Consider the following 72,089-nt stretch of genomic DNA (forward strand, 5'->3'; position numbering starts at 1 on the left):
GTGAGTGATTATGGAATCATCTTTGTTGTGAGGGAATTTGAGTACCTTTGTTAAGCTTGAACTTACATTTGAAGCAAGTATTGTGAGCTTGAGCATCTTTAGTAATGGTGAAGTCACAACTGAATCTTTGAGTGCACAATTGATCATTGCATGAGTAGTCAAGTCTAGTTGTGTGCATTCATGTTGAGTCTTTTGTAGCACCGTTTGAGACATCCTTTAGAACTGTTGAACTTATGTTTTACTTGAGGACAAGCAAAAGTTTAAGTTGGGGTGTTGATGAGTCCGAGATTTGGACGCATTTAGGGATTTGTTTACATAGGTTTAGTGTCCTCAAATGCTAAATTTGTGCCATGAACTGATGAAAAATCCTTGAATTTCAAGTATATGGGTTGAGGAACAAAGCTAGGACATTAATAGGAAAAAAGGAAAACACAAGCTGAAAAAGAGAGAAAAACAAGCCTACTCAGCGGATTGCCAAGTCACTCCTCGATCGGCTAAAGTTATGACACACTGAACCTAAAACTCAAAGAACTTAGGTGAACTGTATTCCCTAACGACGACTCACCAACTGTATTGGCAAAGGATGACCATGTCGCCGAAAGTACTAATTGAGGCCAAGATGAATTCAAATTGGCGAGCTAAAAGACTAAACGGCGCATCGCGGAAATGATCGGCGATCTCGATTTAGATTGCTTAAAATTACAATGTTTGAACGATGAAATTGTGAAGAAAGAAGGTGAGAGGAAAGGAAGATCGGTGAGTCACCGAATGGTCGGCGAAGCCCGACTTTCCTCGCCGATTGGCCTCAAAAAGCCACACCTCAGATTAGTATAAATGGATTTTTGGAAGAAAGAGAAAGCATTCAGAAATTGTGAGGAATAAAAGATAGAGAGTAAAAACACTGCTATTGTTGACTTTGAGTAATTTTAGCAAGAATTTTCAATTGGGTATTGTAATAGAGGAGATATTCTTCATTTTATACTTTTGATTTTTAAATACCCAGCTATGGAGCATGTAGCAGGTATCGAATTTCGTTCTTTTTCAATGATTGGCAAAAATCCCAATCTTGGGGTTTGACAATGTAACCAATTGTTGCGTTTGACTTAATGGGTGCTAGTAATTATTATTTTTTGGTGTTAATTTGGAACGAGTCTGAGTTATTACTGTGGTTTAGCTCCTATATTGTATGTTTAGTGCAGTATAACCCAGGGTTTTATGCTTGCTTGAGAGAGAAGTGTAGAATAAGGTAGTAACTTGGCATTCATAGCTAGTGGGTCATGACGGTTTCAGCTTGAAAAAGTGAAGCTCAAGGTTCATCCTTTGTATCTAGCTCGAGAGAGTAGATTTGATGAGATTGTGGGCTGGTCTTCTTATGAAGTGTGTTGAGGTTCGAAAGAACTCCATGGAAATAGGGTAATTGTTCGAAAGAAAAGTTCTTTACCTAAAGTCCATTCTACCCATGACAAATTAACACTGTTGGTTAGTGATTTGCACCCGTTGAGTTGAACTTTGCAGTTGGTTAGTCAATCCCCCAAGCATTGTCTCTTTATTTAATTGTTCCTTGTTGGTTGTTGAAGTGGTTTTGTAGTCTAAAAACTGCTCGCTTGGAATAGTGACTACGTCGTCGAGTTTGGTTCATAATTTCCTAAAACTTTTATTCTTTCAGTTGCAAAAGTCACCGTTATAACTTCATATTCGAATTCAAAAATAGAACTACTCTTTGTGGGATCGACCCCAACTTATTTAGTTGGGTTTTATACTGATTTATGATCGTTGAACACCTAGAATTGGATGAGGTGTGTTTGAAACGTTAAATCAGTTATAGAATTACCTATGATCATAGTCTCATCGGTCCAATAAGGGCAATATGACCCAAATATTTGTTTTACAACACAAACATAACAAATCACTTTTTACCAATGTTCATGTCTATACAAATAAATTTATTTTAATATACATATATTTTCATGAAAAATCACAATATTTTAAGTGACACTTTTTCATCAAAGAACACAATTCTTTTGAACGAGTAATATAATTTTCTGATTTTATACTAATCATATTATATACTAATAAAGAGAGACTCAAGGACCACAATATCAAATATACTTCAAGAATATTGTAGGTCTAACATAATACAAGAATGCCATTAAATTTCATATCTTGTACGTTCAAATTTAAATTAGATGATAAGTCTAAGTTTGTGTTTATCACAATTCAAGAAGCCCCCCACATTTTAAATATATTCTTAAAAATATTTTTCAAGTATTTGAAATTATTTTTCACATGTTTTTTTCTCATGCTTTCAAATAGTATACCATCAAAATACACATTGGCAACATAAAGCCTTCTTTTGGAGGATTTAATCCATAGAAACACTCATTGCAGGCACAAAAATCACTAATTTTATGTCACTAGTATTTTTTCCTTTCTGTCACGATTAAATAGACCACTTAGTATTTAGAATACTAGCAATAAAGATTCAATCTTTATACAACTTGTTTCTAGTTTAACGATGAAGCTTTTATATTCTTCTAATCGTTAACCAAATGAACCTTGATGAAATTGTTATTTTCTTCCAATCAGTTTCACTTTCAGACAGAGTAGTAAGCCAAAGATGTTTTAATCTCCAGAAACCTCAAATACAATATTGTTTCTAGCTAACGATGAAGAATTTATATTTTTCAAATCATTTAAGTATTTAACAAATTGATGAAGTTTCTATATTCTTCAAACCAATGCACAATCTGATTTGTTCGGTGAAGTTCTTATATTCTTCAAATCAAAGGAGTAAAAAATCAAAAGATTATTAGTCTCCAAAAGTGAGACACAATCAAATTTCACATGGAGTAGAAAACTACAAAAGTTTTTTTTCCTCCTCTAAACAGAATACGTATTAATAATAATGAAGATATATTCCGAGATCATCACATAATGACCATCTATCCTAACATTTATGAAATAAATCTCATAACTTATAAAGGATAGAAAAAAAATCAAGAGAAATAATGATGATACCTGATTTTTACTCCCATTGAATCATATTCTATCTGTCAACAATGATTCCATGTAAGTCGCTTTTCTTGATAATTTTTTCTTTCTTACCCAATTTCCATCATATTCCAAGTTTTCTTAGAAGACATTGAATTTCAACGAGAAACTAAACTCATGTTCAAATATTGTTAGGATTCAACATATGTTCATTTACTTCTTCTTATAGTTATATAAAATCAAGATTATAGGAAAAATAATTAAAGTGCACATCTTAGCCTTTATGCACAAGATAACTTTTCTCATTGAAATGAAACTGAAGGGGTGCAATGCATGAATGCACTTGGGAAGAAAATAATTTTTTTTTTACCCATCCAAGGAAAACTTACTACAAAAAAATTTACTCAAACATATTAAAGTAGTACTAATTCATCCCAAATCTCTTTTATCATATGGTAGAATAGTTTTCTTTTTCTTTTTTTCCCCAAACAAAAAGAACACAGAAAATAAAAGTAATTTCATTACCACAGAAAATACCAAAAATAGTAAATTGGTTAAGTTTGTTATCTCCTATATTCAGATTATCAAACCATAAACAATAAAGATGAAAAGAAAAAGAAAAGAACTATTCGAGTCCACAGAACCCGCTGTGTGTCCTTAAGAAATTTAATCCTCCTAAGTACCCAAGGTTGTAGATTAATTCCTTCCAAAATAAAATGGATTAACTATTAAAGAAGTAGCGGTACCTCAAACTTCAATAATTTCAACGAATTCAAAAAGACAACAACAAATCACACATACAGACACGATCGGTCGATTTTGTTTTGTAAATGCAGAAGGGAGGAATAATTTGATGCTGAAAATGAGAGAAAGCCACTCTATTTATAGCCAACAAAGGGTAAATATCACAACTCTTTGGAAAAAGACAACCTTTCAGAAAGGTCACAACCCTTTGGAAAAAGGCACAACATTTCAAACAATCACAACCCTTTGGAAAAGACACAACATTTCATAAAGGTCACAACCCTTCGGCAAAGTAACAACCCTTTAGGACAGTCACAACCCTTCATTTCTTATTCACACCATTAAAACCTAACAATATCTGCTTGCCTATCTCTTTCCTTCGTCAGTGCATTTGTTATTTTGTTATGTTCCTAAACAAGTGTTGTGTGTTGTGATTCCCAACTACTACATTAAGGACTTGAATTCAAAAATTATATTATCATAATGGAGGTGACCTTTCGTAATCATGGAAATTGCACTCCTAAAGTCAGTATTTAGCTCTAGTGGTCTTACGTTTCTTAATTTGGCTAATTTTAAGCCCCAGAGAATGGCTAGAAGTTCTGTTTGAATTGCATCTATATAGGCATGCTTTTGTTTTTGAAGACACATATCCATTTTTATTTATAATACCTTAACACTCCTTCAATTCTCCCCATGTCTGGTTTAGGATTTGCAGATCCGTGTATGTTAAGTTGGTAAGTGCCTTGTGTTGGGGGGTCCCATTTGATTTGGACATTCTCTCTGGCTTTTGTAGATGGTGCATTGAATCATGAGATAATATTCAGCAGCATTGGCTATTAATGGTTAGTATTTACAATGTACTTAATTTTGTTAAAGACATTATCGTTTCTTCCTAGCCACAAGTGCCTCATACCGAAGGAAATTGTAGTCTTCCATAGGATCCAAATGTTGAATTGCTTCTTCTTTATTGAGTTCGAAACTGATATCCAATTGGTAGATTTCATGGGAGATATGTTTATCTCAATCATGGGATTGCTTTGAAAGACCAGGATTTTTAAAAAAGTTTTGGCTTTTGGGCATTAGAAGAAAATGTATGTGATATGTTCCCTCGGTTCATTACATAAGTGACATTTATTGTCATACCCCGAGAGTACCCCCTGGGCGTAAACACGGGACCTAAGATCACGAGTCACCCTAAGCTAGCATATCATAAGCATACTAAAAGATTACTTAATAAACTATATTGTCTGGAATCTAGAAACATATCATAAAATGAAATGATGGGGAATACCCATTCTAAGTCTGATTGTATAACTGAGTTTAATGACAACTGAAACATCAAACTCAAGTAAAACTGAAGTTAAACTAAGTCTGCATAAAAGCCTCTACTGACTAGAGATGTTAAGATATGTCCCCAGCTAACTCTAGAAAAACTGAAATTAGAGACTGAAATGGAAAGATAACAAGTCACTCGTCCTCGAAGAATGAGGACTCACCAGTGATGATGCTGAACTGAATATCGGGAACCTATCTATACTTTATCTGAATGCTAAGGATCTGAACCTACATCACGAGAAGATGTAGCGTAGAGTATGTGTCAGTACTTGAATGGTACTGAGCATGCAGGGTAAAATAAAGCTCAATAAAACATATAACTGAACAAAGCAATAAAGCAATGATATAATCTGAACATGATAAATATGTTAGACATGTTGAATATGAACTAACTGAATGTAGTGACCAAGTTTATAACATACTGAGACTGAATACTGAATTGTAACTAATAACCTGGTCAATACGCTAGAATCTGTCTGTGGGAGCTACTAATAACCGACAAAAAACCACATGAGCTAAATATGGAGTCCGATGTATACGCCTCATCTAGAGGATCCAATATGCCTTGCCAAGAGTATAGAGGCATGACTGACGTGATCACTAAGTATATTGTCCACAGAGGGGGGACTCACCTATGGGGGCATGTAGTTCTGGGACTATGAAGGTGACTGACCCTTAGTCCACTCGGTATTAAGCCTACTCCCAACTGATTCTGTAATTAACACATTATGACTGAATATCTGTAATACTGAATAGCTCAAACTACTGACATGCTAACTGAAGATGCAACATTAATATACTGATAATTAAACATTCTTAACTAGGGCCTGTATAATCGAATAAACTCACCTAGCAAGTGTAATTCATGAACTAAACAATTCTAAACAACTAGGGTTCTGAGTTTCATGAAAGAAGTTAAGCTAGAGTCCTCAAAACACGATAATCTGATTTGGAGTAGTCTACCAACTTAATCAAAACATAAATCTGAAATTCTAGAAACCCTAGGTCTAAGCATGATGTAGAGAATCACGAATCTGACTGAATTCTAGGAACCTAATGGGTGAAAGAAACCAACTAGTGAAATCCCACATACCTAGTGATGAAATTCACGGAGAAATTTTTTTATTTTGGGGCTGGAACTGAAGAAACCTTGTTGCGTTCTTGGACTAGGGCTGCTCGACTGCTTTCTCCTATTTTCATTCTAATTGGATGAATTTAGGAGAATGAATTGACTAAGGTAGGATCTAATTTAGTTGCTAGGCTAAAACTAACCAAAACTACGTAGTTTGGGAGTTATACGACATAGTTTAGGGGTCCAACTCATAGGGAAAAGACCAAATGACCCTTGACTTAATAGCTGTCGGCGGGAACTAGCAGACCGATGGTCTGTTCTGGAAGACATCGACTGGGGTTCTGGGAGTTGAAATCTAAGGTCCGACCTATGGCCCTGGACCACAGACAGTGGTTTGACCTACGGTCCATAGGTCATGGCGTAGTTTGACCCTTAAATGAATTTTCTAGGATTTCTCGGAGGGGGATACATGTTGCCAACTACGAACCCCACCTACGGTCCCTGGGTCACCCTACAGTCCATATGTGGCTCCCGTCAGTGGCACCTGCAACTTCTGTAATGACTGCAGGTTGGTCTTTCTAGGATACGGGGTGTTACATTATCTCCCCCTTGAGAACATTCGTCCTTGAATGCAGACTAAACTAGCTGAACATGGAGGGAAAGAGCTGCAAACCCTACCACTAAAAACTGGAAACTGAAATCTAACTGAGCCAAGTTCCAAGAACATGTAAATACTCTAAAAATGTAAGTATAGCTGAAGGAACATGATACTAAGACTAAATTTATGCATGAGTAACTGAAAGACTGGATAGGAACTATTACCTCAAGCTGGAATGGAATCGGACGGAAAGAGCTGAGGATACTTGGCCTTCATGGTTGCTTCTGCTTCCCAAGTAGCTCCCTCTACGGACTGACTCCTCCACAAAACCTTCACTGAAGCGACTTCTTGTTTTCTCAACCATTGAACCTGACTATCAAGAAACTTAACTGTCACATCCTCATAAGTGAGACTATCTTTCACAGCCACACTTTCCAAAGGTACTATAGATGCTGGATCACCCACATACTTTTTCAACAATGAAATGTGAAAGACCGGATGCATTGCTGCTAGATCTGCTGGTAACTCTAACTCATAAGCCACTTTTCCATTTCTTTTTAGAATTCTGTTAGGGCCTACATATCTAGGGCTGAGCTTCCCTTCTTACCAAATCTCATCACCCCCTTCATAGGTGACACTTTCAGGAAAATCCAATCATCAATTTGGAACTCCAAGTCCCTTCTCCTTACATCTACGTAAGACTTCTGGCGACTGTGGTCTGTCTTATGTCTATCTCTAATGAGCTAAACTTTTTCCATAGCATCATGAACTGAATCTGTCCCTATCAAGGCTGCTTCACCTACTTCAAACCACCCAACTGGAGATCTACATATGCGGCTATACAATGCCTTATAAGGGTCCATTTGAATACTAGAATGGTAGTTATTATTGTAGGCAAACTCTATAAGAGGAAGGTGATCATCCCTACTACCCTTGAAGTCAATCACACAAGCTCTCAACATGTCCTCTAAGGTATGAATTGTACGCTCTACCTGACCATGCGTCTATGGATGAAATGATGTGCTAAGATAAACCTAAGTACCAAGACTTTTCAGAAATGACTACTAGAAATAAGAGGTAAACTGAGGACTTCTATTTGAGATGATAGACAAAGGAACCCCATGTAACCTGACTATATCATCAATGTAAAGCTTGGCGTAGTCCTCCGCCGAATCCGTAGTCTTGATAGATAAAAAGTGCGTAGACTTAGTAACTCTGTCAACTATCATCCAAATGGAGTCATGTTATCTGCGAGTACAAGGTAAACCTATAATAAAGTCCATATTAATCACTTCCCACCTCCAAGTAGGGATGTTGATCTCTTGAGTCATACCCCATGGTTTCTGATGTTCTACCTTCACTTGTTGACAATTAGGGCACTTAGCCACAAAATCTGATATATCCTTTTTCATGCCATTCCTCCGAAAGATTTCCCGCAGATCACATTACATCTTAGTGGTGCTTGGACGAATAGAATTCCTGGAGTTATGGGATTCTACAAGAATCTGATGTCTCAACTCACCCACCTTAGGAACACATAAACAACCCTGATAGCGAAGCACACCATCTCCCCCTTGGGAGAAAACCTCAACCTTCTGTTGATGAACTGCACCTTTCAGTTGAAGCAATATAGGATCACTGTCTTGTTTTTCCTTAACCTCCGCTATCAATGAAGATTCTGACCCATTCTGAACTATTACACCACCATCTTATATGCTCATAAGGCGAACTCCCAAACGAGCAAGCCGGTGAACATCTTTTGCTAGTTCTTTCCTTTCTTCCTCAACATGCGCTACACCACCCATAGATAGTTTGCTAAGAACATCTCCTACTACATTGGCCTTACCAGGATGGTAATATACATTCATATCGTAGTCCTTGAGGAACTCAAGCCATATACTCTGGCAAAGATTCAACTCTTTCTGGGTGAACACATACTGAAGGTTCTTATGGTCTATGAACACATCAACGTGAACACCATACAAGTAACGTCTCCAGATCTTTAGGGCAAAGACCAATGTTGCAAGCTCGAGGTCATGAGTCAGATAGTTCTTGTCATGCACCTTAAGCTGTCTAGAAGCATACACTATAACCTTACCTCACTGCATCAACACACAACCTAGGCCGTCTCTAGATGCATCACAATAGATAACATAACCGTATGAACCCTCTAGTAGAGTCAAAACATGAGTTGTAGTCAACCTAGTTTTCCATTTTGTGAAGCTCTTCTCACACAGATCTGACCACTGAAACTTAACGTTTTTCTAAATCAACTTAGTCAATGGAGAATCTACGGATGAAAATACTTCCACAAACCTTCTGTAATAAGCTGCCAAACCCAAAAAATTCTGATATCTGAAGGAGAGGTAGGTTTGGGCCATTAATTCACCGCTTCTATTTTCTAATAATCCACTCGGATCCCTTCACTAGACACAATATGCCTAAGGAAAGCAACTGATTGCAACCAAAACTCACATTTGCTAAACTTAGCAAATAACTGGTGATCTTTGAGAGTTTGTAGGACAACCCACAAATGAGTCGCATGTTCTACCTCATTCCTAGAGTAAATGAGGATATCATTAATAAAGACGATAACGAACAAGTCCAAATATTGCTTGAACACCCTGTTCATCAATCCATGAAAGCTGCAGAAATATTGGTTACTCTAAATGACATAACTATAAATTCATAATGAAGTACCAGATTCTAAAGGCTGCTTTCGGAATGTCACTATCTCTAATTCAGAGCAGATGATAACCGGATCTAAGGTCTATATTTGAAAAATGACTAGCGCCCTGAGGTTGGTCAAACAAGTCATCAATCCTGGGAATAGGGTACTTATTCTTGATTGTGACTTTGTTCAACTGCCGATCACCAATGTACATCCTGAGAGAACCATCTTTCTTTTTCATGAACAACACTTGGGCACCCCATAGGGAAATACTGGGTAAGATGAAGCCTTTATCTAGAAGTTCTTTTAACTACTCTTTCAATTCAATAATTTCAACGAATTCAAAAAGACAACAACGAATCACACATACAGACTTAATCGGTCGATTTTGATTTGTAAGAAATGTATGCAGAAGGGAGGAATAATTTGATGCAGAAAAATGAGAGAAAGCCTCTCTATTTATAGCCAACAAAGGGTAAATGTCACAACTCTTTGGAAAAAGACAACCTTTTAGAAAGGTCACAACCCTTTGGAAAAAGGCACAACATTTTAAACAATCACAACCCTTTGGAAAAGACACAACATTTCATAAAGGTCACAACCCTTCGACAAAGTCACAACCCTTTACGAGAGTCACAACCCTTTATTTCCTATTCACACCTTTAAAACCCAACAATATCTTCTTGCCTATCTCTTTCCTTCGTCAGCGCATTTGTTATTTTGTTATGTTCCTGAACATGTGTTGTGTGTTGTGATTCCCAACTACTACATTTCGGACTTGAATTCAAAAATTATATTAGCATAATAGAGGTGAACTTTCGTAATCATGGAAATTGCACTCGTAAAGTCAGTATTTAGCTCTAGTTGTCTTAAGTTTATTGATTTGGCTAATTTTAGGCCTCAGAGAATGGCTAGAAGTGTTGTTGGAATTGTGTCTATATAGGCATGCCTTTGTTTTTGAAGCCACATATCCATTTTTCTTTATAATCCCTTATCACTCCTTCAATTTTCCCCATGTCTGGTTTAGGATTTGCAGATCTGGCTATGTTAAGTTGGTAAGTGCCTTGTGTTCGGGGGTCCCATTTGATTTGGACATTCTCTCTGGCTTTTGTAGATGGCGCATTGATCATGAGATAATATTTAGTAGCATTGACTATAAATGGTTAGTATTTACAATGTAGTTAATTTTGTTAAAGACATTATCATTTCTTCCTAGCCACAAGTGCCACATACCGAAAGAAATTATAGTCTTCCATATGATCCAAATGTTGAATTACTCTTTCTTATTGAGTTCCAAACTGATATCCAATTGGTAGCTTTTATGGGAGTTAGGTTTATCTCAATCGTGGGATTGCCTTGAAAGACCAAGATTTTTCAAAAGGTTTTAGATTTTGGGCATTAAGAGAAAATGTATGTGATATGTTCCCTTTGTTCATTACATAAGTGACATTTATTGTCACGCCACGAAGCTACCCCCCAGACGTAAACACGGGACCTAGGATCATGAGTGACCCTAAGCTGGCATATCATAAACATACTAAAATGTTACTGAATATATTATGCGGAAGCTAGAAACATATCATAAAATGAAATGATGGGGGATACCCATTCTAAGTCTGATTATATAACTGAGTTTAATGATAACTGAAACATCAAACTGAAGCTAAACTATGTCTGAAAAAAAGCCTCTACTGACTAGAGATGCTGAGACATGTCCCGAGCTAACTCTAACAAAACTGAAACTAATGACTAAAAATGGAAAGATAACATGTCACTCGTTCTCGAAGAATGAAGACTCACCATTGATGATGCTGAACTGAATATCGGGAACTGATCTATGCGTCATCTGAATTCTGAGGACATGAACCTACATCACGAGAAGATGTAGTGTAGAGTATGCGTCAGTACTTGAACGGTACTGAGCATGCATGATAGAATAAAGCTAAATAAAACATATAACTGAACAAAGCAATAAAGTAATGATATAATCTGAACATGATAAATATGTTAGACATGTTAAATAAGAACTAACTGAATATAGTGACCAAGTTTATAACATACTGAAACTGAATACTGAACTGTAATTGATAACCTGGTCAATACGCTAGAATCTGTTTGTGGGAGCTAGTAATAACCGACATAAAACCACATGAGCTAAATGTCGAGTCTGATGTATACGCCTCATCGAGAGGACCCAATATACCTTGCCATGAGTATAGAGGCATGAATGACGTGATCACTAAGTATAATACCCACAGAGGGGACTTACCTACGGAGGTATGTAGTTCTGGGAATATGAGGGTGACTAACCCTTAGTCCACTCGGTATTAAGCCTACTCCCAACTGATACTGTAATTAACACATTATGACTGAATATATGTAATACTGAATAGCTCAAACTACTAACATGCTAACTGAAAATGCAACATTAATATAATAATAATGAAACATTCTTAACTGGGCATGTATAACTGAATAAACTTACCTAGCAAGTGTAATTCATAAACTAAACGAATCTACACAACTAGGGTCCTGAGTTGCATGTAAGAAGCTAAGCAACAATTCCTCAAAACATGATAATCTGATTTGTATTAGTCTACCAAATTAATCATAACATAAATCTGAAATTCTAGAAACCCTAGGTCTAAGAATGATGTAGAGAATCAAGAATCTAACTGAATTCTATGAACCTAATGGGTGAAAGGAACCCACTAGTGAAATCCCACATACCTGGTGACAAAATTCACTAAGAAATCTTTCGATTTCGGGGCTGGAACTGAAGAAAACTTGTTGCGGTCTTGGATTAGGGCTACTCAACTGCTTTTTCCTATTTCCCTTTTAATTGGATGAATTTAGGAGAATGAATTGACTAGGGCAGGTTCTAATTTAGTTGCCAGGCTAAAACTGACCAAAACTACGTATTTTAGAGGTTAAACGAAATATTTTAGAGGTCCAACGCATAGGGAAAAGACCAAATGATCCCTGACTTAAAAGCTGTCGGGGATCACCAATTGACCAGACTGACAGTCTGTTCTGGCAGACGTCGACTGAGGTTCTGGTAATTGAAATCTGGGGTCCGACCTATGGCCCTGGACCATGGATCATGGCCTGACCTACGGTCCACAGGTCCTGGCGTAGGTTGACCCTTATCTGAATTTTCTTGGAGTTCTGGGAGGGGTTGCAGGGTGCCAACCACGGACCCCACCTACGGTCCGTAGGTCACCTTACAGTCCATAGGAGGCACCCGTCAGTGGCACCTGCAATTTCTGAAATGACTGTTGGTTGGTCTTTCTAGGATACGGGATGTTACATTATCCCCCCCTTGGGAACATTCATCCTCGAATGAAGACTAAACTAGTTGAACATGGAGGGAAAGAGATGCAAACCCTACCACTAAATACTGGAAACTGAAATCTAACTGAGCTAAGTTCCAAGAACATACAATTACGCTGAAAAGGAAAGTATAGTTGAAGGAACATGGTATTAAGACTAAATTTATGCATGAGTAACTAAAAGACTAGATAAGAACTATTACCTCAAGCTGGAATGGAATCGGAAGGAAATAGATGAGGATACTTGGCCTTCATGGCTGCTTCTGCTTACCAAGTAGCTCCATCTACGGACTGCCTCCTCCACAAAACCTTCACTGAAGCGACTTCTTGGTTTCTCAACCTACAAACATGATGATCAAGAATCTCAACTGGCACATCCTCATAAGTGAGACTATCTTTCACAGCCATCACTTTCCAAAGGTACTATAGATGTTGGATCATCCACACACTTTTTCAACAATGAAATGTGAGATCGGATGCATTGCTGCTAGTTCTACTGGCAACTCTAACTCATAAGCCACTTTTCTAAATCTTTTCAAAATCCTGTAAGGGCCTACATATCTAGGGTCGAGCTTCCCTTTCTTACCAAATCTCATAACCCCTTCATAGGTGATACTTTCAGGAAAATGCAATCATCAATTTGGAAGTCCAAGTCCCTTCTCCTTACATCTACATAAGACTTTTGGCGACTCTGGTCTATCTTAGGACTATCTCTAATGAGCTGAACTTTTTCCATGGTATCATGAACCGAATCTGGCCCTATCAAGGCTGTTTCACCTACTTCAAACCACCTAATTGGAGATCTACATCTGCAGCCATACAATGACTCATAAGGAGCCATCTTAATACTGGAATGGTAGTTATTACTGTAGGCGAACTCTATAAGAAGGAGTTGATCATCCCTACTACCCTTGAAGTCGATCACACAAGCTCGCAACATGTCCTCTAAGGTCTGAATCGTACGCTCTGCCTGACCATGCATCTATGGATGAAATCATGTGCTAAGATTAACATGAGTACCAACACCTTTTTGAAATGACTTCCAAAAATGAGAGGTAAATTGAGGACCTCTATCTGAGATGATAGACAAAGGAACTCCATGTAACCTGATTATCTCATTAATGTAAAGCTTGGCGTAATCCTCCGTCGAATCTGTAGTCTTGACAACCAAAAAGTGCATAGAATTAGTAACTTTGTCAACTGTCATCCAAATGGAGTCATGCTGTCTGCGAGTACAAGGTAAACTTGTAATGAAGTCCATGTTGATCACTTCCCACTTCCAAGTAGGAATGTTGATCTCTTGAGTCATACCCCATGGTTTATGATGTTCTACCTTCACTTATTGACAATTAGGGCACTTAGCCACAAAATCTACTATACCATTCCACCGAAAAATTTCCCGCAGATCACGGTACATCTTAGTGGCGCTTGGATGAATAGAATACCTGGAGTTATGGGCTTCTGCAAGAATCTGCTGTCACAACTCACCCACCTTAGGAACACATAAACAACCTTGATAAGGAAGCACACCATCTTCCACTTGGGAGAAAACCTCAACCCTCTGTTGATGAACTGTACCCTTCAGTTGAAGCAATATAGGATCACTGTCTTGGTTTTCCTTAACCTCCGCTACCAATGAAGATTTTGACATATTCTGAACTGTTACACAACCATCTAATATGCTCATAAGGTGAACTCCCAGACAAGCAAGCTGGTGAACATCTTTTGCTAGTTCTTTCCTTTCCTCCTCAACACGCACTACACTACCTATGGATAGTCTGCTAAGAACATCTTCTACTACATTGGCCTTACCAGGATGGTAATATACATTCATATCGTAGTCTTTGAGAAACTCAAGCCATCTCCTCTGGCAAAGATTCAACTCTTTCTGGGTGAACACATACTGAAGGCTCTTATGGTCTATGAACACATCAACGTGAACACCATACAAGTAATGTCTCTAGATCTTTAGGGCAAAAACCAATGTTGCAAGCTCAAGGTCATGAGTCAGATAGTTCTTGTCGTGCACCTTAAGCTGCCTAGAAGCATACGCTATAACCTTACCTCACTGCATCAACACACAATCTAGGCCGACTCTCGATTCATCACAATAGATAACATAACAGTTTGAACCCTCTAGTAGAGTCAAAAAAGGAGTTGTAGTCAACCTAGTTTTTAGTTCAGTGAAGCTCTTCTCACACTCATATGACCACTGAAACTTAACCTTTTTCTGAGTCATCTTAGTCAATGGAAAATCTATGGATGAAAATCCTTTTTACAAACCTTCTGTAATAAAACGCCAAACCTAAAAAACTTCTGAAGGAGAGGTAGGTCTGGGCCATTGTTTCACCGCTTCTATTTTCTGAGAATCCATTCGGATCCCTTCACTAGACACAATATTCCCAAGGAAAGCAATTGATTGCAAACAAAACTCACATTTGCTAACCTTAGCAAATAACTGGTCATCTTTTAGAGTTTGTAGGACAACCCTCAAATGAGTCGCAAGTTCTTCCTCATTCCTAGAGTAAATAAGGATATCATCAATAATGACGATAACGAACAAGTCCAAATATTGCTTGAATACCCTATTCATCAAATTCATGAAAGCTGCAGGAGCATTGGTTAGTCCAAATGACATAACTACAAATTCATAATGATCATATCGAGTTCTAAAGGCTACTTTCCAAATGTCTCTATCTTTGACTCTGAGCTGATGATAACCGGATCTGAGGTCTATGATTGAAAAATGACTAGCACCCTAGTTGGTCANAAATATTGCTTGAATACCCTATTCATCAAATTCATGAAAGCTGCAGAAGCATTGGTTAGTCCAAATGACATAACTACAAATTCATAATGATCATACCGAGTTCTAAAGGCTACTTTCCAAATGTCTCTATCTTTGACTCTGAGCTGATGATAACCGGATCTGAGGTCTATGATTGAAAAATGACTAGCACCCTAGTTGGTCAAACAAGTCATCAATCCTGGGAATAGGGTACTTATTCTTGATTGTGACTTTGTTCAACTGCCGATCATCAATGCACATCCTGAGAGAACTATCTTTCTTTTTCATTAACAACACTGGTGCACCTTGTCGGGAAATACTGGGTCTGATGAAGGCCTTATTTAGAAAGTCTTTTAACTACTCTTTCAATTCCTTAAGCTCAGCTGGAGCCATTTAGTAAGGAGAAATAGAAATAGGCTGGGTATCTGAAAGGATATCAATTCTTAAGTCGATTTCCCTTTCGGGAGGTACTCCGGGAAGATCTTCTTGAAACACTTTTGGAAACTCATTAACTAATGGATCTGACTCAAGAGTTGGGGTTTCGGAGCTGGAATCCTTAACCTAAACTAGATGATAGAGACAACCCTTAGAAATCATCTTTCTGACCTTAAGGTAAGAAATGAATCGACCCATAGGCATTGAGCTACTACCCTTCCATTCTAAGATTGGCTCGTCTGGAAACTGAAAATGAACGATCCTAGTTCTACAATCGACTGAGGCATAATAGAAATGTAATCCAAAGTCTACCATTTCTAACTCTACAAGATCTGATGTGATGACTTTCTGAGAAACTGTGACAGGGCAATTTATGTATACCCATATAGCTATAACTGGGTCACCAACTGGACTAGAGACTGAGAAGGGTTCTGAAAGAGTTTCTTGACTGACACCGAAGTTTACTGCTATATAAGGAGTTACGAAGTAAAAAGTACCCCCTAGATCTAATAAAGCATAAACATCTAATTGAAAGATTCACAATGTACCAGTAACCACATCAGGAGAATCTTCCTGATCCTGGTGAGCCTGGAGAGCATACAACGTGTTCTGGCGCTGACCGCCACCTTACCAGATAAAGCACCCTGCTGAATTAAGCGACCTGCTGGTTCTGCTGGAGCTTAGACTGAGCCTTATTATAGTTACTTCCCTGACTCTGCTTCGAAGAAGGACAATCTCTCAACTTGTGATCAATTAGACCATACCTAAAACATTCTTCCTTCCCTACAAGACACTCGCTCGGATGGTTCTTACCATATTTTGGACAAGTTGGGTAGGTTGTATTACCTGAAACACTCCCCTACGATTTAGAGCCTGATTCCCTACCTTTCTGATCCTGTCGAAACCTAGAGGATGGAGCACTAACTGATGAAGGTGTTGGAGCTGAAGATTTCTGCTGGAACTGAGAGCGATTTCCACCACCCGATTTCTGCTGAGAATAGTCATAGTTGCTTGTCCTATCCTTCTTATTATCCTTAGCATGTTCCCTAAGCTTATCTCTTTCAGCCTTTTGAGCATGAGTCATAAGCCTAGAGATATTCATATTTTCCAGCAACATAGCATTTCTACACTCTATTTTCACTAAGTCAGACACCTCATACAGAAACTTATTCATCTGTTCCCTTGGATCAGCAACCATGTGAGGAGCATACCTGGAGAGTTGGGTGAACTTGAGTCTGTACTCTTGGACTGTCATGGATCCTTGCCTCAAATTCATGAACTCCTGAGCTTTTGCCTCCCTCAACTCTCTTGGGAAGAACCTGTCCAAAAAAGTCTCATTAAAACACTCCCAAGTAATAGGAACTGCATCTGTACCCCTGTTTTCTTTCCACTGAGTAAACCATATGTGAGCTACATCCTTAAGCTGGTAGGATGTCAACTCTACCCTATCGTTACCAGTCACTTACATCACTCCAAAGATTTTCTTGACCTCATCAATGAAGTTTAGGGATCATCACCAACCTGTGACCCTAGAAACTCAGCTGGATTCATCCTAACAAAACTCTGAACTCTAGCTGCAGCTGACCCGACATTAGTGTTAGTAGGAACTGGGGTCGGTTCATTGTTCTGGTTGGTCACACTCTAAGCCAAAAACTGAATGGTATTTCGAAACTCTGCATTCGAAACTTCCTTATCTGGCACTGGAGGAGTTGTGTTAGCGTTGCGGGCATTCACATTCCTTACGTAAGGTCTACGAAGAGGCATGATCTGAAAATGCATAACGATGGATTAGAAAGAGAGATCATACTAACGCACGATAAGAATATCAAGAAAGTGAAGTTTTCCTAAAACACTTTGTAGCCTCCTTCTTATTAGATGTGGTGTACTTCACACCCATGAAAAGGACTCTACTTAGTGCGACTTTTCAGACATCCTAGGACACTTAAACCTAATGTTATGATACCAAGTTTGTCACGCCCTGATGCTACCCCCTGGAAGTAAACACAGGACCTCGGATCATGAGTAACCCCAAGCTAACCCTGAGCTGGCATATTATAAGCATACTAAAAGATTACTGAATAAAATATATTGTGCAAAAGCTAGAAATATATCATAAAATGAAATGATGGGGAATACCTATTCTAAGTCTGAATATATAACTGAGTTCAATGACAACTGAAAGATCAAACTCAACTAAAAGTGAAGTTAAACTATGTCTGAATAAAAGCCTCTACTGACTAGAGATGCTGACACATGTCCCAGCTAAGTCTAGCAAAAATGAAACTAAAGACTCAAAATGGAAAGATAACATGTCACTCATCCTCGAAGAATGAGGACTCACCAGTGATGATGCTGAACTGAAGATCGGGAACCGATCTATGCATGATCTGAATGCTGAGGACCTGAACCTACATCACGAGAAGATGTAGCGCAGAGTATGTATCAATACTTGAAAGGTACTCAACTTGCAGGATATAATAAAGCTAAATAAAACATATAACTGAACAAAGCGATAAAGAAATGATATAATCTGAACATGATAAATATGTTGGACATGCTGAATATGAACTGTTTGAATGTAGTGACCAAGTTTATAATATACTGAGACTGAATACTAAACTGTAACTGATAACCTGGTCAATACGCTAGAATCTGTCTGTGAGAGCTACTAATAACTGACATTAAACCACATGAGTTATATATGAAGTCGGATGTATAAGCCCCATCAAGAGGATCCAATATACCTTGCCATGAGTATAGAGGCATGACTGGCGTGATCTCTAAGTATAATGCCATAAAGGGGACTTACCTACGGGGGCACGTAGTTCTGGGACTATGAGGGTGACTGACCTTTAGTCCACTCGGTATTAAGTCTATCCCAACTGATTATGTAATTAACACATTATGACTGAATATCTGTAATACTGAATAGCTCAAACTACTGACATGCTAACTGAAAATGCGACATTAATATACTGATAATGAAACATTCTTAATTGGGCATGTATAACTGAATAAACTAACATGGCAAGTGTAATTCATGAACTAATAGAATCTACACAACTAGGATTCTGAGTTTCATGAAAGAAGCTAAGCAACAATTCCTCAAAACATGATAATCTGATTTGGATTAGTCTACCAACTGAATCATAACATAAATTTGAAATTCTAGAAACCCTAGGTCTAAGCATGATCTAGAGAATCAAGAATCTGACTAAATTTTAGGAACCTAATGGGTGAAAGAAACCCACTAGTGAAATTCAACATATATGGTGATGAAATTCACGGATAAATCTTTTTATTTCACTGTTGGAACTGAAGAAATCTTGATGTGTTCTTGGATTAGGGCTGCTCGGCTGCTTTCTCCTCTTTTCGTTCTAATTGGATGAATTTAGGAGAATGAATTGACTAGGGTAGGTTCTAATTTAGTTTCTAGGCTAAAACTGACCAAAACTACATAGTTTAGGGGTCCAATGCACACTACGAGAAATTTAATCTTTAACGACAATTACATAACGAAGGGAATGAATCCGGTCGTTATAAATACACTTACAACGACCAAATAAAATTCCCATCGCTAAATTTATTTATTTTACTAATCACTGGCGAAGGTATAATATTCCTGTCGTTACAACGACAATATTTGGTCATTAATAAAAATAGGTGTGCACAAACTTATATACGGTATATTAATTATCCCACTACTTTTTTAAAACTACTAATAATTTAATTATCCAATTAATTATTTAAAATGAGTAACGCTCCCATATTAAATAAATAAATAAAAGGGGAAGAGGAGAAGCTTTACTTCTGCACTTCTCTAGGGTAAGTTTTTGTTTTTCATCAATGTGTTCTCCAAGAACGATATAACTTTCGAGTAGAGTTTTGGTCAAGAACAGATCCTCTAGAACCAAGTGATAGTGGTAGCGGCTGGATTCGGGCGGCAAGATGAGGCTGGAAACTTGATTCGCAACAACAATTAAAGAAGGTAAACCTATTATGTTGATTGTATTAAGGATGAGTATATTTTTTAATAGGCCAAATACATAAACAGATCCCTAAACTTGTTGAGTTTTTCCCCTCAGGTACCTCAACTATGCTATTTTCCTATTGAATCATTGAACCACCCATAATTTGTTTCTTTTAAACACCGTTGGCTGATATGGAACCAAACTTCAACAAATATTTTTGGCTGATGTGCGCGTGGGATCAACCTTCCCCACATGGAAATTCCAACCAATCATACTTCAACCCAATTACACGTCAGCGCCACATATTCAATCCTCAAACCTAAAAACCAAAGCCCCTTCATTTCCCCCCAAAACAGTTCTAACCCGATGCTAGACAAGAAAACCCGAACAATTGTTCTTCTTTCACTGACATTTACAACTAAAATTCTCAGATTTTAAAGTGATTTCGATTGTTTTGTTGAAGGAATCATCGAAGATTGTAGACGATTTTGGAGTTCAATCACGATTTTTGAGTTGACGGGTGTGAGGTAAGTTCATTCCCTAATTTCTATGTAATTTTTATTGTTGTAACGTGATATATATTGCATTTTAGTATTAATGTGATTGTGTGTTGCTAATATCTGAAAAAGTTAGGGTTTTTTGTTTCTTATTGTTCATAACATGTTAGAAATTTTTGGGGCTTCCGCCTTGTTTCGGGAATCTTATAGACACCGTTATTATAACTCGTTTTCATCATGGTGGTAAGTTTATTCAGGACAAAAATGGAATTACTTATAAAGGGGAAAACGAGGTGGAATATGTTAATATCAACAAGGACCAGTTCTCAATAATCGAATTACTTTTTTACACTAAACAATTGGGGTATATTACTGTTGGTGGGTTCTGTGTTAAAGACCCCACAAAAAAATGACTTTATTAAGGTGGAAACTTATTTCACTTTACTAAATCTTATCAAAGACATAAAGGATGGTGATTTTTTAGACCTTTATGTGAAGCATGTCGTGGATGATGTAGAAGTGGTCACCACAACTAGTTTGCTTTGTGGGCCTGTAGTTGAAAAAAATAGCAATGTGGTTGGTGAAGAAGACTTACAAGATATAAATGTGACTGCAAGTGAAGGGTTGAATCATGAGGCTGAATCTGAAAATGTTAATGTGGAAGTTGAGCCAGGGGATATATCAGATCTAGAAGAGGAATGGGCCGGATCAAATCAAGAAAGCAGTGTTGACTCTCAAAAGGATGCTATTCCTGATGAGGATAACTCTGAGGTTGATGAAGAATTGAGATCTCTTAGAAATGAAAGGAGAAATAAAGTGAAAAAGAAAAAACCTATTCAAATTGAGGAAATAAAGCTTGGAACAGCTGGTATTGATAGAGGATTTGAAGACATAGGAAGGAATAAGGCTGCTAGATACACTGGAAGACTAGGGGGGGATGAGCAATATATAGATAGCTCAGAATTGGATAGTGATGACAGTAGGGATGGATTGGATCCAGATTTTGTGAGGGGTGTTGATTTACCAGCAAGAAGAAAAATTAAAAAGGTAAGATTGATCCTGATTGTGTTCTAGCTATTTTTGAGCTTGGTATGGTATTTGAAAGTGCTGAACAATTTAGAAAAGTTGTTGCAGACTATTCTTGTGAATATAAAATTAGGCTAAAGTTGAAGCCTAATGACAAAAAAAGGGTTAGAGTTAAGTGTGAGGACAAGAAATGTAAATGGTTGTTGTTTGCTAGTATAGATAAGGATTCTGGTGATTTTATTGTCAAAAATTATTATCCCGTGTATGTATGTCCTCAATCAACCAAGAACAAGTTATGTACATCTAAGTTTGTTGCAGAAAAGTTCAAAGATGAAATTACCTGTCAACCATATATAAGATTGTGGGAAATTCTGGAATTGGTGAGAAAAAAAATTGGGTTATATGTTGGAAGAACTGTTTGTCATACGACAAAAAAGAGGGTTATCAAGGACTTCTTAGGTGATTGGAAGATGGAATTTTCAAGATTGTGTGATTATGCAGACATGATTAAACATACTAATCCTGGTACTTCATGTTGGGTGAGGACAGATAGAGAGTCTCAGCCAGGAAAAACTTTGTTTGTTTACTTCTATGTTTGCTTTGATGCATTGAAGAGGCTGGTTGGAAGGATGCAGAAAAATTATTGGTTTTGATGGATGCTTTGTAAAGGGTTCTTGCAAGGGTGAATTGTTGGTTGTTGTTAGTAGAAATGGAAATCAACAGATGTTTCCAATTGCATGGGTTGTTGTTGACACAGAGACAAAACACAGTTGGAGTTTTTTCCTCAATTACTTGATAGAAGATCTGAACTTAGGCACAAGACATGGACTGACTGTCATGTCAGATATGCAGAAGGTTAGATAGTTTTTGTATTGTAGCTTGATCTCTTATTTTTTAATTTCTTATGTTGTGAATACTTTTTAATTTTTGTGCTATAACTGTTTACATAGGGTCTTGTACCAGCTTTATGTGAGTTGCTACCAGATAGTGAGCAGAGAAGGTGTGCTAGATATATCTGGTCCAACTGGCATCAAATATGGAGTGGTGAAGAAAGAAGGAACCAGTTCTGGAGATGTGTTAAGTCAAGTTTTGAAGATGAGATGGATAAACTCAACAAATTGGGTAATAAAATTTGTGAGGACTTGTTGCATTATGAAAAATCTACTTGGTGCAAAGCATATTTTAAGGAGCATTCTAAGTGTGACATTGTTGAAAACAATATGTGTGAAACTTTTAATTCTTGGATACTAGCTGCTAGACATAAAGCTATCAGAACTATGTTAGAGGAGATTAGGCACAAGATAATGGACAGAAATATTGCAATGAGGCAATTTGCAGAAACTTGGATCTCAAATATCTCTCCTATGGCTAGACTAGTACTTGAAGAGAACAAAGATCTTGCTAGACTTTGTGAAGTTAGATTCAATGGTGATATTGGGTATGAAATCTTAGATGGTCAGTACAGGCATATTGTTGATATAAGGAAGAAGACATGTACATGTAGAACATGGCAATTGAGGGGCATACCATGTCAACATGTTGTGCTTGCATATCAACACAAAGGCATAGAACCTGAACATGAAGTAGTGCATTGGTATAGGAAAGAGACTTTCTTGAAGGCTTATAATCACTTTCTACAGCCAATACCAAACATGAAAATGTGGCCTCACACTAGTGGTGTAGTGATTGAACCTCCTGAACCAAAAGTCATGCCTGGTAGGCCACCAAAGTGCAGAAGAAAGGGAAAGAATGAGCCTAGGAAAAAGTATGGAAAGTTGTCCAAAAGAGGAGTAAAAATGACTTGCTCATTGTGTCATCAAGTAGGCCACAACAAAAAAGCTTGTCCAACCATGGTAAGTTATTATTCTCTTCTAATTCATTTACAATTAGCTTCAATTATTTAGAGTAATAAATTATTATTACTGTATTAATAGGTTGGGATGGGACAACCTAGAGGCTACCCAAGCAGGCAACCAAGCTCAAGCCAGCCACCAGTGTTTAGCCAACCATCAAGCTCAAGCCATCCACCAGTGTTTAGCCAGCCATCAAGCTCAAGCCAGCCACCACTTTTTAGCAGACCATCAAGCTCAAGTCAACCACCAGTATTCAGTCAGCAAGGCAGTTCTATGTGTTTTGATTCTTCAGCTGTTAGAAGAGAGCAACAACCTGCTAAAAGTAGAGGCACAGGCAAAGGCACTGGTAGAGGCACTGGCAGAGGCAATGGTAGAGGCATTGGTAGAGGAATTGGTAGAGGCACTGGCAGAGGCACTGGTAGAGGCATTGGTAGAGGCACCAGAGGTGTATCAAGTCAGCAACCTGATCAACCAAGGGCTATGGGAGATTCAATATCAACAGGAAGACAAAAGAGGACCAAGATGGTAGGATATGGCATCTATACAAATGCAAGTGGTAGTCAAACCTTTAATGTAAGTGTATACATAATTTTGTTCATTTCTTACTTTACTATATAAAGTCTCATTTTAAGACATTTCTATGCAGCCTGATACTTTAGGAGAAAGGGTTATCACTCCATGAGTTTACAAGGATGCAGCTCCAACAAATATTGATATTGGTTATAAGCCTCGAGGACTCAAGTGGAATGGTGGAGATGTTGTCACAGCTTCACAGTTGCAACGTATCAGTCAGTCAAGAAAAAACAAACGTGGAACATCTAGTGCACCAAAGAATGCCTAATTTCAGCAGAAAAGTCATTTTTTGGATGTGTAATCAGCAGCAAAAACTTGTATTGACTGCTTTGAAATGTCTTTTGGTGTCTTTTAAGTACATTAACTTATTTGTGGTATTACTTTTAATTAGTTGTCATGGATTGGTATGTTTGATTGGAGCTCACTAGAGCAAATTAATAGTATGAATGATCAGTTTTTACTGTGTTGATTTATGTTGTTCCAGAACTCATTAGTCCAATTGATAGTGAAAATGTTCGAGAATAATTGTGTTTTACTTCAAGTCATTTGAACACATTAGAAAACAAATGAGACTAACACACAGTTTGTCTTCATTCCTTCAATCAAAATCATTACAATAAGAACACAAATGAAGGCATTTACAATAGAAAAGCCGATCAAAATTGCCCTCATAGAGAACACTACAATCTACCATACATACTTTTATGAAGAAATCTAGTAGAAGACAAATTAACCAACTAAGATCATTTTGTTACATAAATCCAAGTAGCCAATATCACCCCTACGGCAATGCATATCATCCATACTTTTCTTGATCGATTCCTCTCCAATTCATATGTTTTTACTCTTTTCAACAAACACCATATCACCCTCCTAGCTTGAGCCGGCATTTCATCATCATACCATCGGAAATATCCACATCCACCTCGTGCCTACAAAATTAAAGAAAAAATTGAATTACAAATAAGTTGATTCTTTACTATATTGGACAATAAAAATGAATTACCTTTGCAGTTTTGCAACAAAGGAACCTACGTCCAGGGTTGGATTGCGTCCATGAGGTCTTCATTTCCACAACGACCCTACATTGACATAGCACATTCGCAGTTGAAGAAGAAGAAATCGATGAAGTAGATAACTTCGACATTGGAACTTGATGATTAAGAAGAAATCAATGAAGAAGAGATATATTCTAATGAGCTAAAGAGGAGAAATAATGATGAAGAGAAACAAAAGAGGAGAAATAAGAGAAGAAGGGGAGAAATTAGGGTTAAAGGGGGGAAGAAGATCGTTGGTGGGTGGTTTAGCATCCACATCAACGACTTTAAAGCGTCTTCACGCGTCCAAACGACGTGAGATCACGTTTGGTTCCACATCAGCCAACGGTGTTTAAAAGGAACAAATTATGGGTGGTTCAATGATTCAATAGGAAAATGGTGTAGTTGAGGTACCTGAGGGAAAAAACCCAACAAGTTTAGGGATTTGTTTTATGTATTTGGCCTTTTTAATACATGACTATCTGAAAATATTAATTTCGCGGCTAAAGGTGCTATGTATTCGGGTTGAATTATTTGTAATATATTCTCAGTTTAATGTCCCATTGAATGTTTTCTGAATTAATGAATTTCTTAGCAGTTGTGTTTTAATTTTAATTCTTAATTTAACTATACTACTTCAATAACTTTTTCTATTTTTGCATATCTTATTTTGAGCGTCTGATGTATGGGAACCAATCAATTGAAATGTCAAGTAAATAGGTTAGATTTGTTAGATTTTGTATTTCAATTTTGTTCTCTCTGTGCTATACTTATTGTTTTTCAGTTTTCTATATTTAATGATTTTGTACAATAATTTCAATCTTATTTACTTCCCCTGTAGTGATTGTGTTAAACTTGAGAAGCCATCCTAATAGCTACAACATACTTGGTCTATTCTCATAGAGTGAGGTCTGGAGAAGGTAGAATATACACACCTTACATTTACCATAAAGGTAAGGTAGAAAGTCTATTTTCGATATACCCTCAGCTCAAGACAAAAATAGACTAAAGTAGCGAGACCATCCTAATATGGCATTGAATATTACGAGTCAATATTGGAAATTTCTACATCAGAAACAAGAGTAAAGGAACAAAAGGTGAGATTTTTATCATAATATGTAGAGCTTTGGTTCGCAGAATAAACTTTGAATTCTTCAAGGCATCTACCAAATCATTCTAATTACTTAAACTATAATTTCAATTTATAAGTTAGTCATCAATATAGAAAAACACATGATAGAAAAAAATAAAATATAAATGGAGTTAAGTGTTAGAGAGGGTGGAGTCTTCTTGAAGAAGTTGAATGAGTAATTGATTATTATGAGTTTAATGGGAAGCATCTCATTCCCTTACTTGTGGTATGTTATATATAACAAAATCTTTGTAAATGAACTTTAATTTATTATATTATGAATCTGTTAGTCTTACTTCTTTTTATGGTTGGTTATGTAAAACCAATATTTCCTTCTATCTTGAGTCTTGTTGTAACTTTTTCTTATTACAGTAGTTTTTTTTGTTAACATGAGTTTTGTTGTTACTTTTAGGGGCCTTCTTATTTAAAATTCATTTTTATATCCTGAAAATAGAATAATATGCATGTCATATATACATGGATTCCGGAGATAGTACCAACAATAATGCTGTAGTTCTTGGTCTTAATATTTTGCTTTGTTTCTAAAGTACTCCAATAGGTGATGAACCTTAAATTTTTACCTTTTCCAAAGTTGGCTTGGCTATTTGATCATAATATTCATTTTGTTAACTTAAGTTTCATCACCTATTGATCAAAAAGGTAAAAACTTAATTAGATTTAGTTTGTTTAATATTTAATTAGTGAATGAGTAAAGACATAAAGACACAATCAAAGTTGTCCCGTATTTGCATAAAGACACCTTAACTTTCCAAGTGTCCTATCACCCCACAAAACTATTTAATATCATTGTATATGAGCCATTTTGACCCATTCCCTCATCTATGTAGTGGCGCATGTTGCTCACTTCCTGTGATAGAATTCGACCCGACCCGACCCTATTCTTTGAAGAAAAGTCGTCTTCTCCTTTTCTTTTCTTATTTCTCAACTTTCCATAAAATCTGAAGAAATAGAAAAGTTTTCTCGCCATGTTGGTGTTGATAATCTCATTGTTGATGTGTCTTGGTGAAGATTCTTGGAGGGACAAATAATTGAAGGTTTAACAGGTTAGGGTAGATCATATGATAAATATCTTCTTTTTTTCGATTATTATAATTTTAGGGATTATTATAGTGTAAAAGTGTTGAAATCGACCTACTATAGTTGCCATTGTTAGGATTTTATAGTTTTTCATTGTGTTTTTGAGTAATTGCTACTGTAGGGCTATGGAAAAAACCATAAAATCGAAATATTAGGGCTATCAATGGCTACTTTGGGTTTAAATTTGGGGAAGATGATATAAAGTTATTAAATAATTAATAATAAAGAAAGAAAATGACACGTGGCACTTTTAAACTGGTCCATGGCAGTGAAAATGCTGCATGACGCGCCTCATGTGCGTGGTAACAACCCAGACGAGGAAATGGGTCAAAATGGCCCATTTACAAAGATATTAAATAGTTTTGTGGGGTGATAGGACACTTTGAAAGTTAAGGTGTCTCTATGCAAATACGGGACAACTTTAATGGGGTCTTTATGTCTTTTCTCTTAGTGAATTTGCATATGCAATTAATGCGTCTTCTGATAAGTGAACTTCATAGCTTTTTAATACTCTATCTAAGTTGTTTCGAGATTTATCAATTTAACAGTTTAAGGAGAACAAGTTTTTTATATTTACAAATTGTGCAGAGATTGAAGTTAACATCTTCGGAAAACAAACATTAAGAAAATATCTAGGTTGTCATGATTTTTATTTGGTTCATCTATTTGGCTCAAAAAAATTGTTTAGTGTTGTTTATGAGATTGGTATTTCTTGTTCCCAATTTAGCATCCCAACTTTGAGGTAGATGATATTTGGGCATTGCTTTTTTATTTGATCGTGAGTTTATTTAAATATATTTTGTCTATATCATTATCTACGCATAATTATTCAGTTTTAAAATGATCTATTTTTATTTCTAAGAAAACTCTTTAAGGAGAGGGTCAAGGTTAAGGGAGCATGGGAAATTAACGCTCATGTATGATCCTTAGTTTTAGAATATTCTCCGAAATGTATCAGACATTTATTTTTTTTAAAATAATATATTAATTATGAACTTTGCGAAACAACTAACATCTAACTTGCAACATGAAGAACATAAGATTCTTAAGGGACCTTATAGCTTCTTCTGAAATTTTACTTGAATTACTCTATAAAAAAGTTGGCAACGACAAGTTCATTTTATATTTAGTAGCTGATAATGTTTGCTTCTCCAATCCAAAGAAGCAAAAATAAAACATTCTTTGTTGCTATGCACATGTTGGTTAATTTTAGTGCTATCAAAGGACTTGTACAAGCAGACAACTTGAAGATGCTACTATTATTGCGATTTAAGGGTATGTCCACTAAATAAATTTACTATCAGTGTGTAAATTATTGAATTTTAAGGCATTCGTTTGAATTTTTTGGTCTTTTATATTCATTTTCAAGAATTTAAATTATTCTTATATTATTCTATTTTTGTTATCTTCTAGCTAGAATTCAAAATAGAATACTTTTGTATGTTCGTAAGCTATCTTCAAATGATGACATAATAAGTATTTGTAAGTGAATGTAGTGATATCTGATGTTTGGGTAATCAATGACACAACTTCCGATGCAAGTGTCTACAATCGTGCAATAGTATAATAACTCAACCAAGGGTTGGGGTTGTATCCCAAGGGAGTGGTTTAGAGAATTAATAAAAAAATAAAATTAGTTCTAACTAGTCGTAGCTAAAGACATTAACGACTAAAAATATTGTAAATTAAAGGGGGGTGACACAAAAGTGTCAAATATCAAATGGGGGTTTTGTCACAAATATAGCAAAAACAGTAAAAATAACAAAGATATCTATGAATGAGAGAGTATTCTTGGGATGTGACCGCAATATATATTGGTATAAATCGTTGGGTACATGCTTTCGATAGGAAATTTGCAAGATAATAGTGACTAGGCTAAGCTTTAGATGGAAATAAGTTTCCTCTCGGGCAACTTACCCCATTTCAAATGGGTTCCTCTCGAATACCCATTTGCCGCATGAAGGTCAACCAACACCTTACCCCACTCACTCTCTCGAGCTGAACCTCATGTCGACCCACTCCTTAGGCCATCAGTCTAGCGGTCTTGGTTTCGCGACTTCTCTCTCGAGCAAGCCGAAAACACATGGGTGGTTTTTTATTTGCAACTACAAACCCATTAAATTAAACCACAATCGCTTGGTGAAATCACCATTAAAATACATCTAACCTATCAACAAGCAAAACTAAACAATAATATCAACTCATATTTGCTAAATGACACCCCAAGAATGAGGGTTTTTAGCCACACATCAAGAGATAGAAATTTATACCTAAATGAGCTTGATTCAAATAGGTATAAAGATTTAAGTCTTGTTACAGGCCAAGAGTGAAGAATCCGACAGACCCAAGTCCAAATCCTTGGAGATGAAACCCTCTTCTTCTTTAAGTTTCAAAATCCTCTCAAACTCAGAGAAAAAGTACTAAAATTATATTAATTGTTCCACACTGAAAATATTATGATACTAAAATCTAATACTAAGCTATAACTCTCAACGAGTATTTATAGTTTTCAAAAATTTGTGTTGCAATCATTCAGAGACATTAGTCGGAATCGCCGATCAACTCAGCGATTCGCCCTTTGGTGTAGTTCATCGCCGTCTTGCACCATCCTTCGATATCGTCGTGCTCTAGGTCATTGGGCGATATAGTACTGCCTCACGGAACTTTCGGCGATACACCGACTGCTCCTTTTTTCCGCTGACTTGATCCTTTCCTTCAGGCTTCGCGTACTGGAACAAAGGGCGGAGTGCGTCCCTTCGGCGAATCGCCAAGCATGCTTAGCCATGCTCAGGCTTCAGCTTCTTCGTTCTTTTCAGCCTTTTTGTTCCTTTTTTGTGCCTAAGTGTCCATGTTTCCACTAAAACTTCAAATACCTGAAACTTAAGTGTTTTCTTCAGATATTTAGACTAAATAAGCATTTGAGGACACTATTTCTATTAAAATAAAGCCCTAAATGAGTCCAATTTGTGGACTCATCAACACCCCCAACTTAAACTTTTGCTTGTCCTCAAGAAAAACTAAAGTTCAGCAATTCAAATGGGATGTCTCAAATAGTGCTACACAAGACTAAATCATGAACATACACAACAAGACTCAAATTACTCATGCAAAGATCAATTTTGTACTCAAAGATTCAAGTTGTGACACACCATTACCAAAGATTCTCATGCTCGCAATACTTGCTACTTGTGCAAGTTTAAGCTCAACAAAAAGTATCTAAATGCCCTCACATAAAGAATGATTCCATTCTCACACACAGAGGTTAATCAATTCAAGATTAGGAATCAGATGTAACGCTCACACTAAAAAAGAGGAACACAATGCATGTTTTCATCCATAGGCTTGTCCTTATTTTCCAATCGATCTTCGGTTCGGCTCACTCAAGATCAAAAAGGTCTTTCTAAGGCATGTAATAGGGCTGAGTGCAAAGGTATGGTCATTTAGGCTCAGTGACTTTTTCCTCATGAGATGTGGTATACTCAAGCCATTCCCTTCTTTTCCTTTATTAATTTTTTTTCTAGTGATTCTAAGTCATCTTTTTATTCACCTCCAAGGATTGCTTGGAAACCCAATTTTTTCTTTTGTACTTTTATTCCACAACTTTTTTTTTGTTTTTGTTTATGGAGGGTTTCCATTGTTCCGCAACACTATGGGTTAAGGGGGACTTTTTTTGCACTTCTTGACTTCTCCTTTTCCTTTACACCACACCCCTAACTTAGGCTTTTGGCCTAAGTTGGCTATTCACTAAACCACAAATCAAAAGGATTATAGGTAGTGGGTCAAGTAAGGTCTAGGGTTCATCAAGGTTCTTCCAAAGAAAGGTAAGGCTCAAAGGGTGTTCAAGAGAGTTTCACACGCTCACGGGTAGGCCATAAAAGAGGTATATGTCAAATTTGGCTCACACTTTTCAAAAGTTGCCTAAGATCATTTCAAGAGCACACCTTACTAAATCAATCAGACTACCAGGGCAAATTCTAGGTTTATTCATGCAAGGTTCAAAGTAAGCTCATCACACAAGGCATCGACACTTAAGTCAAACAAGACTACACACTTTTGCTAGTGTGCAACGATCGTCACAAGAAAATCAATTCGATAAATGGCTAATCACAATGAGATGCACAGAGTTCACATATTGTCTATGCAACTTCATTTGGTCTCGTTGCAACCGCACGTTCATGTTTGTTCAATTGATAGCACTATTCAAGTTATCGGTATTGATCAAAACTGAGACTCAAATTTGCAAGAGAACAACCACTTTCAACACAAGAGGTGGCAAAAAATTTCAAAAAATGAAAAATTTTCAAAAGGGTAATTATTTTGCAATTAAAACCAAAAGGAGCCATAAGCTCAAACAATCGCACAAGCAGTTTAAAAACACAGTTTTAAAACATGCAACCCAAATGTATACACAAAACACAAATATCCATAATCAAGCAAACAAGGTGGACCTCACCCCACCACAAATGAAATCAATTTGTCCTCAAATGCAATTAACAATATCCAGAAGTTGAAGTAAAGAAAGAACAGCAAAGGAGGTAACGAGGGGATCGTGTCTACATGCTTCTCCATTTGTCGAGGCATCATTTCCCGATGCGTTAGCCTGAAATTTGACAATGGTCCCCGGATTGTCATTCTGGTTCTCATTGTGTTCACTTGCCCTAGTTTATGCAACAATGCTAGCAGCAACCATTCTGTCCACATCATGGCTAGCCAAAAAGGAGTTTACAGCTGTGCAGACACCACGTTTCAATGACGGAATAGTAGGATCAATGGGAACCCTTCTGCTAGAGCTTGCTTTCTTACTTTCTCTTATCTCTTTGGCCAGTTCTGCTATCTTCTCATCTCTTTTGAAATCTCATGCTCTTACTTGTCGAGGTGGCATCTCCTTTCCTGCAACTTTTGGTCTAACCATTTCTGCAAAAGGCTTCGAGAAAAAGTTTGGCAATAGTTTAAATAGGAGCAGGGGGTTCTAGGTGTGAAATTGCTTCACCAAGCAAGTTGGTAAAGTGCTTATCCATATTGGCGATTTGCTGAAAATTATGCATAGATGGTGCATGGGTGCAGACAAAGGGGTGAACAAGAATGCTTTCGGTGAGTCGCCGAGTACGCTTAGCGACACTAGGATCACCACCAAAAGTTATAGATCAATCAATGCATGTAGCATTCATTAAAAGGCGAAATAGGGACATTAGGTGATTCATCGAGCAGTTCAGCGAGTTCGATTTGGCTCGCCAAGTAGCCTCATGTGTCTATTTTCAACCCATTTCTTTTTAATTCAACCTGCAACCCCTGATAACGCGATGTAAGCCTTTTCATTACAAATTTCACAAAGATCTAAAAAAATATTTGCACTCCCACAGTAAAACAATTCAACTCAGGGCACCGTCGAGTGGGATTTTACCAATTACGCAAATATCATTGAATACCAATCGATAATGCATGGATCCCATTAACTTAGAGACTCGGCAAAGATTTAATCAACATCAACATAATTATGCAAATGAGTACAATGTTAATATCTTAAACGCGAGGTTAGAGTTACCAACCTTTGATGCCGAATAAATACTAATGAAATGCTAGGCAGGAATGCAATCCAACTCCGAGAACAATTCAACAACTAAAATACTCTAAAAGTACAAGAAATATAAGCCTATTGTGCAGGTGTGAGTTTGATAGGACAGAGAAGTGAGAGAAAGTGAATAAAATAGAACTTTTAAACCTGTGGCTTGCAAAAATCGTCCAGTTTCCGCCCATTTGGCGATGTGAGTCAAGTTTGCCTATTCATTCGGCGAAGCGCCAAGTGTCTAGTTTCTTCGCTAAATGTACCAGGATCTGCAACTCATGTGAGGATTCCAACGGCGGTCTACATCGAGATCGCCGACATGATTGGCGATGCGCCACTAATTTTCTACAGACCACTGAGTTTTACAGGATCCAAGCTGACAGTGCCTTAAGTCAAACGGCGGAAAGAATCGTGTTCGCCGATCTTGTCGGTGATCCGCCAACTGGACCTGTTGCTTGCCTCCATATACTATTTCAATCACCTCCCTTACTTTAACCTGCACAAACAACACACCATTATTATACTAGTAATTAGGAAACACTTAAAGGGTTTTGGGTTGCCTCCCAAATAGCGCCTTAGTTAAAGTCGTGGTACGACATAAGTCCACCTTCATACGTCACTCTTAGGGTTAGCCATAGTATCACTAGGCAAAGCCCCTTGTTGTCTCGGATTGAGATGAGACGAGATATGACCCATTTGGGTATTTAACTACTTGATTGAAATTGAATGAGAGGTGACGGTCTGGCTGAGGGTAGACACGTCTTCTTTCATGCCTTTTAGCATTTTGTCTGACCCTTCAACTTTGTTTACGATACGCGAGAGCATATCCTCGGACCTACCACCTTTCGAATCCTTGGGCTTCTGACGCTCGTGGGGAGGCACATATCTATCATTCTCTCTATCATTCCAATTTGGATTACGGTTCCTCCATTCATGATCTTGATCCTTCCAGCTGTCGTCTCTAACCCATCCTTGGTTACCACCCTGCCTCGGGTAGTTTGAACGATAGGCCCCGCCTTGGTTAGCTAGAAAATTTACTTCCTCGTCATACATGGCTTCAAACTTCATTTCCTTAGGATTCGCACCCCCGACTCCCACAGCATTGACACCACGGGCACCAGCCCCTATAACATTTTTTGGATAAAATGTCAAGTTGCGTCATGATCTTGGCCATGTTTTGGTCTCTCTCATTGTCTTTTTCAACCTGCTCCTTAGATAGCCGAAATGAGACCGGTAAGACCTGGTCTTCACGGTTGTACCACGCCATGTTGATGGTTGTTATGCCATCGAGAAGCTGAGTTGCTACTGCATATGGTTGATGCATTAAGCCTCCGGGCGAGAGTTGGTCAGCTACACCTTTGTTTACCGAGTCTAGACTCTGGTAGAAGTATTGAAGGAGCACATTATCAGGTAGACCATGGGTTGGTCATTGTAGCACCAGTTTTTTAAACCGGAGCCAAGTTTCGTGCAGAGGCTCTCCATTTATACGCTTAAAGCTTTGGATGCTATCCCGAATAGTCATCATCTTCGATGGAGGGAAAAATCGCACATTAAATACGGTGACCGACTCCTCCCACGAAGTGATCGAGTTACGTTGCAACTCAGCTAGCCACTTGCATGCCTCCCCATAAATGAGAAAGGGAATAGTCTTAATCGAACTGATTCCTGAGAGATGTTTTTGAACGAGAATGGTCCACACACATCTACGAAGTTTTGAAGATGCTCACGTAGGTCCTCATGAGCTAATCCACTGAAGAGTCCCTTTAGTTGCAAAAGTTGCAACATGGTGCTTGTTATGTGGAACACGACATTTCCCTATGCTGGAGGCAGACGGATGGCTCCAACACCTCCATGAGATATGGATCATTGATGTTGGGCTCTTAGACATCGTTGAGGTTGCTGATGCGTCCTGATGGCCCATCTGGCTCTCGTTACTACTGTTAACACTCATGCTTTCTAAAATGTTTACACAATTAACAAAACAAAACTAAAAATAAAATTAGTAAACTACCACTAATAAGAACAGAAACTCTATTAAACTAAAAATTCTCAAATAACACCACTCCCCATAATCAATGACACAACTTCCAATGCAAGTGCCTACGATCGTGCAATAGTATAATGACCTAACCAAGGGTTGGATTTGTGTCCCAAGGGAGTGGTTTCGAGAATTAATAGAAAAATAAAATTAGTTCTAACTAGTCGTAGCTAAAGACATTAACGACTAAAAATATTGTAAATTAAAGGGGGGTGACACAAAAGTGTCAAATATCAAATGGGGTTTTTGTCACAAATATAGCAAAAACAGTAAAAATAACAAAGAAATCTATGAATGAAAGGGGATTCTTGGGATGTGACCGCAATATATATTGGTATAAATCGTTAGGTATATGCTTTCGATATGAAATTTGCAAGATAATAGTGACTAGGCTAAGCTTTAGGTGGAAATAAGTTCCCTCTCGGGCAACTTACCATGTTTCTAATGGGTTCCTCTCGACACTCATTTACTGCATGAAGGCCAGCCTACGCCTTACCTCACTCACTCTCTCGAGCTGAGTGTTAGGATATGGGACTAGGACTCACCCTCTCGGGCTGAACCTCATGTCGACCCACTCCTTAGGCTATCAGTCTAGCGGTCTTGGTTTCGCGACCTCTCTCTCGAGCAAGCCGAAAACAAATGGGTGGTTTTGTATTTGTAACTACAAACCCATTAAATTAAACCACAAGCGCTAGGTCAATTCACCATTAAAAGACATCTAACCTATCAACAAGCAAAACCAAACAATAATATCAACTCATATTTGTTAAATCACACCCCAAGAATGGGGGGTTTTTAGCCACACATTAAGAGATAGAAATTTATACCTAAATGAGCTTGCATTCAAATGGGTATGAAGACTTAAGTCTTGTTACATGCCAAGAGTGAAGAATCTGAGAGACCCAAGTCCAAATCCTTGGAGATGAAACTCTCTTCTTCTTCAAGTTTCAAAACCCTCTCAAACTCAGAGAAAAAGTACTAAAATTATATTAATTGTTTCACACTGAAAATATTATGATACTAAAATCTGATACTAAGCTATAACTCTCAACGAGTATTTATAGTTTTCAAAAATTTGTGCTGCAGCGGGTCATTCGGTGACATTAGTCGAAATCGTCAATCAACTCAGCGATTCACCCTTTGGTGTAGTTCATCGCTGTCTTGCACCATCCTTCGGCATTTTCGTGCTCTGGGTCATTGGGCGATATAGTACTGCCTCGCAAAACTTATCGGTGATGCACCGACTGCTCCCTTTTTTCGCCGACTTGATCTTTTCCTTCAGGCTTTGCGTACTGGAACAAAGGGTGAAGTGCGTCCCTTCGGCGAATCACCAAGCAATGCTTGGCGATGCTCAGGCTTCAGCTTCTTCGTTCTTTTCAGCCTTTTTGTTCCTTTTTTGCGCCTAAGTGTCCATGCTTCCACTAAAACTTCAAATACCTGAAACTTAAGTGTTTTCATCAGATATTTAGACTAAATAAGCATTTGAGGACATTATTTCTATTAAAATAAAGCCCTAAATGAGTCCAACTTGTGGACTCATCAATATCCTTTACAGTTAAATTGAACAAAACACGAATTATTGATTTCTTTCATGTTTTTCTCAGCACTAGTCATTTATAATTTATTTTGCTTATCATGGATATTGAGACTGCATTTTTTGCATTTTCTTGTTAAGTACAACAATAGCTAGATTATCCAATTAGTAGAACCTTCCTCTGCCTTGTAGTTTTAGTACCTTGCTTGGCTGAAACTCCAAAATTTATCCAACCGAAACAAATAAGACGACCTTTCTGAATCATGGTTATTACATTAGTTCCAATCAAATGATGTTTGCTTCAATTATTTTGTTAATATGGTGAATAAGTCATTTATTTTCTAAATAAATTTGCTAGTATTAATTTTGTCACTAAACTGATATGAATTTATTGTTTTGATAGATGAACTATTTGAAGTCTGTAGAATATTCCCTTGAAGACAATACAAATTAAAGCAAGATGATTTAAAGATATTGTTTTTTACTTATTTTTTGGTCAAAATAGATTTGTCATTAGTAAAAACACTACAATTTTATTTATCTTGTTTCTAGGAGTTGGCAAGAATAATATCATACAATTTGAAGGTATATATTCCTAATTCTGATTCTTTAGTTATTTGTAAATCACAATGAAATTTTATATTAGTAATCAAAATTTGATTTCATTTTGGATGCAAGTGTATATATATATAGAAAAATATAATTTTGTATTTATATTTGTTAACACTTCACATTAGTGAAATAAAATGTTGTTGTTACAACTTTTTAACAAGGGGGTTGACAAACAGTAAAATAGGCATTAGCGTATGGAAATTTGACACTAACGAAAGGAAAATTGGTCGCTAAAAGTAAATATAATGACCGGAATATTTTTCATCTATATAGGATCTTTAATGACCGGGCTTCAAATCAGGTTGTTAACTTTTAGCGATCGATGACGACCTAATATGCTTTGGCCATTATTGACTTATAGCAACCAACTTTGAACTTTTAACGACTATATTTTCCTTCGCTAAAGATCATTTTTCTTGTAGTGGCATAGGGAAAAGATCAAACGACCCCTGACTAAAAAGTTGTTTGGGTTACCGACGGACAGTGGTAGGACGGATGGACCGTGGCAGGACCGACAATCCGTCCTGGCAGATGTCGATTGGGGTTTTGGGAGTTGAAATCAGGGGTCCGACCTACGGCCCTGGACCACAGACCGTAGTCTGACCTACGGTCTATAGGTCCTAGCATATGTTGACCCTTAGCTGAATTTTCTGAGAGTTCTGGGAGGGGGTTGCAGGTGGCCAACCACGGACCCCATCTACGATCCGTAGGTGGCACCCATCGGTGGCACATGCAACTTCTGAAATGTCTCCTGGTTGGTCTTTCTAGGATACAGGGTTGTTACATTTATGACCACTGTTGATTTTCTGGAAGTAATGGTTGGTTGGCAGCCTATTATGTTGGAGGAGTCATATGAAGAATTTGAGTTTGTTGGGTATTTTTATGCTTCCAGATCCATCCATACTTATTTTGATTGTTTGTTCACTTTTGTTCCCTTATTGATGAGAGAACGTGTACTTTTGATTGAGAAGTAGTCACTACTAGTGAGTCCCTATATGAGTTCGTCCTCTCTTTCAATGGGGGAGGGGGAGGTGATTGTCATTTATGATGTTGCTGATGTTGTCAGGGAACTCAACTGATAGAGTCAACCATGGATCTAGGGTCTTCATTTTTATTCAAAGGCCCTTGAATGAGGCTTCTAATTTTCCCTAAATTTGTGATCCAGTTATTCTCCGAGAATCTAATTGTGTTACCACTATTAGCATTCTATTTTGATCCTTTAGTGCATTGTCTTTCAGCCTTGCATAATGCATTTTCAAGTTCTTGAGGGTACTCTACTGTTTTTGTTAAACATCTCTTGTGACAGTTTTTGAAGTAAAGGATCCTTGCCTCAAGGGTTTTGAGATTTTTGAAATCTCTCCATACTAAGGAGGTGTAGAGAGATTTGTTTCTGACCTCGCTCTTTTGTACTCCCAGTCCTCCTTTTGTCTTCCTTTGAGTAATGATTTTCCAACTCATCAAGTGCATTTTCTTATTTTCAGATGAAGTTTCTTATAATTGATCTTAGCTAGTAGTTGAATGTACTACATACGTGGAAGGGGATGCTACTGAGAAAATATTTTTTTGTTTTGTAGAAAAAGTCCTCCCCCCTCCCTCCGCACCCCCACGCCACCCACACCCACGCAAGCTATTTCAATTTTTTTTAGCAAACAAAAAATTATTTAAATTTGTGCTCTAATATATAAGGTAATCAAGGTATTTTTTTAGAGTTCTCTATTAACTTACCAAAACTATGATTTTATTGAGATTCAATTAGTTTTAGAGTATTAGTTTACTTTTGAATTGTATTTTGAAAAGAAAACATGTACACAATATGACATGCTAGTTTCTTTCTTTAAATGAACGAAGATATAATTATAATTTTACATATATATATATTATAATTATGTCAATTATTCTGTATAATTATTAAGTTTTCTTAAGAGAGGCGATCAGAGTGGTACTCGAATTCATTTACGATCTCATATTTTCAAACGCATTGCACTTCGCTCAGACATTTGCCTAAGTAAATTTTATTTTTTTTAATGTAAGTCACTCCTTCTTATGTTACTCTAAGTGTTTCTCTCCTATTATTATTTTCATCTTGTATATTTATATTTACACGGATGATTGATGTTAACTTATCTTTTAAAGGTGATAGAAAACTTCTTCTAAGTCATTCTCGTCATCTCCGACTTCCTCTCCCCCCTCTCTCTTGTCTACTCTGACTCTGTATTCTATATTTTTACCTCTATTTGTATTTTGTATTTCCACCTCTCTATATCTTGTATTTCCACCTACGTATATTTGCATGTTTATCTCTTTTTGTTGTATTTTTATATTTTCGGGAATGAATATAAATGATAACAGAGTAAATAAATATAAGTGATAACAGAGTAAATAAATACAAGTGATATAAGAGAGAATCAATACAAGTGAAATTAGACCGAATGAAAATAGTCTATTATTTTTTTGTTTTTTGTATTTATGTATACAAGCGGACTGTGTTCGTTGATATAGCCTAAATGCGCACATGAAAACAAGTGGTATAAGAGCGAATGAATACAAGTGATGCACGAGCGAATGAATACAAGTGAAATTAGAGTGAATGATTACAGATTCCTGTATTTTTTGTTGTTTGTATCTTTGTATACATGCAAACTGTATTAGGCAATATAAACTATATTCATCGATACATTTTGTATTCGATTCAAGAGCAAATGAAATAAATTGAAATTGGAGCGAATGAATATAGTCACCTGTTTTAATTTTTATATTTTTGTATCTTTGTGTACATCTTGAGTGTATTTGTTGATACAATCTAAATACACGCACTAATACAAGTGATACAAGAGCGAATGAATACAAGTGAAATTAGATTGAATGAATACAATTCTCTATAATTTTTGTTTTTTGTATATACACGGACTATATTAGTCAATACCACTAAATACATGAATAAATATAACAAATACAGTCGATTGACACCTCAAAACATATAGTAATATTTTGAAATTCCTATATTTTAATACTAGATGAAGGTTTCTGTTTAAGTTGCTAATAAAATTCAAACTATTGTCATTTTTGAAAATTCCTGTATCTAAATATTACATGAAGGTTTCCCGTCCGGATCTGAGCGCAAATATGATAGTTCTCCATCTATATATAAATTATGAAAATAGGTGAATATACTCAAATGGCCTTTTTAATACATCATTTAATTAATAGAACAGTGTAATTTCTGGAAAGAGGGGCATAAAAAACTCTGCGATGCTATTACTGTATAATCAATCACAAGTAATAATTATTACAAACATGTATTATTTCTCTTCAAGCATATTTACACCCATTTGCATCTAACAAGGGAGATACTAGAAAAAGTAGAATATAATTCTTTTGAAGTATGATTTTGTATAGCAAAGAAGTAAAAAAATAATATGTATAGTAAATGCATAGCAGATGTTTGCTAAAATACGAAGAGAAGTTGGTAGGTCTTCTTCGAAGACTTGAAAAAAATATTTTATAACTTTAATAAGATTTTAATTAGGACAGGACTAGTTGATTATAATTGTGTTCCAAATTAAGATCCATTAGGTAGGGGTTGTTTCCTTTTGGTTGATTCCTGACATCTGTAATCTTACTGTAGAACCCTCAATTGAAGTTCCAGCATCTGTAGCAGCCTTGAGTCCCCTCTTCATTTTCGCTTTCGAAGCCCAACCAAGAAGACCAACTTGAATGTGCTCATCAAATATTGACTTCTTGAAATGGGTACCCATCTGTAATTCAGATTCAGATTCAACTTCAACATTCATTCATATCAACCTACTCAACAAACCATGCCTGTTTAAAACACTAACCTGTGTAACAAGAGCATAAAGTGGCAACGTGCTATAGCTGCATAACATTTGAATTATTACCCTGGAAAACACAATCACATCATCATCAAAACACATTTTTTCCTACATTTACACTATATATAATACCCAACTGGGCACTGGACTTTACCCTATAACAAGTCGTGGAACAATGAAACCAACTTGTCCCATTATGCAGGAATTAAAGCCATATTGCACCTATTGAGAGAACGAAAAACTACCAAGATTAGAAATAGAAAAGTAAGCTGAGTGAAAACATAGTATAATAACTTTAGCTTACCAATATCCAGAAAAAGAATGCTATCTCAAAAGCATTTTGGAAGAGGATAAAGTGTATCAAGATGAGGACAATTTGAGGGCGCTTGAACCAGAAGTGATCATCAGAAGGTTGGACCACCAATTCACCTTCTATCGCGACATGTTTCTCTGCTACCTCATGAGCTAACTGAATAATTACATGCTCCAACTTTGTGCCAACCGCAATCAGAAGCTGATAAAAACCCAACAAGAAGTTAAGAGGAAGAAGATGAGGTTGTTGCTAAAGGAGCCTCGTGTTGAAAAAATAAATATTAAGAGCAATTAAGAAAGAAAAGTAATTGAATGTGTGAGAAAGGAAACATCCACATTCAACATGCATCTTAACTCCTGAGAAGGTTGATAGGAATCTAGAAATGCTCCAAAACTAACCTTTAAATAAATGAATTTGTAAATAGAAGAGTACACCTTTGTGGACTTTTTGCCAAATAAGTGGGATCCAATATAGGTAAAATATTGATACTGTCACTAAACATTTGCCAAATAAGGAAATGTGTCAACTTTTTGGGGACGGACCAAAAAGAAAAAGTGTGTCACATATATTGGGATAGAGGGAGTAACTGTTTTGTTTGAATGGCTTTTCTTTAAATTTAAATTAGATCTAGCAAAAGGCTTAGTAAAGATCCAACTCACAACAAAAGGAATGAATGCAATCCAGAAGTATGTATGCCAACCTGGAAAATATAAAATGAATTTATCAGCTTTCAGATATAAACCACAACCAAATGACCAAACTGAAACATGAAATGAAACTTGTAAAATTATATTAAAGCAAAGTGAAAGTTATGCAGGCAACACTTTTAAAGGCAGTGTCTGGAATGAATCATCTAAAAGAGTGCTGTGGCTTAATTTAATCATAAGTTGCGGAAGCATAAGGAGATGCTATCAAATTACAACTATAGCATGTACAATATGAACGGAGACATAGATAAACTTATTAACATTTGCCTCAGAGGAAGTTGGCAAATGGTCGTACCCATAGTTACAAGACAACTAATTCCACAATTTCTTCTGTGATAAGTCAAAGTTTAATTCACAAATTTTCTCATCCTGAAAGAGGGTGTAAACTCGGGGCATTCAGCTTATTGTTGGGTATAAGTTCACAGTGACACATGGTTATAAATGCTTGGATAACACTTTCACAATTATAAAAAGAGTGGGCCATAAATTTAGCAATAAGTTAAATGCAGCTGTTGCGAGTGACAGACTTGGGATTTAGCCTGGCCCCTGGGGGAGGGGGACAACCTACTTGAGGCCCTACCTAAGAAGCAGAAAATTTAAGAGCCTAGATATTATTGCTGTCGATTACTAGTTTCTTAGAGAACAACTATCTTCGATAGGTTCTATCCGAGCATAATATAGCACCAGCTGTGTAACCATCAATAGGTACAGTGCAACGCTATCCACAGCTTCCTTATCCTTGAAGTCAAAGAGGAAATAAATTGGGAATATTCGATTTTTTGTTGAATAGAAGTGTGTAGTACCATGTACTCAAAAATGTTTGGTTAGTCCAACATCTTAACCAATTATAACAATGAGTACAACAATCAACTTAGCAGTAAGTAAACTGCAGCTACTGGCAGTGGCACTCTTTGGGATTTTATGGGAGGGGAGATGGCCCTCGCTGCAGACACCAAGCAGATATTTTTGAGCCCACAATAACATTAAATTATTTTTTTTGAGATAAAGGTAACTGAACATTAAAATTGCTGCTATTCAATTGTTAGTTTCCATTTGCCAAGAGAACAACTCTCTTCAACAGCACTAAGGTTGCTGGTACCCAATTATTACTTGCCAATACCACCCTTTTCCATTTGTTCTGCATTAGTATAGCATTGAAACATTTCAAAGCAGCTACAAGGTAAAAATGTCTATTCCAAGTTAGAGTTGGCATACCATTAACATTCAGAAACAAGAAGATGACAACAAATACCCAGAGATACCAACTGCAAAAAACACAGGAAAATGGCAACAAGTGAGAAAAACATCGCAAATTCTTCCCGGTGGGATGTGGCAGAGGAGGGAGGAGAATGGCCACTAACCTGATACCGACGACAGTCTTAAAATCATCTTCCAGAGCACGAATCATGTACTTGTGAAAATTAAATTTTGGGTTTTGCTTGCAATGTGTCTGCCAAAGAGAAGAAACTTAACACTACATGAGCAATTAAGCACCAAAAAGATGGCAAAACAACAAACAATTATCTCAGACAAGTAACATAGTGAAGTTACCATAATGAACCCCAAACGCAGAGCAGCATAATCTGACTTGCTGACAGAACCATAAAACTGCTTAAAGAAAGAGTGCTGCAAGTTTTCGTGGAAACCAAACAAAAGTATGAGATGCTTATGTTAATGTAAAGGCACTACACAACCACGTGATTGCTCTATTATAAATTCCCCATTTCTTCACCTTCTGTCTTACTCATAAATAAAATTGATGTTTATTCAGCATGTTTTTCAAAGTTTTGCAAGTGCCCAGCTTATCATATTTGTTGAGAATAAGAACCAGTACTTGCTTGGATAGAATTCTCAGGTAACAGGGCCCTAACACGACAGCAAATAAAACTTGCTAATAATATAAATTCTTTCAACGCACTGAAGTAGTGAACCATATTTTAGCTAAACTAGATATATGACGGACTTATTGGAGACACGATCCAGCATTGGCATTTCTCACAAAATAAAAGGATAAAAGGAAGTGGTCATATCTGTCCATCACATATTCACGTGTCATTTGAGAGCATATGCACCTTCCCCATCTTTAATAGCTTAAATTTAATTATCTTTCTTTTCTCTCCACATTAATGTGTTTTAAGAGAAGTTCCCAAGGTAAGTTTTACCATACAGAGGAGAAATATATGATAGGGAAAGAATGACTGCTTATTGAGGAAGGAAACTGCTTACCATCCAACCAAAAATGGCTGAGCGTTTGCCCATACCCACAAATCGGTCCCTGATGAAATCGTGTTGCTGGACATGTGTAACCCGTGGTTTTAAAACTGCAAAAGAAAGCATCAAACTGTTTTAGTTTGAAGATCAGCTTGATCTAGATATAATGCATGAGGGGAGTAACTCCATATTGCTTCTTACTTATCTTTCCTCTCATGGGTTGCAGTATGTCAACAGTTTACTACCTTAAAGACTTGGTTAAGAAAGTAACTAGTTTTACAGGGAGCATTAACTACAGGGGCGACGTAAGCTTTTACATCGGTCATTTACTTTCTTTCATCTTTGATTATCATCATTTCGAACAGTGTAAAGCGGCTCCCAATTATTAAGTAAAATTAAAGTTTTCCACGTAAGCTTTTCCTTAGGTCATTTCTTTCTTTCTTATTTGCTAATCGTCCTGTAGAACAGAGTTAAGCGGCACCAATTGTCATGTAAAATTAAACTCCTCATAGAGGAAATAAATCAGATGAGATTTTTGTTTTTTTTTTTTTGCGATATGGAGCAAAGAGTTGGATAAAAGATCTCACAGGTAATCATACATACCATGTGCAGTCTCATAATTAGCTTTTGCAATACTGTCCTCCCAGTGCTTCCATTGACGTATCTAGACCATCAGTAAATTACAAACACTCAATTCAAACAACAAACAAAGTTGAAGAGACCAGCAACAAGTTAATGAAGCAGATTTTATTACAGACCTTGGCTCCTCCAAATACAACTGTCAGAAGAGAGAAAGTCACATGAACAATTGCAAGGACAAAGATGAAAATGTGAAGGTGATGCAACGCTTCAAGAGAGAGTAATGGGACCTTATGCTGAAACAAAATTAAAAGGAATGTGTTATGAATCTTTAGGGAAGGATCGATTTACAAGGCAATATATAAATCAACTCGTTAAAGGGAGGCTGAAACCTTAGAATTCATTAAAAGAGAACTCCAATCTCTTCAGTCTCCAAATTGTTAGGATTCTTAGAGAAGGATCGAGTCACAGGACGATGAACAGGAAAATCTAAATCAATTGACTTTGACTTTCCCTTGCCTTTGTTCGAATTCCTAGATCGACCTATTTTTGTATATAACTTCAGCTCATTGAAGGGAGATTGAAACCTTAAAGTTCAATGGAAGAGAGAACTCCGATCTCTTACTTTTTACTAAAATATGACTTAACGATTTATTCCTCAAAAGCCCCTTTAAATAGGAGTCTTATTACATCAATAGCAAGTCTAATTCTTATGAAAGTAGGAGACCTAAATCCTATTCCAAACTAATAACTATAACTTAACCTAATCCTTATAAAACTATGAAATATAAACCCTATTCTAGAATAATAAATAAAGCTACTAAAAATATAATTAAATACTTAATTTAAGGACTTCCAACGCATCCACAACATTACCCCCCTCTTACATTGAAAGAGTTTGTCCTCATGCTCGAATTTCACGGCAATCATCCAGAACTTCTGGAATATTGTCTGCTGAATCATCCAATTCCAGCCAGAAAAGTCGTTTGCACTGGTGAATGGCTGAATATAATTCGTCACAATTATAGCATAATCCCTTAGCTCTTCACTCTGCCATTTTTGCACGAGTTAATCGCTTGACCAAAGGGGTCTGGTTGCTGGTCTTGGTATTAAATGAATCGACTGAACTTGTAGCAGATTTTGCCAAGTTTACTGTGCTGCCAAGACTTGTCTGGGACTGCTGCCCTTTTTGCAGTTGTTCTTTTTGCTCTAAAGCCCTGGCTACACTCATAACTGTTGATAAGTCAGGTGGTTTGAGCAATTGCACGTCCAATTTGATTGAATCATCTAACCTGCCATAAATATTCCCACGTGCAAGTGTTCTGGAATAAGCTCATCAGCCCTAGCCAACTTTTCTTGAAACTGACGTTGATAAATTTAAACTCTACCAGTTTGTCGAAGCGTGACCAATTCACCTACCGGGTTGCTGCTTTCAGGAGATCCAAATAGCTGGAAACATTGTTTTTGGAAGTCTTCCCAACTCATTGGCCCCTTCGCTCGTTTAAGCTGATAATACCATAATTGTGCTTCTCCCAACAGGTGAAATCCAGCCACTCCAACCTTTTCTGCATTTGCTATATGTTGATTTTCAAAAAACTGCTCACAACGATATGCCCAAATCAGTGGGTCGTTGGTGCCATCATAAGTAGGAAAATCCATTTTTGCATACCTTGGTATTGTCGAATTGGAATTACCTCTAGTTTGATGATTATGATCAGCTGGTTGAATAGGCAGTGTATTGCCTCTAGGAGCCGGATTTGTTGATTTACCAATTGTCTGGGCATTACTTGATTCTGCCCCATGGACTACTGGTTTTGTAGAGCCAATTCTCAGGCTAGAATATTGTTCTTGAATGACTTGGACAATACTTTCACCGAGACGTTGTTCCATAGCTGCAAGTTTAGAGTCCATTAGTGTTTCTGTAATCACACGTTCTTCTTGAAACTTGGAATTGATCTCATCGAGAAATTTGGAACTGATCCCATCGCCCATTGTGTTAGGCTCTGATACCAAATTGTTAGGATTCTTAGAGAAGGATCGAGTCACATGATGATGAACAGGAAAATCTAAATCAATTAACTTTGACTTTCCCTTGCCTTTGCTCGAATTCCTAGATCGACCTATTTTTGTATATAAGCTCATTGAAGGAAGACTGAAACCTTAGAGTTCAATGGAAGAGAGAACTCCGATCTCTTGCTTTTTACTAAAATATGACTTACTAATTTATTCCTCAAAAGCCCCTTTAAATAGGAGTCTTATTACATCAATAGCAAGTCTAATTCTTATGAAAGTAGGAGACCTAAATCCTATTCCAAACTAATAACTATAATTAACCTAATCCTTATAAAACTATGAAATATAAATCCTATTCTAGAATAATAAATAAAGCTACTAAAAATATAATTAAATACTTAATTTAAGGACTTCCAATCCACAACAGAATGATATTAGAAGTCAGTGGCAGACAATATTTACGGAAGTAGAATAATCTAACGGAAAATGATGACTATATATTCCAGAATCAGATACTGAAAAACTGGAATTCAACTTTCGAGTCAGGAAATTTAAGAAAATAATTCAAGTAAATGCCTGCATAATATTTTTCACATGGTCTCTTACTAAAGAGCAAAGACAAATCATCCCTAAATTTTTCCTTGTTTGATAAAAAAGGAACTCAAACAATGGCTCAATGTAAGAAAGATAATAAATTTAAAAGCAATAAAACAACAATGCAGTATTCTTTTGTCTTGCCAAATAGAAGCACCAGTCTACCTTCCTTTGATGAAAACACACATGAACTAGTGGGGCAAGTTTAAAATAAAAAGAGCAGTCAATGAATGACCTCAGAGAAGCCGCATTTTCTCTACATTGTGGAATATGGAGCTAAGAAGAAAGATGTGAAGAAGTAAATGCAACTAGACTAGGAAAACAAATTGATTACTTTTGCAGTGCAATAGCCAGCAGCAGCAGCAGCTGCTTCTTCTTCAACTAACAGCCGCCGATGATGTTGTGATTCATGAGAAGGGGCCTCCGATAATGAACATGGTAGTAAGTGCATGACCACATCTTTAGGCACACAAATCTTGACTATGCTACTTTGAAGCACCGTCAGTAAAAGGGATATAAACCCCAAAAGCATCAACTCTGCATATTAATTCACCAATCAATTCAAAAAAAGCAACTTCAATTGATTATTACAAACCAAAACATATGACTAATTTTATTTTTTATTTTTTTTATAAATAGAATTAAAAAATTTAACAGTATAGTATGTGAGGGAGGGGCAGATCTGTGCACTTCCCCTAAAAAGCCAGACGTTTAAAAAGAAAAGAAGAAAAAGTAAGGGAGATGGACCACCTTCTTTAACTTTCTGTAGCGCTTCATATAAAGGCTTCTGATTCTTCTTCTTCAGATACTGCAGACATTTGTAGAGCAGTATGTATGAGTTCAATGTAAAATTGAATTAAAGAGAAATATATATATATATATATATATATATATATATATATTTGGAATTAACCTTTCCAGTATAATGGATGAGTCGCTCAGCGGCTAGAGAAATGGCAACGATGACGGTGCAGACGGCGGCGACCACCCAAGTAGGGGTAAATTCCAATGTGTCTCCTTCTCCGCCTCCACTCATTTCCGTTTAATCTATCAAAAACGTAACTCTTCTTCTTCACAAAATTCAGCCTACCTGCCTGCCACAAATGTAACCAACTAGTGTGGGGACTTGAGTCTGACTAAAAATGGACATTTTTTTTTCTTTCTTTTCTTAATAAACAAGATTTAAGATTATCGGAATTTTATTTTGTTGTATGAGATTTCAAATGGGCTTTTTCAAAATTAAGTAAGTCCAAGTTTTATTTTGAAAATTAAAATTTAAGTTTTCCATAAGAAATTTAGAGTAAAAAGTTATGGTCAAATATATTTTTTGAAGTTCTAACACACAAAATTTATCATTTACACGTAAACATTATTTATATAAATAATAATATTTCGAATTTTGACATGTTCAATTAAAATAATTAATAATTATTAGTTAAATATATAAGAAAATAAAGTAATAATGTATTATTTAATGAAGGAGCATATAATTTTAAATTTTTCATACTAATATATTACATGTGAAATGAATGTCTTTTGTGGTTTTATCTCAAGAGTCAAGACTATAAATATCGGACAAGGATAGGCGCGATTCACGGACAGGAGAAACTCTTCCTCTGTCCACTTGTTTTTGTTTGTTTACGTTTAGCGTGTAAGAATAGAATTATTTAACAAAAACATTACTTTACTCCACTTTATAATTCTACTATTACTTATTTATTTATATCCTTCTCTTTTATCTACCTTCATTATATCAAAATATTTGTCACAATTTTTTTCTTTTTATAGTCAAATAATATGAAACTTCGATCAATATTTTATGATTATTTTTCATCACATTGATAAGAGAAATTTTGTAAGTTTATGGTACTTTTTATATATTTTTGGAATATCTAATATTTAATTTCAAAATATATGGAGTAATAATTTTATCTAATTTATCTATGAAAATTAGTTAAATTGATTTTCGAAAAACAAAACATGACAAATATTTCCTAATTACTTGTCCACTTTTCCTTTTTTTAGTTGTCCCTAATTACTTGTCAATTTTGACAAATCAAGAAAGGACAATTTGTTTTACCTATTATATCCTTAATTAATTACTTTGAAAAATGTAGAACTTTTTGAAAATCTTAAATTTTTTAATTCATCCATTTCATAATTAATCCGGGTAAAATGATAAACTCACTATGTCAATAATTATTTTTTTAATAAGTGTGTCAATTCAAAAGTGGACAAATGATTGGGAATAGAGGAAATATTTAATTAAAAGTAGGAAATTCAAATATGGAAGTTAAATTACATATTTACTCTCCTAAAAGAAGTAACTAGAATTATTAAATATGGTACACGCTCACCTATGTCCCATTTTGATATAGGTGTAAATAATTAGTTGAGAGGGAGTTTACCTATTGTTTCTACAAGTTTTCCTAGTGAAAACACAATCATGGATGCCGTTCCAATCACAGCTCAGTATGCAGAAGTTCTTAAAGCAACCAGTACGATAATATCAAATAGCATTACGGTGAAACCCATTCCTATTAAAAACTTTGTTATAATAATAATGGTGTTCGAAGGGTAGTTTGGATGGGACTGAAGAAGAGGTTGATAGAATTAATACATGATAGAATCTCCAATATGCAGTGGTTGAAAAAATCTCTTATGGTTGACCAGAACTGGAGGAGCTCCAGATTCAAATTCCTAAGCAATACAACATCAAAGGGGATTGTAAGATTGGTTTATTGAGGTACCGACATATATTAATAAGATTCAACTGGAAAGATGATTTCATTAATATGATGTCAAAATCTAGCTACTATATTCTTGCTAAGAATGTATATGAGACCACTAATTTACGATGCAAAATTCAATGTAGAGGAGGAGACCATTCAGGCTATGGCTTGGAGTTCCTTTCCGGATTTGAAGCCTACTTTCTTTGTTAAGGAATTCACATTGGTCAGAAAACCCCTTCATCTAGACTTGGTTACAATTAATAAGACTCGATCTAGTTGTGCTCGGGTCAAGGAGTTGGTGGATCTGGAAGTTGTTAATGAGGCTTCAAATACGTCTAGAGTGGAAAAAGTGCAGGTCCAATATGACATGCTTCCTAAGTATGGTAATGAATGTAAACTTCAAGGGTATGGGGAACAAGAATGCAAGGTTTTATATCTTGAATTAAGAAGAGTACAGGTGGTTGACAATGATAAAGATAAGCAATTCGATGAGAAAACTAATAAATCTTATATTGATGGTCCTGTGATAAGAGTTAGAAGGCAGTTTGAAAGATGGCATCCCATTAATAAAGGCGACTAGATCTGGAGAAAGTATTGGTCATGCTAATCCGTTTGATGTGCTAGCTAGCAAGGGAAAATACATGCAGTGATGTAGTGCAACAAAGCAATATATATGGGGGCTAATAAGTCAAGTTGTTCAAATGGTGTTAATTCTAATTGTTAAGATGTATGCGTCCACTATCAGTCAATGGACTAGGTCCCTTGACACATCAAGAACAGTAGTGCAAGCACAAGCAGTAAAGTAAACAACAAGAGAAGTTTACATGGAAACTCCCTTGCTCAAGGGCGGTGAAAACCACGACCTGTCCCTACAGGATTTCAACCAACCTCAATTTCACTCAAACAGAGCAACGATTCAGATTACAACTTCTTGCAACCTAGGAATTTACCTCTAAATCCTTTCCCCCTCAATGTAGCAACTCTACTACAAAGAAAGCAACTAAGCAATAACTATATTGCCCACTAAGCCACCTAACTCTAGATGACTTAGACTTCAACTAAGCAACAACAATATTGCACACTAAATCACCTAACTCTAGATGATTTAGACTTCAACTAAGCAACAACAATGCTGCCCAGTAAGCCAGTTACCCCTAACTGACTTAGATTTTTCTATGAACTGAACACATCTAATTCCTTTATAGCACATGAATAGATTTACAATATAAGCACTGAAGTATAAATCCTAAGACATCTAAGACACATGCAGCTCTATCAGGTCCCTGTTGCTCTTGAGGAAGATACTTCTCGAAGGAGTGGTTTTTGCTTAAGATTTTGAGTATTTCAGAAATGTAAAAACAAAGGTTCTGTCTATTGAGGAGGACCTTATCAAAGATAGACACAACTTTAGAAGCCAGCTATTGGCCAATGGATTCTGTCACGCTCGGGAGCCGTGCACCAACCTTACCAACTTTTGTACTTTTTTCAGCTGTCATTTGTTATCGTATTGGCACAAAGGATCAGGTCCCCTTATAAGATTCCTTTGTTTGTCAAATCAATAAAACTAAAAATAACATCACTAATGCAACAGAGAAAGAAAATGATGCAAGATCAGAGGGGGGAAATAAGAAACATATATACACCATGGATAACAAATACATTTGTAAATTAGCAAAGGCAAGAAGATACAGAAGACAGTAATAAGGTGAAAGAGCATGAAAAGCTTAACACTTATAAGTCATATATTGAAAAAGTTCAAGACAATGATGGTTTAAAACTAATTTATGAAAGCCATATGCCTACAAATGAAGTGGAACATAAAGTAGATGTCATCAGTAATACAATGGCGGTGGAAAATAATCTTCAACTGAAGGTCACTGATAATGTAGAAGTTCCTACAAAGGACATTGTGATGAATAGTGGTAATGAAGATTCAGCTGACAATGAGGACCAATTAGAAAATTCATCATTAAACATGATGACTCATGAATATCAGGAGGATTATCAAACACAACTTACTCTTATTGCAGATGATTGCACTTCTTGAGGGTAGACTGCAAATAGGCGATGATCCTACAAAAAGAGAGGCACATGTACCTATTAGTGAAGTTCAGAAATCAACTCCCACTAAATCACTACATGATATTGTATCTAACCAAGGACAACATATAGAACCTGCAAATTCAAATAAATCCATCACATTAGCGGTCATAGAAGAAGGATGCGAAGATAAAGAAGAGGATGATAATGATAACTATCACGGCCCAATTCCTCGCGTGATGATGGCACCTACTAAACCTGCCAGTAAGTAAGCCAACCTGTAACTTAAAATAACAAGTATTGAGTATAAGGATAAAACTAAACATAAATCAAAATAAACCATAAAACGAAACAGAAGCAGAAGCAGAAGCTAACCAAGAACTATCTACAAAAGATCCCTCCTAGAACCTAGAAGTCACAAGTGTAGAGCTGTCTAAAAATAAGAGTACAAGTCCCAAAAGTGGACCCAAAGCAAATCAGTCTCAAAAGAAAAAAAACTAGATACACAATATATAGAAGGAGACCAATAAGTCCAGGATGCCAAGTGCTCACCCACATCTCCGATCCCAAATAGTTGTTGATGGCACGAACAATCATCACCAGTAGGTGGTACTAGGACCTGCATGACGAAATCATAAGTACGAAAAGAAAGGTACTCAGTAGACATCATAGGCCGAATGAGAAAGAAAGGTAAAAAGTATAAAAATATAGAATCTAGACACAAATAAAGGTCAATGCGGATATGAAAGAGAGAACACGAGCATACCGAAGGTAAGTCTAAGTAACTCTAAACCAAAACCTTACTAGAACCCCATAAGCCTAGAAAGTACACTCGTGCACAAGTTTAAATAAAACTCGAACGGACCCCCATAAGCTTGACAGGTGCACATAATAAATAAGTCTACTGCGAGAAAAGTACCACAAATCCAAACCCAAGAAGCAAAAATCGGGATTCCAACCCAAGCAACCATATATACTCAACAATCCAGCCAACTCCCAGCCCAGCTATCACGAGTGATAAATTAATCTAGGTCGCCCAACCATCTAGTCTACTCCTAGCCCAGCTAATAAGAGTGACCCAGGGGCGTGTCGACTTCGAAGAGAATCTCAAATATCAAAGCCGCCCAACCAACTAGTCCACTCCCAATGGTATAAGCCCCCCCAACTAGCAAGAGTGACTCGGGGGCGTGTCGACTCTGAAGAGGATCTCAACAATCAATACCAAACCATCGTGGAACAACGTTCACTCACAAGGAATCACAAGAAGTCTCCAAGCCTAAAACACTCCAATACCAAGTCACCGCGATAGCACAAAACCTTCGGTAACGCATCAGAGACACTTAAGTAGGGAAAGGAGATAAAAAATTAATGAAGCTGCGCGAACTCCTAAATTAAGGCTCATACTATCAGACTCAAGGCTGCTACTCCAGTCTATGGGGATCTAGTCTGTCTAAGCCGACGTCGGAGAAGAAACAAGGCTAACAGGCCACAAGGATCGCAAGTCTAACGCAACACTAGTCTAGTCTTAGACTAAGGCCACATATGCTCAAATATAACAAGTAACATCAACACATCAATTCACAACAACATGGAAATACACACAGTCCCCGTCTAGGATGGTACTACACCCGAAATAATGTTGATCAAACCTAAAATATGGTATCTAAGAAAAGGAAAATAAGAACAACTAGGTACTCCCTCCCCAATTCATTCTAATCAGCATGCATTTATGCATTCAAGCTCAATCTAATATTAAAGAAGTCGTAACCTACCTTTAGGCTGACCGTGAGCGCTACAAATCACAAGGCCATAAATATTCCTTTTTGAACGACCTCCAAGCATTGTCACGCTATCAAAAATAGGATCACAACATCAATATGGCCGTTTAGGCACCAAAAACACATAAAACAAAAACAAACCAACTTTGGAGTCAAACAGGAGTTATGGAACCCATGCCAGAATTTTTGGAATTGACTTTGTCAAAAGGTCCTTAATAGTTCCCCAAACTTGTGTTCCTTTTAGGAACACAATTTAGGGCTCGGAACAACCAAGACAAGTAACATGCAATAATTCAAATAAAAGACCAAGCCAATTTGGTCTTTGCGAACGCAAAAGGCTCGCGATCGTAGAGTGAAAGAATGTTGCCCTTCACGAATGTGGAAATGAGCTCACGAACGCGAAGGCCAAAGAACCTGGGGGTTCACAATCGCGGCCAGGTCCCTATGAACGCGAAAGCCAGGGGCCTAACCCATTGCGACGCGGTTACCAACCTTCTTAGCCTCTAAGAACGTGACCCAAGACCTGCGAATGCAAAGACCAAATTTGGTCTACACCAACTGGTGCATATCAACTGGTTTTGGCAAGTTCGAAATCTTCGACAGGGTGGTCTGAATTCATTAGAAATCTCGTCGACATAAACAAGATATGCTACCCAACCAAATTTTATATTTGGGTCTCAACGGAGCAGTCCAAAATTTCCATATGAGGTTATCTCGGCAAAAAAGGGGGTCCCACCCCAAACTTTATTTTTAGTCAAAATCCACAAGGGGCCTCAAGATTAGCCTGGAAGCCTCAACATCTGCACGAAGGGTCGTTCAGACCAAATTCAACATTCGAGAGCTAACCACATGGACAAAATTCTCATCCAAGCGTGTTTACCCAGGATATTGACTAAAGTCAAACTTAGGCCTTAACATGAAAGTTGAAATTCCTAATTACAGAGACCGCACCCAAAGCCTTAGGAGTCATGCCGACCATGTTGCTAGCCTAAAATGACCATTCTGAATCTGATGGAAACATCAAAATTGGATTATGAGGTCTTCTTCTTGAACTTTTGATAAAAAATGATCGTTAAAGGTTCAAAAGCTCCAAAATACAGAAATACACATAAAAACCAAACGAATGACTTGGGGACCAAACTATCAGTCCCAACAAGTCATAAATGACTTGGGTCACTAGGAACACTCTAAACGATGAACATAAGACATGAACACAGAAATGATCTGGAGGGTCATTTCAACATCTACTACTAGCATGACTTTTATCCGTGAATGTAAGAGTTAAGAAGTACCGAAGGCTCAAATAAGCCAGAAAACTGCTCCCACATCTCTTGCTCGATCTCCCAAGTAGCCTCCATAATTGGACAATGCCTCTAACGGGACTTAATCACAAGAATGGCTGTTGAACGCAACTCTCACATATCTCTGGCTATAATGACAACTGGCGACTCCATAAAAGTCAAACGGTCATCCAACTCTACTACATCATACTGGAGCACATCAGACTCCCCAGGATTATATCGACACAACATTAAAACATGGAAAATCGGGTGGATAACTGAAAATACTGGAGGTATGGCCAACTCATAAACAAGCTCACAAATTGTCCAAAGGATCTCAAACGACCCAATATACTTGGAGCTAAGTTTTCCCCACCTTCCAAACCTCATCATGCCCTTCATGGGTGACACATGGAGGAAAACCCGATGCCAACAATCAACATAACTCTGGTGCCTACTCTTAACTGTATGAAACCTGTCCTGAATCACCCTCACCTGGTCCAAAGCCTCTGAATCAAGTCTATACCACGTCTAGGCTGTGTAGACTCAAACCAACCAATTGGAGAGCGACAATGCCTACCATATAAAGTCTCAAATAGGGCCATCGAAATGCTAGAGTGATAGCTATTATTGTACACAAACTTTACCAAAGGAAAGAATTGGTCCCACTGACCTCTGATCTCTAGAACACATGCTCACAATATATCCTCAAAAACATGAATAGTATGCTCCGATTGACCATCAGTATATGGGTGGAAAGTTGACCTAAGGTCAATGCGAGTACCCTACTTTTCCTAAAAGGTCCTCCTAAAGCTAGAAGTGAACTGAGCACCCCGATTTGATATGATAGAGAGGCACACCATGAAGACGAACCACCTTTCAAATGTAGATACAAACCAATCTCTAGGCGCTGAATGAAGACTGGACATGGAGGAAGTGTGTTGACTTGGTAAATTGATCAACAATGACTCAAATGCTATCAACACCTCTAGAAGTCTGAGGCAAACCTTCTATAAAGTCTGTAGTAATGTGATCCCACTTTTACTCAAGAATGGGTAATCTTTGGGCCTAACCACCAAGTCTCAAATGCTCGGCCTTCACCTGTTGGAAACAAAGGCAGTGGGACACATAGTCCACAATATATCTCCTCATACCGCTCCATCAATAGTGTTGCCTCAAATCATGATACATCTTCGTGGTGCCTAGATGGTAGAGTATTTAAAATCATGGGCCTCACAAAGTATTAGTAGATCAAATAGATCATTAAGCCTATGCATGGGGTAATATCTCTTCACCGTCACCTTATTCAGCTACATATAATCAATATACATACACATCGTACCATCCTTCTTCTTCACAAAGAAAATGGGAGCACCCTAGGGTGATACGCTCCTGATAAATCCCTTACCCAAGAGATCTTAAAGCTGAACATTGAGCTCCTTGAGCTCTTTAAGAGCCATCCGATATGGCAGGATAGAAATAGGCCGAGTACCCAGCTCAAGCTCAATAGGGAAGTCAATATCATGCTCTAGGGGTTGGCCAGGTAGATATGTAGAAACACATTTACAAAGTCACACACAACTAGAACTCACGCAACTGGAGGGACCTCCCTGCTCATATCATGCACATAGGCCAAGTAAGTTAAAAAAAACCACTAGCCACTAGCCTCTGACAGAGAAAAGAGATAACTCCTATCGATGTGCTACTACGAGAGCCCTATCATACCACCGAGGGAATACCAAGCATGACTAAGATTACACTTCTTGAGAAGCAATATAAGACTGCACCGTAGGGGGATAACCATTCCATGTCTAGAATTACATCGAAATCAAACATATCGAGCAAAATAAGGTCAGCCCAGGTGTTATGACCCTGGATAGTAACCAAGGAAGATGAAAACACTTGATCCACTACTAAAGACTCACTTATGAGGGTTGACAAACACAACGATACTGCCTAAGGCTTAGAACTCAAACTCATATGAGAAGCATAATAAACAGACATATAAGAAAAGGTAGAGCCCGAATCAAATAAAGCCAAGGTAGGCTGCTGGCTGATGTTTGCATAATCAAGACACAACTTCCAATGCAAGTGTCTACGATTGTACAATAGTAAAGTAACCCAACCAAGGGTTAGGGTCGGGTACCAAAGGAGTGGGCTTGAGAATTAATAGAAAAATAAAATTTAGTTCTAATTAGTCATAGTTAAAAACATTTTCAAATACAAACATGTTAAATCTAAGGGGTGACGCAAGCGTCAATTATCAATAGGGGTTTATCAGTAGTAAACAAAAACAATAAAAATGGAAAGAGTACTAATCAAGGAGATAGGGTTCTTGGGATGTGATAGGAATACGGGATAAACAAAACTATTGGGTACATGTTTTTGATAATAAATCTATTGAATATTTGTAACTAGTTTAGACTATAGTGGGGTAAATTCTCTGTCGAGCAACTTACCTCGAATCAACTCGATTTTTCTCGAACACCAAGTTGTCGTACGAAGAACAGCCTCCGCCTTAGCCCTCTTACTCTCTCGAGCTAAGTGTGTGGGAGAAGGACTAGGGTTCACTCTCTCGAGCTGAACCTCATGTCAACCCAATCCCATCGACCATCAATTTAGTAGTCTTAGTTTTACGACCTCTTTCTTGAGCAAGCCGAAAATACAAAGGTGAAATCGTATTTGCAACTACAATTTCATTAAGTTCCACCACAACTACTAAATGAAATCACATCTAAACAACAAATAAATCATCAAAAAGCAAGACCTAACAGATTATCTAACCCATATTAACAAAATCACACCCCAAGAATTGGGGTTTTAGCTAGACATGTAAAAGAAATAGAAATTTATACCAATATGATTTTGCATTCAAATGGGTATGAAGATTTAAGTCTTAAAACAAGCCAAGAGTGAAGAATATACAAAACCCAAGTCCAATTTCTTGGAGTTGAAACCTTTTGAGTTTTCAAGTTCTTCAAAACCCTCTCCAAAATTAGAACTAAAAAGTCTATACTTAAAATTCTATATTAAAAATCTGATATTAAGCTACAACTCTCAACGAGTATTTATAGTTTTCAAAAATTTGTGCTGCAGTGGATCATTCAGCGCCGTTAGTCGAGATCGCCGATCAACTTAGTGATCCACCCTTTGGTAGGTTTCATCGCCGTTTTGCTCTATCATTCAGCATCACCGTGTTTTGGATCATTGGGCGACATAGTACTGCTTCGCGAAACTGCTCGGCGACACGCCGATTGCTCCTTTTCACCGCCGATTTGATCCTTTCTTTCATGGGTCAGCACACTAGAACAAAAGGCGAGGTAAGACCTTTTGGCTACTCGCCGAATGAGTTCGGCTATTCTCAGATCTTCATTTCTTCGTTCTTTCAACTGCTTTTGTTCCTTTTTGCTAAGTAGTGTCCATGCTTTCCCTCAAACTCCAAATACCTGAAACTTAAGGGTTTTCATCAAATATTGAGATAAAATATGCATTTGAGGACACTAATTCTATCAAAATATAGCCCTAAATGAGTCCAATTTGTGGACTCATCAACACCCCCAACTTAAACTTTTGCTTGTCCTCAAGCAAACTCAAGCTCAACCGTTCAATAAGGATGTCTCAAATAGTGTTACACAAGACTTAATCATGAATGCACACAACAAGACTTAAGTTACTTATGCAAAGATCAAATGTGCACTCAAAGATTCAAGTTGTGACTCACCAATATCAAAGAATCTCATGCTCACAATACTTGCTTCAAATGTTGGTTCAAGGTCAACCAAAGTGTTCAAATTCCCTCACACAAGGAATGATTCCATATTCACACACAGAGGTTTAATCATTTAAAGTTCCGGAATCAAATGCAACGCTCACTCTCACAAGGAAGAGCACAATGCATGCTTTCACCTATAGGTTTCCCCGTATTTTCCGATCAACATTTGTTTCAACTCACTCAAGATCAAAAAGGTCTTTTCAAGGCTTGTAAAGGGGCTGATGGTCATTTAGGCTCAGTGACTTTCATCTTCATGAAATGTGGTGCTCACAACACTTCTTTCCTTTTCCTTCATCATTCTCTTTAGTGCTCATAAGTCATCCTATTATTCACTTTCCATGGATTGTTTGGAAACCCCATTTCTTTTGTACTTTATTCCACAACTTTCTTTTTTTCATATATTTTTATGGAGGGGTTCCATTTTTCTCCAAACCATGGGTAAGAGGGACTTTCTTACACTTCTTGATTTGCCTTCTCTTTTCACCACACCCCCAACTTAGGCTTTTGTCCTAAGTTGGCCATTCGACTAACTACAACTTCATGAGGATTATGGGTAATGGATTAAGAAAGGTCTAGTTTTCATCAAATTTCTTCCAAAGGAAGGTAAGGTTCAACGGGTTTTCAAGAGAGGTTCACACATGCTCACAAGGTAGGACACAAAGAGGTATATGTCAATTCTAGAATCTATCATGCATGGTTTAAAGTAAGCTCATCACACTAGGCATTGACACTACAGTCAAACAAGACTCCACACTTTCGCTAGTGTGCAATTATCATCACAAGAGACTCAATTCGATACTAGGCTAGTCATAACGAGATGAAAAGAGTTTACATAATGTCTATGCAACTTCATTTGGCCTCATCGTAGCTGCGCTTTCATGTTTGTTCGATTGAGAGCACTATTCAAGTTATCGATATTGATCAGAATCGAGACTTAAATTTTGCGAAAAAATAGGCAAAATTTTTTGGACGAGTCAAAATCATTTTGCAATTTAAGCAAAAAGAGCCACAAGCTCAAACATCCACAAAACAGTGTATAAAACACAATTTTAAAACAAAACGGCCCAAATATATGCACAAAATCATGAGTCACAAATAGCACACAAAAGGTGAGCCTCACCCCACCACAAATAAAAACCATTTGTCCTAAAATGCAAATAACAAAATATCCAGAATGTCACTTAAAGAAAGACAGAGAGGGAGGTAAAGAAAAATCCTATCTACAGAGTCGCTCCATCTGTTTGGGCATCAGTGCTCGATGTGTCAACCTGGAATTTGATAATGGCCCCCGGAGCTTCTTCAGAAGATTCAGTGACAATTGACTTAATATGATTGTCCAAGTCATGAGCTGCCAAAAAAGAATGGATGGCTGTGAAGAATCCACGTCTTCACGAGGGAATAGTGGGGTCTCGGGGATTTGTTCCCTTGTTGGCACTAGGCTTCTTGCCCTCATTATCCATTTTGGGAGGATTTGTTGCCTTTGTATTTTTCCTGAAATTTTTCGCTCTTGTTTGTCGGGGTGGCATATCTCTTCCAGCTACTTTCAGCCTACCATTTCTACAAAGCTTCGAGAAAAAGTTAGAAAGTATTCAGACAAAAGCAAGGCAGTTCAATTGCAGAATCACTCTGCCGAACCAGTTGATGAAGCGCTCAACTACTTAAGCGGTTCACCGAGTGCAGTGCATAGAGAATACAAGGGTTCAGACAAAGGCAAACGAGAAGTCTTTCGGTGAGACGCTGAATGCATTTGACGACATCACGCTTCTCGCAAAAAATTACAGAATTCAATATTACATTTAACATTTAATTAAAGGCGAGATGGGGATTGTAGGTGAACCGCCGAGTGGGTAAGCGAGCTCAACCCAGCTCACCAAATGACACAACGTGCCTGCTTCCAACCCATTTTCTCGAATTCAACTCTGCGACCCCCGAAAACAAAATTAAGGCATGTACAACTCAAATTAGGCTTTGACCCAGTGACAATCATGTACAACCCATGATTTTTCATTCAATTTAAAGCGTAACCTGCAAGAATAAACTATTTAACTTAGTAAGGGAAAAATTTGTGAACCTAACAGGCGAACAAATATTCTAATCTTACCAGAGAGGCCCAACGCACATCACCAAAGATTAACAGATTGTAAATGAGCACAATTTCTACAAAATGAATGCGGGGTTTGAAGTACCAACCTTTTATGCCGATAAAATGGGTATTTAGATGCTAGGAAGCAATGTAATCCAACTCGCAGCACAGTTCGATACTAAAAATACTCCAAAAATGCAAGAAATGTAAAACTAGTTCGAAAGATAAAAAAAGTGAGGGAAAGGGAATTAATCGAAGCTTTTAAACCTTTGGCTTGAAAAACCGTTCAGTTTTTGCCCATTCGGCGACATTAGTTGCGATCACCGGACCACTCGGCGTAGCGCCGAGTAGTCATTTACTTCACCAAATTTTATAGAACCTCCAGTTATTGTGGGGCTACAAACAACGATGTCTGTCGGGATCGTCGACATGATCAGCGATTTACCAATAATTTCCTGTACACGCCGAGTTTGACATACTCCAATGTAAATTTGTCTTGAGTCTAACGACAGTCTGGTTCGGGCTTGCCAAATCCTTCGGTGATTCACAGATTGGACCTGTAACTCAACAATCTACACTTTTTGTTTAGTTTCCACACTTCTATCTGCACAATTAACACACCATTATTTTATTAAAGCAAAATAAAGCAATAAATGATTTTGGGTTACCTCCCAAACAACGCCTTAGTTAACATCGTGGCACGATGCAAGTCCACCTTCAAACCTCAATTTTGGGGTTAACCATATGTCACTAGGCAAATCCCCTTTCTATCTCAGATTTAGGTGAGACGACATCTGGCCCATTTGGGTCTCTAGCTGCCTGATTAATACTGAATGAGAGGTAACGGTTTGGCTAAGGGTCGACACATCCTATTTTAAGATTTTGTCTGACCCTTCAACTTTATTGAGGATAAGAGAAAGCATATCCTCAAACCTACCACCCTCCAAATCCTTTGGCTTTTGGCGCTCGTGGGGAGGCACATACTTGTCCTTCTCCCCATTCCTCCAATTAGGATTTTGGTCTCTCCATTCATGATCTTTCCATCCTTTATCTCTATCCCAACCTTGGTTACCTCCCTGCCTTGGGTAGTTTGAACGATAACCACCGCCTTGGTTGGCTAGGAAGTTCAGTTCCTCATTATACAAGACTTCAAATTTCACCTCCTCAGGATTTGTACACCCGACTCCTACAATGTTGACACCATGGGCACCAGCCCCCATGACATTTTTAGATAAAATGTCAAGATGTGTCATGATCTTGGCCATGTTTTGGTCTCTGTCATTATCTTTTTCCATCTGCTCTTTGGATAGCTTGAATGTGAGAGGGGATACTTGGTCTTCACGAGTGTACCATGCCTTGTTGATGGTCGTCATGCTATCTAAGAGTTGGGATGCTACTGCATATAGTTGCTTCATCAAGCCTCCAGGTGAAAGTTGATCAACGACACCTTTGTTTACCGAATCTAGGCTTCGGTAAAAGTACTATAGCAAGACATTGGCGAGCAGACCATAAGTTGGGCATTGTAGCACCAACTTTTTAAATCACAGCCAAGTCTTATTGATTGGCTCGCCCTCCAAACGCTTAAAGATTTGGATACTATCCCGAAGAGTGATCATCTTCAAATGAGGGAAAAATTGAACATTAAATGCGGTTACCAATTCCTCCCAAGAAGTGATGGATTCGCGAGGCAACTCCGCCAGCCACTTGCACGCCTCTCCCATCAACGAGAAAGGGATAGCCTTAACCGAACTGACTCCTGAGAGATGTTTTTGAAAGAGAATGGTCCACACACATCCATGAAGTTTCGAAGATGTTTATGAGGATTCTCATAAGCCAATCCACTGAATAGTCCTTTTAGTTGCAAGAGTTACAACATGGTGCTAGTTATGTGGAACACTGAATTTCCCTCGGCTGGAGGTAAACGGATGCCCCCAATACCTCCGATGAGATGGGGGTCATTAATGTTGGGCTCTTGGACATCGTTGAGATTTTTGATGTCGTCTTGGTGGCCCACCTGGCTGCCGTTCCTGCCATTAACACTCATGTTTTCTGTTTTCAACACAAACAATAGAAAAAAAACTAAAAATTAAGTAAGTGAACTACAACTAAGAAGAACACAAATTTTACTTAACTACAAATTCTCAAATAGCACCACTCCCCGGCAGCGGCGCCGTTTTGATGTTTGCGTAATCAAGACACAACTTCCAATGCAAGTGTCTACGATTGTACAATAGTAAAGTAACCCAACCAAGGGTTAGGGTCGGGTACCAAAGGAGTGGGCTTGAGAATTAATAGAAAAATAAAATTTAGTTCTAATTAGTCATAGTTAAAAACATTTTCAAATACAAACATGTTAAATCTAAGGGGTGACGCAAGCGTCAATTATCAATAGGGGTTTATCAGTAGTAAACAAAAACAATAAAAATGGAAAGAGTACTAATTAAGGATATAGGGTTCTTGGGATGTGATAGGAATACGGGATAAACAAAACTATTGGGTACATGTTTTTGATAATAAATCTATTGAATATTTGTAACTAGTCTAGACTATAGTAGGGTATATTCTCTATCGAGCAACTTACCCCGAATCAACTCGATTTCTCTCGAACACCGAGTTGTCGCACGAACAACAGCCTCCGCCTTAGCCCACTTACTCTCTCGAGCTGAGTGTGTGGGAGAAGGACTAGGGTTCACTCTCTCGAGCTGATCCTCATGTTGACCCAATCCCACCGACCATCAATTTAGTAGTCTTAGTTTTACGACCTATTTCTCGAGCAAGCCGAAAACACAAAGATGAAATCGTATTTGCAACTACAATTTCATTAAGTTCCACCACAACTACTAAATGAAATCACATCTAAACAACAAATAAATCATCAAAAAGCAATACCTAACAGATTATCTAACCCATATTCACAAAATCACACCCCAAGAATTGGGGTTTTAGCTAGACATGTAAAAGAAATAGAAATTTATACCAATATGAGTTTGCATTCAAATGGGTATGAAGATTTAAGTCTTAAAACAAGCCAAGAGTGAAGAATATACAAAACCCAAGTCCAATTTCTTGGAGTTGAAACCCTTTGAATTTTCAAGTTCTTCAAAACCCTCTCCAAAATTAGAACTAAAAAGTCTATACTTAAAATTCTATATTAAAAATCTGATATTAAGCTACAACTCTCAACGAGTATTTATAGTTTTCAAAAATTTGTGCTGCAGTGGATCATTCAGCGCCGTTAGTCGAGATCGCCGATCAACTTAGCGATCTACCCTTTGGTAGGTTTCATCGCCGTTTTGCTCTATCATTCAACATCGCCGTGTCTTGGATCATTGGGCGCATAGTACTGCTTCGCGGAACTGCTTGGCAACATGTTGACTTCTCGTTTTCACCGCCGATTTGATTCCTTCTTTCAGGGCTCAGCACACTGGAACAAAAGGCGAGGTAAGACCTTTTGGCGACTCATCAAATGGGTTCAACGATTCTCAGATCTTCATTTCTTCGTTTTTTCAGCTGCTTTTGTTTCTTTTTGCTAAGTAGTGTCCATGCTTTCCCTCAAACTCCAAATACCTGAAACTTAAGGATTTTCATCAAATATTGAGACCAAATATGCATTTGAGGACACTAATTCTATCAAAATATAGCCCTAAATGAGTCCAATTTGTGGACTCCTTACTAGCAGAAGAGAATCATACATGTGATTACATCATCGGATGCCTTAGTCTTCGCCATCGCTATAGTTGCATAGAAATGGGCATGTCCGCCTCTGCCCTAGTCATCAATCCTACCACCTGAACTACCTCCCCGGAGATCACCCTGAATACCTTGATAACCACCGTGACGGTCCTGAACCTTACCTTGACCCCTAGCCTGAGGTGTTGGTGGTGGATCTGGTAGAGCTAGTGGATGTACCTATTAAGCGGGACCAATCCACCTACAAAAGAGCAATCTCTGACCTAGTGATCCAAGTGTCCACAATAAAAATAACATGAAAATGATCAACTCTAGAAGAACAACCACCATGGCATGAAGCACATGATTCACATCTATCTCAAATCTAATGGAGTCAATCTCACTCAGGCTATATCGGTCACCCTCTAAAGTCTGTAATGAGGCCTCAACATGCTAATTGGACTGACTCTATTGAAACCTGTTGGGTCCTATCATAAAAGTAATATTACTTAAATTAGAATAGCATTCATGGAAATGTTATAACATATAGTAGAATTGAAGTCTCTCGACTTGGGACAAGAGTCACTATAACTACCCTTATACCTTACTCTCTTGTCGCTAACCCCATGGGCCTCAACATAGAGCTGCTCAATAGAGCGGGTTTGATCAACAACATCATGAAAGGAACAACCCACAGAGACAATAGACTAGATCTTAATCTGCAACTAAAGTCTCAACCCACAAACAAAGCATCTTTACCCAGAGCCCGATAAAACTTCGAAGGTCAAAGTTTGAGAAATACTCTGAGCATCTTCTACTTCTTTAGTGGCATGGCTCCGGCCCAATTATGGCCTGGACACCCCTAAGTGGTATCTGGGCCTAAGGTGTCTCTGCTGAAGGCTAACTCTGCTGGCTTGATGCTGGTGTTGGTTCTTCAGCTGTAGCTGAGGCCTGCTGCACACACCAGAGATCATTAACTATGCAATAGTTGCCTGAACCTTTGGGGCCATAGCTGGTCTAGGTGGTGGCTGAGTTAATTCAAGCCCCACCGGTTGAATTGGAACCCAAGATGCTGGAGGGTTCACTGTTGGCTCTGAATACCTCTCTCTATATGGGGGTTGTGCTCCACCTCTGGCCGGTAAGACAGGCCGACCCCTACCTCAAGCCATCATGCACCGCATACAAGCCATCATGTGAAAAGAGTAAAATAAGTGAGATTTCAAGAAACCAGTAATACACACGCTACACGAAAGTGATACAAAAGAGGGAAATTCCTAAAGATACCTCATAACCTTCAAAAGATAGGATACATGCGTCTTCACACTGATCCGTAGGACTCTACTAGGTATTAGTTCCATCCAAGTGAAACTGATGAACCTGGAGCTCTGATACAAACTTGTAGATGAGCCAATTCCCCGAGTCATGACGACACCTACTATAACCTGCTAGTAGGTAAGGCAACCCGTAACTCAGAACTACAAGTAAATAGTATAAGGGTAGAACTAAAATGAAATCAAACTAAACCACACAATTAACCAAATGCAGAAGCAAACTAAAAACTATATACAAAAGATCCCTCAAAGAACCTACAAGTCACAAGTACAAAGTTGTCTAAAAATAAGAGTACAAGTCCTAAAAGTGGACCCCAAGCAAAGCCGTCTCAATAGTGAAAGACTAGCTACATAATATATAGAAGGAGACTAGAAAGTCCAGGACGCCAAGTGCTTATCCGCATCTCCGATCCCTAAACGCTGTTGATGGCATGAAAAATCACCACCGAAAGCTTGTACTAGGACCTAGATAACGAAACAGATGCAGAGTGTAGCATGAGTACGAAAACAAAGGTACTCAGAATGCATCATAGGCTGACTGAGCAAGAAAGGTAAAGATAATATGAAAAGATAGAATCTATACACAAATAGAGGTCAAAGCGCAAAAAAAAGAGCACATGAGCATACATAAAGTAAATATAAGTACAACTAATCTAAACCTAACTAGACCCTTATAAGCCCAGTAGGTACACATAATAACTTAGTATACTATAAGAAGAGTACTAAGAATCTGAACAAAAAAAGTGAAAACTGGGATCCTAGCCCAAGTAACCACATATACTTAACAATTCAGTCAACTCACAACCCAGCTAGCAAGAGTGACAAATCAATCTAGGTCGCCCAGCCAGCCAGTCCATTCCTAACCTTGCGAGAAAGAGTGACCCGGGGGCGTGTCAACTCTGAAGATGATATCAAATATCAAGGCCACCGAGCCATCCACCCACTCCTAAGGGCGTAAGCTGATTAATGCTCAGTTTGCACCACTTCCAATTCTAGGTGCAAAGACGATCGTTATCTAGTATAAAACCTAACGAAGAGTTGGGATCGAGCCCATAGGGAGGGGTACATGTTCAAATTCAATTATGAAGTGCAAACGTGGTCTAATCAGTTATAAGAATAAAAATTATCGGAAACATACAAACAAGTCTAAGGGGGTGACAATAAATTTAAGATTATGAGATTAGTTTGTCAATTAACAGCTAAAACAAGTATGAAAATAGGGGAAACAATAATATTAAAATGAATTCTCGAGATGTGATTGATTATAAGCTAATTATACAATATGGGTAATTGACACTTTACAACAATTTGCTGAAACATTATAGGTAGGCTGGACCTTAAGTGCAACAACTTTCTCTCGAACAACTATTATGATTCAGGCGATTTCTCTAGAACATCAACAAGCTTAACAAGATAAACAACCCACAACCTTAATGTATCCACTCTCTCGAGCTTGATAGGTAGAATTGGGTTTAGGATTCACTCTCTCGAGCTGAACAACATCAACCCAATACCTACAATCATTAATCAAAAGCTTTGGTTCCAAAACCCCTCTCTCAGGCAAGCCAAGAGCTCTATGCTAGAATTACATTTGCAACTATAATCCATAAATTAAAACACAACTAACGATTAAAGCCACGTTAAAAAAACAAAATAATCATTAAACAACAATATCCATAAGCAAATTAGGCAAATAATCACATGATCACACCCCAAGAATTGGGGTTTTAGCTACACATCATAAAAATAGAGAAACAATTACTAAATACATTAGCCATGATCTGGCTAAAGGTTCTCAAATCTTTACATTGGTCCAAATTGAAGAAATCCAGAAACCCACTTGCAAATCTTAAAGTTTGAGCCTCAAAAGTTTCAAAGTCTAAAATGGAACTCAAAAACTAAGAGAAAACTCTAAAACTCTAACTTGGGGATCAAAATCTATACTCAATGATCTCCTGAAATTTGGTTTTAAATTTTAATTTATAGTTGCCCAATTTTTGTCCTGAAAAGCCCTTGGGCGGAGTAAGTCGGGCCTCACCGAACAGGTTGGCAATCCACCCTCTTCTCCAATCCATTGCCATTTTGTATTGGCCATTTGTCTTCTTGGTTCTGTGACTTTAGGCGATCAAGGTTAACATTGCGGAGTCGTTCAGGGATCCGCCGACTGCCCATTCCTATCGCCAAGTTGGTTCTTCTCCAGAGGTGGCACGCTGGAACTTTAGGCGAGCTAGAGGATCCACTTGATGGTTTGTCAAGTGGTCTTGGCGATCACCAGGATAGTTTTTTCTCCACTTTTTCAGCTTGTTTGCTCCTTTTTGCTCGGTAGTGTCTTGCCTTGCTCCTTTGCCTTAAATGCTGCAAATCAACACTTTAACATCAGTTTAAAGCATAAATTAGGCATTTGAGGACACTAAAATCGTCAAAATAAATCCCTAAAGGAATCGAAATCTCACACTCATCAACATCCCAAACTTAAACTTTTGCTTGTCGTCAAGTAAAACTCAAGATCAATCAGATCAACAAGGATGTCTACAAACAATTGATGCTTATCGTGACCAAAGATACTAACCTACGATATGAGTGTCTACGATCATCGATAGTATAGTAACCCAACTAAAGGTTGTGTCGTGTCCCAAGGGAGTGGTTTTGAGAATTGATAGAAAAATAAAATTAAGCTTTAACTATTCATAGGTAAAGACATTAACGATTAAAAACATAGTAAATTAAAGGGGGCGACACAAAAGTGTCAAATATTGATTTGGGGGTTTTGTCGCAAGCAGTAAAAATAGCAAAAGTTAACAAGATAATCGAGTATGGGGAAATGTTCTTGGGGTGTGACCGCAACACAAGTTGAGATAAATTGCTGGGTACGTGCTTTCAATAGAAAATTTGCAAGATAATAGTGACTAGGCTAAGCTTTAGATGGAAATAAGTTCCCTCTTGGGCAACTTACCCCGTTCCAAATAGGTTCCTCTCGGACACTCATTTGCCGCATGAAGACCTGCCTATGCCTTACCCCACGCACTCTCTCGAGCTGAGTGTTAGGATAAGAGACTAGGGCTCACCCTCTCGGGCTGAATCTCATGTCGACACAGTTCTTAGGCCATCAGTCTAGTGGTCTTGGTTTCGCGACCTCCCTCTCGAGCAAGCCGAAAACACATGGGTGGTTTTGTATTTGCAACTACAAATCCATTAAATTAAACCACAACCACTAGGTGAAATCACCATTAAAATACATCTACCCTATCAGCAAGAGAGACCCAACAACAATATCAACACATATTTGCTAAATCACACCCCAAGAATGGGGTTTTTTAGCCACATATAAAGAAATAAAAAATACACCTATATGATACTAAAATCAAATGGGTATAGGAAATTAAACCTTGATTTAAGCAAAGGAAGAAGAATGGAGAAGACCCACTTCTAACTTGGGGAAGATAAAATCCTTCTCTCTTCAAGTCTCCCACAAAACCCTCTCCAAACTTGAGAGAAAATATCTAAAAATGTACTATTCTATTTTAAAAATTATAATGATGGTTCCAACTTTCTAAAATTAATAACAAGTTTAGTATTTATAGACTTCAGAAAATAGCGCTAGCGGATATTTCAGCGAAGTCAGTCGATGCCGCCGAATTACTCGGTGACTCGCCCTTCTTCTGTTTCATCGCCATTTCATGCCTGCCTTCAGCATTTTCACTTTCTGAACCATTGGGCGTTGTAGTACTGCTTCGCAGAACTATTCTGCGAAGTACCGACTGCTCCTTTCATCGCCTTTATGATCCTCTTTGTTCAGGGCTTAGCATACTGGAACAGAGGGAGGAGTCTGTCCTTTCGGTGAATCGCCAAAGGTTCTTGGCGATGTTGATTCTTCAGCCTCTTCGTTCTTTTCAGCCTTTTTGTTCCTTTTTGCGCCTAAGTGTCCATGCTTCCACTAAAACTTCAAATACCTGAAACTTAAGAGTTTTCATTAGATATTGAGAAAAAAATAAGCATTCGCAGACACTATTTTTATCAAAATAATGCCCTAAATGAGTCTAATTTGTGGACTCATCAACCTCCCTAACTTAAACTTTTGCTATTCCTCAAGCAAACTTGAGTTCAGTCGTTCAAAAAGGGTGTCTCAAACGGTGCTACACAAGACTTAATATTGAGTGCACACAACAAGACTCAATTTACTTATACAAGGATTAATTGTGTACTCAAAGATTCAAGTTGTGACACACCATTACCAAAGATTTTCATGCTCGAAATACTTGCTACTTGTGCAAGTTCAAGCTCAAGAAAAAGTATCTAAATGCCCTCACATGAAGAATGATTCCATATTCACAAACAGAGGTTAATCAATTCAAGATCAGGAATCCGATGCAACGCTCACACTCAAAAATAGGAACACAATGCATGTTTTCACCCATAGGTTTGCCCTTATTTTCCAATCGACTTTCGATTCGGTTTACTCAAGATAAAAAAGGTCTTTCTAAGGCTTGTAATCGGAATGAGTGCAAAGGTATGGTTATTTAGGCTCAGTGGCTCCTTCCTTGTGGGATGCAGTATTCTCAAGACATTCCCTTCTTTTACTTTATTAGTTCTTTTTCTAGTGCTTCTAAGTCATCCTTTTTTTATTCTTCTCCATGGATTGCTTGAAACCTGATTCCCTTCGTACTTTATTCCACACACACACATACACACATATATATATATATTGAATTGAAGGGGTTCCATTTTTATGCAATACCATGGGTTAAGGGGGACTTTTCTTGCACTTATTGACTTCTCCTTTTCCGTTTTCACCACACCCCCAACTTAGGCTTTTGGTCTAAGTTGGCTATTTGCTAAACCACAACTCAAGATGATTGTAGGTAGTGGTTGAAGTAAGGTCTAGGGTTCATCAAGGTTCTTCCAAAGAAAGGTAAGGCTAAAAGGGTGTTCAAAAGAGTTTCACACGCTCACGGGTGGGCCACAAAAGAGGTATATGTCAAAGTTGGCTCACACTCTTTAAAATTGCCTAAGATCATAGCAAGAGGACACCTTTCTAAATCAATCAGACTAACAAGGCAAATTCTAGGTTTATTCATGCAAGTTTCAAAGCAAGCTAATCAGACAAGGCATCAACACTTAAGTCAAACAAGACTACACACTTTCGCTAGTGTGCAACGGTCATTACAAGAGAATCAATTCGATAAATGGCTAATCACAACGAGATGCAACGAGTTCACATATTGTCTATGCAACTTCATTTGGCCTCATCGTAGCCGTACATTCATGTTCATTCAATTGAGAGAACTATTAAAGTCATCGGTATTGATCAAAATCGAGACTCAATTTTTTGCAAAAGAATAGCCACATTCAACTCACAAAGGGTGGCAAAAATGTGCGAAAAATTCAATTTTTTTTGAAAGGGTCAAAATCATTTGCAATTAAAAATAAAAGAGAGCCATGAGCTCAAACATCCACAAAAAGAAGTGCAAACACAATTTTAAATAGAACAACCCGAATATATACAAAACACGAATCACAAATAGCACACAAAAGGTGAGCCTCACTCCACCTCAAATAAAAGCGTTTGTCCTCAAATGCAAGTAATAAATATCCAAAGATTTGAAAGATAACTAAGAAAAGAGAGGGAGGTAAAGAGGGGAGCCTGGCTATGGAATTGCTCCATCTGTCATGGCATCAGTATCTGGAGTGACCACTAGAAGGGCTAGCTCCACTGGATCCCGCAGCAGGAGACTTTGCTAAGGAAGCTTGCACAACATCATTTATCATGATTTCTTCAGTCTCGGCTATGTCATCCGTTGTAGCTTTCTCAATATCTCTTCGTCAGTTTCTACCTCCGATTCAGGATCAACTATATGCTCCATTCCATCTTCATGTCTTGCGGCATTCTGAGGCTTTTCTGGCGCATCTGGAACTTCCACTGTTCCAAAGATCATGGATATATCAGTGGACTTTAGGTAGTCCATATCTTTCTTCAACTCTGCAATAGTGGACTTTACGGCTGTTACTTCCTCTGTGGCTCCTTGATTGTGCTCACACACTAACATCCTGGCCTCTAGAGAATCAATAGTAGTGCTCAGTGGTCTCACAACATTGTCTAGGGCAACCTAAATCATGCCTGGAATAGAGCTCTCTATGTTAGCGGTCCGACAATTAGCAGTTTGGGCAAGCTGTCCCATTCAGATCAAGGATGGTTGAGTGATCGGTTCACAGAGGGCAACAACAATTGAAGGTTTGGGTGGTAATGAAGCAGCAGAGGA

General features: G+C 37.6%; 1 protein-coding gene and 1 pseudogene across 2 annotated transcripts; one reads left to right on the forward strand and one right to left on the reverse strand.

Annotated features, from left to right (window-relative positions):
• The first annotated feature begins 23,400 nt into the window (after positions 1–23,400).
• Positions 23,401–24,216, forward strand: LOC125871929 (uncharacterized; annotated as a pseudogene).
• Positions 24,217–40,270: 16,054 nt separating this feature from the next.
• Positions 40,271–48,287, reverse strand: LOC125871915 (MLO-like protein 1). Of its 2 annotated transcripts, XM_049552625.1 has the most exons (14): positions 48,061–48,287; positions 47,898–47,955; positions 47,482–47,684; positions 44,720–44,836; positions 44,565–44,625; positions 43,977–44,071; positions 43,302–43,376; positions 43,112–43,200; positions 42,966–43,015; positions 41,703–41,743; positions 41,035–41,244; positions 40,885–40,952; positions 40,737–40,797; positions 40,271–40,655 (listed from the first exon to the last, which is right to left on the reverse strand). In XM_049552625.1, the coding sequence occupies exons 1-14, from the start codon at positions 48,181–48,183 to the stop codon at positions 40,470–40,472; spliced, it is 1,437 nt and encodes a 478-aa protein (XP_049408582.1). In that variant the 5' UTR covers positions 48,184–48,287; the 3' UTR covers positions 40,271–40,469. The 2 variants fall into 2 exon arrangements, with proteins under 2 accessions (XP_049408582.1, XP_049408583.1); XM_049552626.1 differs by lacking the exon at positions 43,302–43,376.
• Between the last annotated feature and the right edge of the window lie 23,802 nt (positions 48,288–72,089).

The sequence above is a fragment of the Solanum stenotomum genome, chromosome 7 (genome assembly GCF_019186545.1).
Source record: "Solanum stenotomum isolate F172 chromosome 7, ASM1918654v1, whole genome shotgun sequence".
Classification (NCBI taxonomy): Eukaryota; Viridiplantae; Streptophyta; class Magnoliopsida; order Solanales; family Solanaceae; genus Solanum; species Solanum stenotomum.

Excerpts from the sequence above, each read along its gene's own strand:
- LOC125871915 (XM_049552625.1), bottom strand. The coding sequence starts at position 48,183 with ATGAGTGGAGGCGGAGAAGGAGACACATTGGAATTTACCCCTACTTGG. Across the intron at positions 44,837-47,481 it reads CTGGCTATTGCACTGCAAAA|CATAAGGTCCCATTACTCTC; the intron begins GTAATCAATTTG and ends ATTTTGTTTCAG. Across the intron at positions 40,798-40,884 it reads GTTCCACGACTTGTTATAGG|GGTAATAATTCAAATGTTAT; the intron begins GTAAAGTCCAGT and ends TGTGTTTTCCAG.